The 72,089-nt window shown below is 36.3% G+C and overlaps 4 protein-coding genes and 1 pseudogene across 4 annotated transcripts; 2 read left to right on the plus strand and 3 right to left on the minus strand.

The window, feature by feature from the left end:
• The first annotated feature begins 13,406 nt into the window (after window positions 1-13,406).
• On the plus strand, window positions 13,407-18,025 carry LOC141597359 (3-ketoacyl-CoA synthase 11). Its single transcript, XM_074417789.1, has 2 exons — window positions 13,407-13,676; window positions 15,954-18,025. Exon 2 carries the CDS (start codon window positions 15,974-15,976, stop codon window positions 17,519-17,521), a length of 1,548 nt encoding a protein of 515 aa, XP_074273890.1. The 5' UTR covers window positions 13,407-13,676; window positions 15,954-15,973; the 3' UTR covers window positions 17,522-18,025.
• A 632-nt stretch (window positions 18,026-18,657) lies between these two features.
• LOC141597360 (uncharacterized) lies at window positions 18,658-26,045 on the minus strand. The gene is made up of 7 exons (XM_074417791.1): window positions 25,343-26,045; window positions 24,509-24,644; window positions 22,595-22,676; window positions 21,918-22,093; window positions 19,799-19,936; window positions 19,546-19,685; window positions 18,658-19,031 (listed from the first exon to the last, which is right to left on the minus strand). The coding sequence occupies exons 1-7, from the start codon at window positions 25,458-25,460 to the stop codon at window positions 18,766-18,768; spliced, it is 1,056 nt and encodes a 351-aa protein (XP_074273892.1). The 5' UTR covers window positions 25,461-26,045; the 3' UTR covers window positions 18,658-18,765.
• A 770-nt stretch (window positions 26,046-26,815) lies between these two features.
• LOC141595764 (zinc finger BED domain-containing protein RICESLEEPER 2-like) lies at window positions 26,816-27,754 on the minus strand. The gene has a single exon (XM_074415730.1). It carries the CDS (start codon window positions 27,752-27,754, stop codon window positions 26,816-26,818), a length of 939 nt encoding a protein of 312 aa, XP_074271831.1.
• Window positions 27,755-30,905: 3,151 nt separating this feature from the next.
• Window positions 30,906-35,767, plus strand: LOC141597362 (26S proteasome regulatory subunit 8 homolog A). Its single transcript, XM_074417793.1, has 9 exons — window positions 30,906-31,166; window positions 32,244-32,341; window positions 33,259-33,483; window positions 33,596-33,658; window positions 33,756-33,919; window positions 34,113-34,269; window positions 34,377-34,475; window positions 34,712-34,822; window positions 35,345-35,767. The coding sequence occupies exons 1-9, from the start codon at window positions 31,010-31,012 to the stop codon at window positions 35,483-35,485; spliced, it is 1,215 nt and encodes a 404-aa protein (XP_074273894.1). The 5' UTR covers window positions 30,906-31,009; the 3' UTR covers window positions 35,486-35,767.
• A 24,488-nt stretch (window positions 35,768-60,255) lies between these two features.
• LOC141595765 (leucine-rich repeat extensin-like protein 6) overlaps window positions 60,256-72,089 on the minus strand; it is a 24,426-nt pseudogene continuing 12,592 nt past the window's right edge.

Raw genomic sequence — 72,089 nt, forward strand, 5'->3', positions numbered from 1 at the left:
AAGTATATTCACTCATATTTATACTTCATTGAAGACTCCGGTAAGGATGGACGATGGTTCAATTATAGAGGTAAAAGGCAAAGGAACTATAGCCGTTCAAACAAAGAAAGGAACGCGTTACATTAGCAATGTCTTGTTAGTTCCTAATCTTGCCACAAATTTGCTAAGTGTCCCCCAGATGATGCAAAATGGTTACAATGTCAACTTTGAAGGAAATACATGTAACATTTATGATCATCATGGAAAGGAGATTGCTCGAATTGAAATGAAGAACAAAAGTTTCCCTCTTTCATGGACGTACCCAAAAGAAATTGTTGCCCGAGTAGAAGATAATGACTCTTGGCTATGGCATAAAAGACTTGGTCACTATAACTTTCATGCTTTACAAGCTCTCCATAAAAAGGATATGCTAAGAGATTTGCCTTTAGTGAATCTTGAAAAAGACGTTTGTGAAGGTTGTCAATTGGGGAAAATGCATAGAGATTCTTTTCCGCAAGATCAAGCATGGAGAGCTAAAGAGAAACTCGAGTTAGTGCATACTGATGTTTGTGGCCCCATGCGAACATTAACTGATGAGAGAAATAGGTATTTCATTCTTTTTATTGATGATCTTACAAGAATGACATGGGTCTACTTTCTTCGAGAACGCTCAGAAGTTCCCACCGTTTTCAAGAAATTCAAGGCTATGGCTGAAAACCAAAGTGGTTGTAGCATGAAAAGAATCAGATCTGACAGAGGCACGGAATATACATCAAACGAGTTTGATAAATTTTGTGAAGATGAAGGTATAACACATCAGCTTACCGTTGGTTATACACCACAACAAAATGGTGTGTCCGAAAGGAAGAATAGAACTGTTATGGAGATGGCGCGATGCATGCTGTTTGAGAAGAAAATGCCTAAAAGGTTTTGGGCTGAAGCTGTAAACACAGCTGTATATCTTCTTAACAGGTGTCCAACCAAGGCGGTGACAGATAAAACACCTTTTGAAGCATGGACAGATCACAAGCCTACTGTGAAACACCTTAGAGTATTCGGCTCTTTATGTTACATACATGTTCTTGCAGTAAATAGGCACAAGTTGCAAGAGAAGGCTGAACAAGGCATCTTTTTGGGTTATAGCTCCCAATCTAAAGGTTATCGACTTCTAAACTTGAAGACTCAAAAGTTGGTGATTAGTAGAGACATTGAAGTTGATGAAAGTTCCTACTGGAATTGGGAAGAAGAGAAGGTGGTGAAACAACCACCAACACCTTGGAATTTTATGGAGGAATATGGAAATTCACAAGGCCAAAATCAGAATGAGGATCTTTTTCAATATGTGTCCCCACCAAATTCTCCTAGAACACCACAAAATTCACCTTCAACTCCGAGAGAGGTATACAGAGATCAAGCAAGTTCTTCCAGGAATGATGTTGAATCTTCTCTAGATTCTCAAAATGCTACGGGGCTGAGAGGTAAAAGACATGTAGCTGATTTGTATGATAATAATGTCGCAATCCAAGAGAATCCATTTGAATCATGTTTTGTTGCGGTTTATGAACCTAACAACTATCATGAAGCTTCTAAATATCAAGAATGGAGAGATGCAATGGAGGAGGAGCTTAAGATGATTGAAAAAAATCATACTTGGGATCTAACAGGAAGACCAAAACATAAGGATGTTGTTGGAGTCAAGTGGGTCTTTAGAACAAAATTCAATCCAGATGGTTCAGTTCAAAAGTACAAAGCAAGGCTCGTCGTGAAAGGTTATTCTCAACAGTACGGTACTGATTACACGGAGACGTTTGCTTCTGTTGCAAGACATGATACAATACGAACCTTAATTGCTCTGGCTGCTCAACATAAGTGGAACATCTATCAAATGGATGTAAAGTCAGCATTCTTGAATGGTTATCTCCAGGAAGAGATATATGTTGATCAACCAGAAGGATATGTCATAAAAGGGAAGGAAAATCAAGTTTTCAAGCTCAAGAAAGCCCTTTATGGGTTGAAGCAAGCTCCACGAGCCTGGTATAGTCGAATTGATGAGTATTTACTAAAGTTTGGTTTTGAAAGAAGTCCAAGTGAGCCAACGTTATATGTGAAGAAAACAAAATCAGATTTGATGATCCTTTCTCTATATGTTGATGATTTGATTATAACCGGAAACAATCAAGCTATGATTAGTGAATTCAAGAAGAATATGAAAAAGGAATTTGAGATAACTGATCTAGGCTTGATGAGTTTTTTCCTCGGTTTAGAAGTTAAGCAAGCATCGGAAGGCATCTTTATTTCACAAAAGAAATATGCAGAAGCTATTCTTAAGAGATTCAAGATGGATAATTGCAAGGCTATGTCAACACCACTTGGAGTAAACGAGAAGCTTTCTAAAGATGATGGGGCTGAAAAGGCAGACCCTACCACTTATAGAGGTATAGTTGGATGTTTGCTTTATCTAACAGCTTCAAGACCTGATCTAATGTTCTCGGCAAGTCTTTTATCAAGGTTTATGCAAAATCCGAGTCAACTTCACTACACCGCAGCGAAGAGAGTTTTAAGGTACATTCGAGGTAGTACACATTTGGGTCTTTGGTACAAACCAACTCAAAACTCTGAACTTGTCGGGTACATTGATAGTGATTGGGGTGGTTCCGTTGATGACATGAGAAGTACATCCGGATATGCATATACTCTAGGAAGTGGAATATTTTCATGGCAATCACAAAAGCAAGATAATGTTGCTCAGTCTACAAACGGAAAGCGAAATACATAGCAAAGATGTGCAAACAATTGTAAATCAAGCGATCCGTTGCGGAAAGTTCTCAAAGATATGGGAAAGGAGCAATTTACTCCAACCAAGTTATTTTGTGATAACCAATCAGCTATTGCCATTGCAAAGAATCCAGTGTGCCACAAGAGGACCAAGCACTTCAAGATTAAGTACCATTTTGTGAGAGACACACAAAGAGAAGGTGAAATCAACCTCGAGTATTGTCCTACACAAGATCAACTTGCTGATATTTTCACTAAGGCATTACCTAAGCAAAAGTTCGAAGAACTAAGGAATCGGCTAGGAATGTCAGAATTAATTGTCAAGGAGGAGTGTTGAAATATGACAATTAATCTAATAAGGTTACAAAGTAACTCATTACACATTACTACTACTTGGATGTTTTGTGTCATACTCAATGTGATTAGAGTTACTACTCCTATAAGTTTAATGTAGAGGGAGTTTAAGCTTGTTCCTTAAATGTTTAAGGGAAGTTGCAAGTCCTTCTTCCACTATAAATTGTTCATGTGTTAGCTTGATTTAATACACAACAATAAAATACAAATTATCTTATATATCTTTTCTCTCCTTGTTTGATTAAATCTGCCCCTAAAAACCATCATATACTATCAAAGGCCACTGTAAAACCAAACTTATAACTGTTCTTTAGGTACATTTCTGAAATATTGTGTTTTGGCTACATTCGTTTATATTATTTCATTCTATCCTTGTGAAGATGTAAAGTATGAATGGTGCAATTGCTTCAAATTTTCATTATGGGTCATTTGTCTCTGTTTTTATTTGGGGTATCTCTGTCTTACAAGAGTTAAGGTCTTATACACCCCTCAACCTCGCTGCAGGCAGGGGTGTAGTCAGAAACGAAAATTTCTTCTTGTAGTTTAGTATCTTTACTAAAATCGCATTTTTAGAGATTTTTGATTAGTAGAAATTAATCATTTTAACTATTTTGTTGGGATTCTGGGTAGCGAGTGCTGCCCCAAGGCCCAAGCTACCAGTTCTCTGACCCTGGGTTAAGCGGTCCTGTCGCGTTTAATCATGTCACAAGTGTACTTGACACATTGAAGAAGCTTGTTGAGCTCTATTGCAAACAGTTGGAAGACTCCCATTTGAGTGAGACTCCCCTGCCTACTTGTTTACTTAATAGAGTAAGTAAATATTGATTCTACGTCCCCATTCATTATACGTGAAAAGATGTTACATTGTTATTGCATTCACAAAAAGGGTAGTGAAGAGATTAAGCGGTTTTCGTCTAGTGATTAAGAATGAGATATTATAGACCTTTTCATACGTTGAAGTTCCCTTGTTTCCATTTAGTGGTCAATTTGTCATTTTACCCACTCTTACCAATTTAATTTACACAGTATGTAGGTCATTTTAACTTGTAAAAAAAATTCAATTCCCATTTCCTTGAACAATTGTTAATTAGTCGCTCTTTTATGAAAATCGCCGTGTACAACAATTTGTGCTACTTGAAATGTCGACAGTCGACACCTTTCACTAATACATTCTAATAGCAGGCATAATTAAATTAGAGATTAAATCATTTCATTAAAACTCATTCTAATTCCTACCTAAGCAAAACTAATTAAGCCGCTGGGGCGTAATCATAGGTTCCATCATCATCGTCATCACTATCTCCCTCGAACCCTCTTGTTGAACCAGTCTCAAATCTTTGATCATTCCAAATACAGCCAAAATCGTCTTCAATACTAGTTACTACGACAAATTCCCTTGAATGAGTCCTCGAATCCATGACCAATGAAGTAGTGAACGACATTTGCCAAAAACAATAATTAAGTAGTTTTAATTAGAATTTAGATGGGTTTATTACAAGAAAGAGATGTGTATATATTTTGGAAATTGATGGAGATGTTATAATGCATTTATAGGTAGCAAAATCATAGAGATATTTACATGCATGCATGAAAAAATGTCACACACATGCAAAAACATGAGAATGCTTACGTGAAGTGTGCTTGGCCAAAGGCTTAAAGCGTATAGTCTATTGCTTGTTGCATTCTCCGTGGCCAATGATCGAATGCCACATCAGAAGTTGATGCCAGCGTGGCGACACATCGGTCTAGTAAGTGAGTAATTGAGTTGTTGTTCTAAAGGTATTAAAGGGGTGCAAGTGCAACAGAAAGTATATCGTCTTTAGTGGACAATATTGTTGATTCTCAATGTGGACATTGGAATATTGTAACTTGTAAGATTTGCAATCGATTTTTGGGGCTGTTGACCTATAACTCAGCATCGATTAAGAGGAATAGGAACATAGAATAATCACGTGTCTTAAAGTAAATGAAGGTTCGGTGTACCATTAAAAAATGAGGTCTCAAATATGAATGTATAAGTGTAGTACCCGTCGAGGTTTGTGTTGTGCGGAAGCGTGAATATCACGTGTTGGGCCTCTACTGCACCGGTATCCACTGTCCATAATAGTATTATATTGTACGCTTTGGGCCAAGCCCTCACGGATTTACTCTTGGGGTCCTTCCCAAAAGGATCTCGTACTATTATAGTACGCTCTAGACACTTATAAAGATGATCTTCCATCTTTATTCTTCCGATGTGGGATATGGGTTTGCACCCTAACAGTTTGTACTAAATTTTATTTGTAAAGCTTATAAATTCGGTGGCCAAAACTGAAGGCCCGGTTCCGCTGCCCATGGTCGCCCGGAGTATAGTTTGATTATTCATTCTTTTTTGGTATATGTAAAAGAAATCACAAGGTGATGACTCATAAGTATTATCTCTCCCAACTTTATCGGCTAAGCAATGTTGTAAAATATTTTGTACCAAAAAATTGTATTGTTGGCTCAGCATGCTTATTAACACAAATATATACTATTTCGGCATTGTAAATATTATTGCCATTGTAATAATACAATCATATTTTTTATAATACAAGATTACTCTTTGTATTCTGAAACCCAACCTTCTTCTGATCAGGCTGTCTGAAACTGGCATAAGCATTGGCGGTTTCAGTCAATAAACTCAGAGCATCAGTAATTTGTTTTTGTCGCTCAATGGTACCATGCATGCATGAAACCATTCTTATTCTTAGCAGCCAATGCCATAAGAACCTCCCTCTTCGAACCTATAAAATCATGACCATCAAAAGGGAACGTAGACAATGAAGAAATTGGTTGGTAGAGGTCAACAAAATAAGGATCATTATAGTAATCATAGTTTGATGAAGAAGTGATGTCGATTTTTCAGGCATGTTGATGAATGTATTAAGAATCAAGAAACAGAAACAGAGTTTGAATGCAGAAGCAAAGAAATTATACCTCTATTTATTGGAATATATTTCAGCAAGAAACAGAATTAGAAAAATACTCCCTCTGTTCCGATCATTTGTTATCCTTTTCCATATTGGAGTGTCTCAGTCAATTGTTGTCCTTTCTATTTTAAGAATGAACTTGATGAGCATTCACACTCAATTTGTTACACTTGTCATTTAGTAATTGGCACATTCATATTTCCTTGGTCTTTGTGCCAAAACCAAAGGATAACAATTCACCGGGACACGGAGTTAGTATATGATTGTATCATTAATGAGAAGGATCTTGTGTATATATAGAGCGTAATTCTTAATATTTAGTCTAGTTCCTAATTCTAGTTCAATACACGACTTATGCTTAATATAACAAAGTTTAACTAACTTAACAGAATTAGTTAGTAGCCTTGCATGTAATCCAAGATATACCTTGGTTCGCACGAGTGGTAAATGTATTTTTTAGATGGTGTTTTACTAATTAGGCTCTGTTTGGTAAGACAATTTAAGTAGTTTATTTGATCAATATTTTCAGCTACCTTATTTGTTGCAAGTGTTTGGCAAGTACTCCGTAATTTATTTGGTTAAATAAGCTACCTGAAATGAAATGTTAGCTGGAGTAACATTTGAGATTTCAGGTGCCTCAAATAAGTTATTTTCCAGTTTTTGCCTCTTTAATCTATAAAAATAAATAATTATCATATCATTTTACGTCATTTTATCAAAAATCAGCTACATTTTCAGCTAGTTTGACAAACACTTTTTATGTAATTAGTTAGCTTATCAGCTCCTAATTTCAAGTTACCTTATCAGTTAACTTTTCGATTTCCAACTACCTTTTTAGGTTTCTGACTTTTAGCTATCTTTTTGAGATAGTTTTACCAAACAGATCCTAGATGTACTAGCGTTTCAATAAATTGATTCAAACGCGATTAAAACAACCAACATTGATCTATATATAGTGTAATTAAACGATAATTAATTAAATCATGCTCGTTTAACTCGTACCAAAACTCGAGTTTTACTTCACTGGCTAATTGTTATGGGTTGATCTCACTAACAAAATCGCTCTACAAAACAACTTGTTCAACCTTCTCACTAATACAATCTAATGGCAAAATTAATTAACTAAGAGATTACATCCTCTCATGAAACTCATCATAGGTAAACAAAATTAAGCCGCGGGTGCATAATCATACGTTCCATCATCATCGTCGTCACTATCTCCTTCGAAACCCCTTGTCGAATAAGACTCGAAACAACTTCCATCATTACAAAAACAACCGAAATCATCTTTATTATTATTAGCCACTAGGACAAACTCCTTGGAATGAATTCTTAAACCCATGATCAATGAAGTGATCGACATTTCTCCCAAACAATTAACAAATTTAAAATTTTTAGTTAGATGGTTTGCAAGAAATTAAAGAGATGTATATTTTTAAGAATTAATGAAGTCGATTCGATGCTTTTATAGATTGCAAATTCACAGAGATTTACACACGGAAAAAATGTAACACATGCCAAAGTACAACAATGCTAAGGTGAAGTGTGCTAAGCCAAAGACCTAAAGCGTAGGTCTATTGCTTATTGCATGCACCGTGGCCAACGGCGGACGCCACGTAGGATGTTGACGCTAGCGTGGCGACATATCGGTCCAGTACTCTTGTTATTGTTGTTGGAAAGGTATTAAAAGGTGCAACATAAAGCATCGTCGACTTCTAGTTGACAAGATTACGATATGCTCGTATCTTTCACTAGGAATCAATTAAGACTTATTGAATGCCCTTCATTCTCGATGTGGAAATTGAAATACCCCAAGAGTTGCAATTGATTTGTTGCCCTTCCATTTTGACTAGAACGGAGGGAGTATGATAATTCAAGTCAAATATCAAAACCATTAAGAATATGAGTATAAAGTCATATATTTCGCTTATTAGAATGTGATTTACATTTTTGTTTTTATCGTCTCTCACCGAAACATCAAGTGAGAAATATTTTACATATAATCTAAATTTTATATCCCAGTGAATAATTTATATTCCCTCTTAGGCCCTGTTTCGCAAACAGGAGAAGTAGATTCATAATAGCGGATAACGTTAGTATAATACGGTTAACAGATTTTAGTAGCAGATTTGACTATCAAATTAAATTAGCGGATTAAAAAAGGGTGTTTGGTAATTAGCAGATGAATTAGAATGATTTCATGAATAAACTAAATATGTTAATACAATATGCTGCTATAATAGTAGGATATTCAAAAATACTAATAGTAGATTCCGACCAATATGCTATTATAATATGTCTTTTACTAAACACATCATGAAAATAGTAGATTATACTCAAACACATCATAATTAGGCCGGAATCTACTAATTATACTCAATATGTTGTTTACCAAACAGGGCTTTATTCCCCATTTGAGGAGTATTATAATGAAAGGGGAATATTAGGCTGAATAGGTGGGAGTATTTTTTTTTTTTTGTGAGGGGAAAAATAAAGCAAATGTAAACTAGTAATTTCAACTCATTTGGGATTAATTAGAATTATCCGAATTTCTAAATAATTATCTCATTAGACCTTTAGTTATCAATTTATCATATTGTGTCTTTGTGAGTAATACAAAGTAGGAGTGATAACGAGATGAAACAGTTGGCGAACAACATGGACTCGTCTCGGAAGATAACGCGGTCAAAGTTGAGCTCATTTGAGTTCAGCTCGAGTTCAGACTCGATTCAAGAGCTTAACGAGTCGAGTTGAGTTAATGTTGGCTCAACTCAAAAAGCTAGCAAAAGTGGGTCAAAATTGTGGTGCTTAGATAATATCTTACTTTTGTTTTGTAAAATATTTATCATAATTCACCTTATCAAATGTTCTTATTAGGGGTCGTTTGGTTACCCACTAAAAAACACAGGAAGTACAATTCATGTGAATTGCAAAATGGGTAACTTGTTTGGTTACCCCAATTCACATGAATTGGAACTTCCCATGAATTCAAATTCCTCCATAACGGAGGAAGTTGCTTACCTAGGTCCCCCTAGGTAAGTGGAAATGCCTACATGAATTGCAATTCCTATATGCAACCAAACAACATTTTCTATTTCACATGAATTCTAACTTCATGTGATCTTTCACTTCCTAGGCAATGGAAATTCCTGCATGCAACCAAACGACTCCTTAGTTTTACCCTACTTTTACCAATATTTTTATACATAACCCTCGAATTTCAAGAAGTTGAAAAATATCGAAGGTAAAAACACGAAAATTTTGTTATGTAGGCTTTGAATTTAACCTCATAAGCTTGATAATAAGCTCATTGTAATTTATAGGGATAATTCACGTGGTGCCCCCGAGGTTTGGCTTAATTCACGTGGTACCCCTGCCTTTAGGAATGTGCACATGGTACCCCTGAACTTTCACTTTAGTGCACCATCTACCCTTATTTATTTTTCTGTTATAACACCGTTAACCCCATCTTTTCTTTTCCCCCTATCCTTACTTTATTGTCCCCCCCATTTCACACTCTTAAAGAAATTCCAATCCAATCAATCCACCCAAATTGCAGACTCCCTAACTCCTTGCTTCCTTCGTTTTTTCTGCAATCTCCGCAATTACTTCCACCAAACTTCCCCAAATTTAACCATCCACCACCATCTTCGCACAACATTTATTTGATTATTTGAGGAACTAGGTAATTATTGAAATCCCAAAATTTGGATTTGAAGAATTAATTAAGTTGTTGGTTTCTGAAATTGTGGGATATTTTGTTTGATTTTTGGAAGAAAACTACTTTAATGTTGTTTCAAGAGTTTAGTGGCTCTTTATATGCGACTTTTGGAGGAAATTAAGTGATATTGAAGGTAAAACAAGTTGGAAATTGATGAAAACCGTCAGCAGCTGAATTGATAATTTACGCTTATAATGGATTTCAGCATCCTGTAATACTTCGTGACATCTAAGATTTGTCTGTTTGTACTTCCGGTTTTCTGTTTTGAAAGGTATTTGTGAACTGTTGTTTCCAAACTTTGCAATTTCTTGGATATTTTGCATGCATATGGGTCAATGACAAATTTGCTAACTTATTTAGAGCCTTTTCCATGTGTTCTTATCTTGATCTGACTATTTTGAAATAATAAGCTGTTGCACCGCGTACAAGAATTGATATAGGGAAAAACTCAAGGGGAGAACATTCAACAAATGGAAGTCATAGGATTTAGCATGTATATGAAGTCAATATTTGTGTTGACCAGATTTCTAATATTAAAAGAAAGAAGTTGAACTAGGTAGGATTTAGCATGTATATGAAGTCAATATTTTTGTTGACCACATTTCACCAGATTTATAGCCATAGTCCTTTTGTCAACAAATGTGATGTTGATGAGCCTGGCTATGCCTTTGGAAGCTCTAGCGAAACATGTGAGACCGATAATTCCATCTTCAACATGCCCTCACTACTACTTGTAGCTCTTGTAGGAGCTACTGTCGGGGGTGAGATATCTTTTCTTCTCTTGATTATATGTCGTTTGCAAACTAAATATTCCTTTAATTTAATTGATGTATCCTGGCACAATGATTTAGCCGTCCCAAATAGGCAAATAGTAGCAGAGGTTGAAATGCTTTGGTGAATTGGTTTTTCAAGGTCAAGGTTGAAATGGTGGTGAATTTGGTGGTTATTAATGGAGTTTATGAAATTATGGATGAATTTGTGAATGGTGGGGTTAGGATGAGAGAGAAAGGGAAAAGGTGTTAGGATGAGGGGGGAAGAGGTGTGGTTAACGGTGTTATAACAGAAAAACAAATAAGGGTAGATGGTGCACTAAAGTGAAAGTTCAGGGGTACCATGTGCACATTCCTAAAGGCAGGGGTACCACGTGAATTAAGCCAAACCTCGGGGGCACCACGTGAATTATCCCTAATTTATATCACACTCGGGTGAGCTTGATATTGGCTCAAGTTTGAATTTTGCTCAATAGCAAAAGTCGAGCTAGATCCAAACTCGTGTTTAGCTCTGACTCAATCTCAAATGGTTGATTACCACCATAAAACCGAAGAGAAATATTTATGTCATTCGAGAGGCACAATTTCTCATTACAGACGGTCACTATCTATTTATAACTATAGATGGATATTTGACCCTTTTACAAAATGAAAGTGGAAGGGAAAGTGGGTGGGAAATGATTGCCCCACTTACCTTTCACTTTCATTTTTGTGAGAGAGCAACTATTCGTTTATAGTTATAGACGGGATAATGACCGTCTATAATGAGACAGACTAACTACGGCCCTGTTCTTTTGGACTTAAAGTCACTTAATTTCAGTTCACTTTAGATCCTATAAGTTCGATTCGATTCGATCCTATAAGTTCGATTCGAGATCCTATAAGTTCGATTCGATTCGATCCTATAAGTTCGATTCGATTCGAGATCCTATAAATTCGATTCGATCCTATAAGTTCGATTCGAAAAATTCGGATCTTATAAATTTAGTTCAGAAAAGCTATATACAGAGTATTATTTTTAAAGACCGATACAAAAACATTTGACATTAATTATTCGATACATACATTATTATTTAAAAAAAAATCACTCCTCTCATTAATAATTTCAGCGTCACAATATATTTGGGCATGTTTGATAAAAAGCGGAATAAGGCCCTGTTCTTTTGGACCGAAACGGATCTGATATGAACTGAACTGAATTTATAGGATCTCGAACCGAATCGAACTTATAGGATCTCGAATCAACTTAACTTATTAGATCTAAACTTAATCGAACTTATAGGATCTCGAATCGAATCGAACTTATAGGATCTCGAATCGAATCGAACTTAAAGGATCCGAATCGAATCGAACTTATAGGATCTCGAATCGAACTTATAGGATCGAATCGAATCAATTTATAGGATCCGAATTTAAATTAACTTAATTTAATTTAACTTAATTTAATTTAACTTAATTATTATTATTATTATTATTATTATTGTTGTTGTAAAAACGCAAATTTTTATTGAAATTAAATAAAAAATTTCCAAGAAATTAGTCCGCAGCCAAGAGAGAACGTTGATAAGAAAATATAGTTTAAAGCACAAGGTAAGATAATAACATTTTTCCGCTTTATATATATTGGTTTGTTCATATATTCTACTACGATTCATTACGATAAAAAATAATGAGATGAGTGATAATTTTGTTTAAAAACAATAATGTATATATGTATCGAATAATTAATGTCAAATATTTTTTGCATCGGTTTTTTAAAATAATACTTCGTATATTACTTTTATGAACTAAATTTATAAGATCTGAACTTACAACTTATATGATCTGAACTGAACTTATAGAATCTGAACTGAACTGAACTTATTGGATCTGAACTGAACTTATAGCATCTGAACTGAACTTATAGGATCTGAACTGAAATGAATTTATAGGATCTGAACTGAACTGAACTTATTGAATCTGAACTGAACTTATAGGATCTGAACTGAACTGAACTGAACTTATAGGATCTGAAATGAACTTAAATTAAGTGACTCTAAGTCCAAAAGAACAGGGCATAAGGCCATGTATTAGGTACGAAACAACATAGTAAAAAACATTTGGCGAGGCAATGGATCCGTTGTTGAGAGTGATAGTGAAGATGAAAGTGATGAGGATTATGATAATATGGAAATAAATGGTTAGAAAAAAAGATATAGTATGTGATTTATTTGTTATCGTAATGTAATCGTAGTATAATTTATGAACAAACCAATGCATATAAAGCGGAAAAATGTTACTCCCTCCTATTCCGAATAACTGTCCCATTTGGACAATGCCACAAAAATTAAGGAATGAAATTAAAATAATGAAAATATTGTATAGGGGTAAGAATATAGGTGTTAAATAATGAAAAGTATTGAATATGATGATTTAGGGGTGGTTGAGGTGGTAAATAAATAAAAGAGTCAAGAGTAGGAGAGTAAAAAACATGTCCAAATATGACAAATGGGACAGTTATGTGAATAGACGAAAATGACAAATGTTCTCTCTTGGCAAATAATAATAATAATAATAATAATAGTTAAGTTAAATAAAATAAAGTTAAGTTCGGCTCCTTTAAGTTTAGTTTAGTTCAGTTCAGATCCTATAAGTTCAGTTCAGTTCAATTCAAATCCTATAAGTTCGATTCGATTCGATCCTATAAGTTCGATTCGATTCGATCCTATAAGTTCGATCGATTCGATCCTATAAGTTCGATTCGATTTAGATCCTATAAGTTGATTCGATTCGATTCAAATCGATTCGTTTAACTTCAAAAGAAGAAGAGCGCAAATAAGAAGAACCATCCTCCATATTTCCATTTTGGTCCCCTCCTTTAAACATAAGAGGGGTCCTCTCGAAAAATAAAAGTATTTTCCAAAATCGAATTATATTCCTCACCATTTCTTTTCAATCATTATTACTTTTTCAAATTATTTCTCCTCTTCCACCTCATTAACCACTAGAGAGGGTCTAAAATTCAAAGCACTCATATTTTGACCACCTGAATCATCGCATATTGATCAAATCAATACCTTTTCAATCTCTCTACATCTTCTAAAGTTCTGGGCACGTCTGATATCCCTCCATTGTTGTATTTTAAAGGTACCCTCTTAAGAAATTTGCAATCTGTTCTCCATTTAATTTAATCTTTGAGGTTATCTTCCTTATATATTGTTGTCTCTATGTTTTTTACCATTTAATTCATTGCAAGTTCTAAACTTTTTGCTGTTTTTGTTTTTTTATTAGATGTAATTTTTGCAATTGTAAATCAACTACACTTCCATGATTATGTTTTTTATTTCATAATACTTTAATGTCTTGCAAATTTTTGATTTTTGTGCTGTTAGTGTTCGATTGATTGCAATTTGCTGTACATTTAATCATATAAAATTATAAATCATTATCAATTCCTGTATTATTTGGTTATTTCTGCTTGTTTTATGTCTGATTTCAGAAAAGTTTTGAACTTTTTGCTGTTTGTGTTTGATTAAATTCGGTTTATGATGCTATGTTGCTGTAATTATTGCATTTTCTGCTGTTATTGAAATTATGATACATTTTGGTGATGATTGGGTTAGGGTTTTAATTAAATAATCTATTTGGATCCGTATTACCATTAAAACGGATATTACAAAAAATTGTGTTAATTGATATAATCAGATTCTGTTATATTTTGAACTATTTTGGTGATTATCTTTGATTATATGGATTTTGATGAAATTAATCATTCTTACCCTTCTTTTGTTTGGGTGGAAAGGAGCCTTGTAATAATAGTTTCAATATGATTTTAAGAGTCATGATTGCTGTTTGTATCTTTATGATCATATATTCATATATGCAGCATACAAAGCTAAGCAATTTCGATATAAAGGGAATAATTTCATATATTTAATCGCTGTTGCGATAAATCTAGGAGTTTGATGTCACTATGTTATTACTAATTATACAGATGTGAGGTTCGGAATTCAGGAAGTGAAAGTTAATGAGGGAGTGGTAACCTTACTTTGGTTGTTATCGACTTATCCTAGCACGAAAAAAGAGAAAACTTTTGTAGAATTTATAGTATTTTTATAGTAGATCTGTCAAAGTCAAATAAGAATTTTAGCAAGCAACTGGATTGACAATTTAAGCTTTTGGTGGTGTCGCTCTCATTCTCGGATGCCTTTTACTGGCATCCAAATGCGATGGTTGAGGGTATGAACAATGTAGCAACTACTCATATGTAACAATTTCTCATGTTGTTACTTCTATATTAGCCTATAGTCCTATACTAACTGAACCTGGGAAGAAAGGAGTGTGGCAAATGCTTGTTCGTAAATGGTTTCATCAAGTGTTTTGTATCTACGATTCAAAGATATGTTTTGGCTTTGATTTCTTCGGTATTTTTGATTTCTCCGGTGTAATTTTAATGGTGACATCAAATTTATATTGGGAATGTAATTTTGGTTTGAGCCTATTAGGTGATCTTCCATGTTAATGATGAGAAGGTGAATAAATTTTCTTTTTCTTTTCTGGTAACATTCAAAGTGGTAAAGTCATCCTGAATCTGAATTTATGGTGTTGAGGGTTTATGACTGGTTTATCTCGTGTCACAAATTTCGTGATTAGATTGAACAACTTAAGGTGCAAAAAAAAAATTAGCATTTTGAGCCTTCACTGGTACTGCTGAAGGGAAAGTTGTTTTCTTTTTGGTATACAACTATACATTCATGTGAGACAAACCCATAACTCTACAAGTGAGGGATAAAAGAGGATCTGGGTTGGTCTTACATGTGAGACCGTCTTGTATAAAACTCGCTGTTGTTGGAATGACGAAGCTATAATTAGCTTTATTGCATTTTTGCACTTGAGTCTAGTAAGATGCACTTTGTGCCATGCATTCATGCCGGTGGCCTGGTGGAGATTGTAGTTACCAATTTGATACATGAAGAATGTGTGTCATGTATCGTAGATCGACTAGGATTAATATTAGTTAATAACTTAATACTATTAACTATATTTATTATTAAGAAGTATAATACTAAGGCATTTTAAAGTGTCATTAGGAGTCAAGACAATCTCAATTGTCTATAGGAATTAGGAGTCTCGACGTAAGGAAACTCGTTTCCTGATTTCGATTAGGAATGTCATTATCTTTATTATAAATAGGGACCATTTTATTGCTTACTGAAGTTCAGAAAAATCAATCAGTGTGGTCACCAAGTCACCATCTCAAGTTGAATAGGTCTTTAACTTAGGAAATCATTGGATCAAGATCTCCGCGGATTTCAAAGCAAATATCCCTATTTCTGTTGTTTTATTATAATCGCTAACGCAAATTCGTATCACAAGTCCTACATTTATGCACCTGATTCTAACACAATGATTAATATATTTCAGAGGATAAAAGAGAGAACCAAATGGCCGATGAGAAACCCACTACACCCTTGATGGCACATACATCGTCGTCTTCATCAAGAACTAAGCTGCCTGATTTCAAGCAATCTGTGAGGCTAAAGTATGTTAAGCTTGGTTACCATTACCTTATAAAACATGGGATGTACCTTTTCCTCTCTCCTGTTGTTGCTATATTAGCTGCTCAACTCTCCACATTTTCGTTTGAAGACATTTCTTTACTGTGGGAGCATCTCCAGTATAACCTCATTTCTGTTATTATATGCTCAACTCTAATCGTGTTCTTGTCCACTCTATACTTTATGACCCGTCCTCACCATGTTTACCTCGTCGACTTTGCATGCTACAAACCAAATGAGTCGCTGAAGTTCTCTAGACCTTACTTCATGGAGAAATCTGAGAAGTGGGGTGAGTTTTCTGACCAAATCCTCGCATTTCAGAGGAAAATCCTGGAGAGGTCTGGCCTTGGGGAGGATACTTATCTTCCCGAGGCTTTACATAATTCACCTCCAAATCCGACAATGGCTTCTGCTAGGAAAGAAGCAGAAGACGTAATGTTTGGTGCCATTGATGAGCTCTTGGCCAAGACTAATGTGAAACCCAAGGACATTGGCATTTTGGTTGTCAACTGTAGCTTGTTTAACCCTACCCCTTCTCTCTCTGCCATGATTGTGAACCATTACAAGCTCCGAGGGAACATTGTGAGTTACAATTTGGGAGGCATGGGATGTAGTGCTGGTGTTCTTTCCATTGATCTTGCTAAGCAACTCCTCCAAGTCCATCCGAATTCCTACGCTTTGGTTTTAAGTACCGAAAACATTACTTTGAATTGGTATCTTGGTAACGAACGTTCAATGCTTCTACCAAATTGCTTGTTTAGAATGGGTGGCGCTGCCATCCTCTTATCTAACAAACAATCTGACAGAAGTCGGTCCAAGTACAAGTTGGTCCACACCGTTCGGACCCACAAGGGATCGGATGACAAGTGCTTCTCTTGTGTTTACCAGCAGGAGGACCCCACTGGGACAATTGGTGTCTCTCTCTCTAAAGAATTGATGGCGGTTGCTGGTGATGCCTTAAAGACCAACATCACTACATTAGGGCCTCTCGTTCTTCCAATGTCTGAGCAATTGCTCTTCTTAGGTACACTTGTAGGTAAGAAGCTCTTCAAGATGAAAATCAAGCCATATATTCCGGACTTCAAGTTGGCTTTCGAACATTTTTGCATCCATGCTGGCGGAAGAGCTGTACTTGATGAGCTGGAAAAGAACTTACAGCTCAGCGAATGGCACATGGAGCCATCGAGGATGACCCTCTACCGATTTGGAAACACTTCAAGTAGCTCGCTTTGGTATGAACTGGCGTACTCAGAAGCCAAAGGAAGGATGAAGAAGGGAGATCGGGTGTGGCAGATTGCATTTGGGTCCGGGTTTAAGTGCAATAGCGCGGTTTGGCAGGCTTTAAGAACTGTAAACCCTGCTAATGAGAAGAATCCATGGATGGACGAGATCCAAAACTTTCCTGTTAATGTTCCGTTAACCTCTCCATTTTGAGACCCGCTTGGTGCAAGATCTGATTTTAGCCGTCTGACACGCTTGGTACAAGATCTGATTCTAGCCGTCTTTCAAATTGGTTTTGGTTTGTGTATCATAATGGGGTAAGATGTTTGCTAACCCGAAGTTAGTTTTGGATTAAGGCTCTATTGCTGTTGTTACCAGTGTCAGCAATCGGTTAAGTAGTTGTTTGGTAGACTGGTGGTTATGCTGGCGTAGACAACCATTTCCGGTTTTTGTTACGAACATGTTAACCTGTGCTTGGAATTCATCAGTCGATGAGCCAGACTCGAAGATGGTTCTTTTGGGCGGGAGTGTAGGTTACTCTGCTACTCGGTAGTCAAGAGATGATTTATTTTGTCTAATTGATTATGATTTACGTTTGTGTTTTGTTGATGTTCCCCTCTGGGCTCTGTAGTAAAAACTAATGCGTATTCGCGCAAGTGTAATTAAATTCATTTGAGAAACTTTATTTAGTGAATTTCATTGAGAATTTCAGTGAAACTTTGTGTAATGTATAAGTGAAAATAGAGCAGACCCGAGCAATTTCCATGGGTTTAACAGTAGCGAGTTTGAGGAATGTAAAACGGAGAAGTACAAACGTCCTTCAGGCTTCAGTAAATAAGCTCGTTTATTAATCCAAGCAAAGAAGCAATGTAAGGCATCAACCATAGTTATTTTAATTGCGCGCTTACTAATATTACTCTGCATATCGTATGGCTCTGGTACAATTGCCTTTCAAATGCAAGCGGAACGAATCTCAACGTTTCACCCGGTCATTAGCGGTTAATGATGTATCATGTACCTACCCTGTTTATACTACTATCAAAATGGAAAATTATTAGAACCAAATTATGAGACAGTTCAAACCATACACAAATCTGAACCAAATAAGGGCCCACATCAAAGATGGATTTTGCGGTCAGAGGCAAGCGGGCTGACAAATTATGGACGGATTAGGGCAATAGGGGGCTAGATCTCAGTGAAGTTCTGAATATGCATATATTGCACCCGCTTCTTTTGTGTGTCTGACAAGCCAGCTCTAACAGGCGTCCCACACGCTAACATTTGCAATCTAAGTGAACATGAGACGGCCAGCCATCCAAACAACAAAATGAAATGAAATATAGTCGAAATTGTACAAAACAAAGATGTATCATGTATATAAGGTGTTTCGTCGAGGTTTACAATTAAGGGAAGAGAACAGACAGTCCGCAAAGGGTTAAAAGCAAAAGTTACCAACATTATTTTTCTTTACCATTTGGTTTTTCTTCCTTGACCTTCCCCTCATCGGCAATTTGGCAGTTTTCCATCTTCGGCAAAACTTGTTCTACCTGAGCTTTAACCATGCCACTAGGTGGAGTAGTTATGGCGACTTCATTATCTTCGATTGTTGAGAGACCCGCTTGCCAAATTCTGATGGTGCCATCCTCGGATCCTGAGGCATATGACTCGCCCCCGGGAGAGAAACGTACACAGTGTACTGGACCATGATGACCCTTGTTGCACGCTGCATTAAACAACATCAATTATTTGTCTTTTCGGATTTATTACACCCTTTTACCAACAACTTTCTTAATCCATATTAATACTTGTTCACTTTTACGGTATTCCTGACTCTTAAGTTTTACTTCGGTTTTCAAAATCGTTTTAATCTTTATTCTCGATTTATAAATTCTAAGTTTTTATAAAAGAAATCCGGACTTTGATTTTAAAACCTACAAGTTTACTAGGCTTTTGTATTATGTCTCACTCCCCTTTTGTTTTTCACTTTTTCTTTTCTATTTTTTCGCATTGAGGTGTGCGTTCATCCATGGACGGTTCCAAAGAATGATTCATGTCAGTCGACCCCAAATCATTTTGGGATTAAGGCTCTGATGTTGTTGTTGTAAGGTAGCCACAGCCCACAGAAAACTAATTACTCAGAAGTCAGAACCCATGGATGTATTACACTATCAACATTACCAAAATGAGAGATAAAAATGGGGAAAAAAAAAGTTTCGGAAATTAATCGGAAAACATACCTATCTCATCACCGGTATTGAAATCAAAGACTCGGACCCACATGTCTTCTCCTCCAGCAACAAATTTGTTACCGTATTTTGGCTCTAGTGATGCTGATACCACAGTGTAGTCCATTTCATAACTCTTAATCAATCCAAAACTGCAGATAGAGAAAGAGAGAGTCTTCAGCAGCATATATATGAAGCCCAGACTGAAAAATATACATATGAATAAAGGAAACTCGAAATAATATGCATATAATAGAACGCTTACTTATTGGCATCCCAAAACTTGACACTAGTTCCATCACAGGTTGTGATATAGCGGCCATCTTGGCTAACTTCAGCATTAGTGACAGAGTCCTTGGTCTCAAGAGTTCGGGTTATCTGGCCACTTCTCACATCCCATAACCTGCAAGTTACCAAGGATTTTCAACAAGTGAATGTTATTCACAGTTGTCAGTAAATTAATACTCTAAATGTCGGCTATTTTAGCTAGCAAAGTCATTGAGAGGTAGACAGGTAGTGCTTATGATACGATTCAAAACGTGTAAGCATCAACAATACCTTAACGACACCCTTGACATCCAGAAAAAACATAGTATCAGTACAACATGCACTCTAGTAAATAGAAATAAATAAAGTTCACTACTCACATATTGCGCCTACCAAATAAGGCAACATATCTAAGGGGGTGGCGATTCCAACTCAATATCTAGTGATTCAAGCCCTTCAGAAGCCCAAACGTTAACCAGCCAATCTATTGGGTCAACCTAGAAAGTGGAACTTAACCTCCTCAATCTCAGTACATCCAGTGTCAAGAATCAAATCAATACGACAATGACTAATGTCCTTCATCGCCACATATATGAATAATTGAATGGTCAGAAAATTATTGTCGGGCTATCACAAAGGCAACACAAACGATAAATCGAGACCTCAACATACAGCGGTATAGGGCGAGTGGGGAACTCAAGAGACAAACTTTTTTGTGGCATCTATTCTCCCAACCATGTGTTCTTCCGGATAATTTTCAGTCAACTCTGAAACCCTTGTATATGACGCCAATCCAAGAGCATAGTATATTAGCATAACCTACATATCCGCCTTTTAAGGTTCACCCTGACCGACCATATCAAAATAAATTGAGATACAAGTATATAACACTATAAGACAACTTTGAACTATGTACCACATGGGTAACCCTTCAGCTAGGTAGGCAACCAAGCCCTTACCATGTGGGATATTCAATATGGCGTGATGAATCGCTTTACTTTTTGAGATTGCATAAATTGTTATCAGTACAATCAATGTAGACTCGTAGGTTGCTTGGAGACAATTTTCAATTGTTTCCAACATCGTAATCCATGAAGCCATCCTAAACATACATACTCTATCATTCAAATCCGGTCTCAGAAGTTCAAAACAACCATGGGCGAATGAGTCATAACTAAATGAGATCATCAACAACTCATAGACACCCTAGTATATGCTACCTTCATCCTGTGCAAGACTGCTTTTTGTCAACAAGATCGCAACTAATCCAAAACTTCTATTCCTTGGAAGTCTTAACAGTTGCACGGTTTGCCAATTTTTGATGTTAAGTTGGGAAAAGGGTTACTTGTATGCACAACATGGCAACACGCTATCTTAGGATGAAACGGTAAAGATTGAAATGGTCTAAACAATTCGCCCTAAAGCTGTCTCGAAATAAAATTATACAATTCCAATTAGTCATCTCCAGCCATGTTGGGTGACGATAACATTTCCATCGAACATCCTTTAATTCTGATTTTGTTTTACCCTTGCTGGCAATGGTTTTGTCCAGTCCCATGCCAATGACTTGCTGCTAATGTATTGGGTGGTAACCAAACAAGATGACCAATTGTATGCATCCACAGTTCCCCCCATATGAATCTGTCTCATGACTATTTCACTTCGTGTTCTCTAATGGTGGCCTGGTGGGTGAATAATAGGACATTGCTTAGTGAATTCTAGTTATTCTACATAACACGTAGCTATATGGATGCTGGCATGACTTGAGTACTGCCTATCGGTGGGTGAACTAGAAAACATTATTCCCTTCATGTCCCAGAATGGGCTAATGCCGCCTTGTTACAATCTAAGCTCTTAAGCAGAAAAAGGATACACCGTTTTACATTATGATAACAAACTTAAACCTTTTGATGCCCCATGCCGAGGATGTGAAGGATATATTATTAAATACCACATGGCTTCCATGATTTCTAACTTTAAAGAGAGACATTAGAGGCTTTAGCATAGCCAACAGCGATCATAGCCATGTTGCAGAATCAAACAATTTTAGCCAATCTACAGGGATAAGCACCGCTTAATTCAAACAGAACAGCTAACATAGATGTCAAAAAGCATACCTAACTCCACCCATGTCAGAGCAAGAACTCAATATAGTCTGGTCACTATGAAGCCATGCCACTGTTCTCACTGAACCAGGAGACTTATCAAGTTCTCTGGGAAGGGCATCTGGACGATTCATATCATAGATGCGCAGTATTTTCTCCATCCCACCAGTTAAAAGAAGGTTGGTGTCCTGCACCCATATTCATGAGGAATTACACAAATGTAAGCTCCACAAAACATAAATAGAAAACTATAGTACTAGACAGCTGCATGGTTACTTCACGATTTAAGTTAACATCAAGCAGCAGTAATCGTATATGGAGGAGGAAGACACTCACATGAAGACACGCATATTTGTGCATGGAGGATTTATAATAAAAGCTAGAGATGAAGAATTCGAAAAGTCATGGCTAAAAAACAATCATCTACTTCTAAATCTACTATGTACATGGGCAAGCAAGTCCCCCACAGGCAGCAACAATAACCGAGCGTTGCATCTAAGAACAGCATATTGATGTTGCCATTACGACCCTTTAATAAAATAAAAATGAAATGAAATGACTAAGACACAGATTCAATGCAAGTATGTGACTATGAGAGATTGTGAAAGTCTGCGTACAAAAATTATGTTTGCTGTTTACAATTATCAAGGGTTTAACTTCAACATAGAATGTTTGCTTGGTGTATTTACCTCTGAGAAAGCACACGACCGAACAATGTGTTTGTGGTCAAATGAATGCTTCACATCTCCAGTTATGGCATCCCATACTTTCCTGTAAATGGATCAAACATAGTAAAGTAAGCAATTGCATCTCTCATGTACAAATATTTGGAGAAATGTAAAGTGGGGAAGATATATATACAATTGAAACTTATTCGTGCAGATGAACTGAAGAACAAGCATCACTGACAATTTCCCCAATAATTTCAACTAGACCGTCAAAACTTTACAGCTACTCAAGTAACTTTTTACAGAATTAGCTTAAAGAGTATCAATGGCTGGCCACTGACAACGAAGAGCGACTTTCTAATTTTCAAATGTCTGAAGTCCACCCATAGTATTATGTAGGCTACTATCTAAAGACAGGATACTATTTGGTAGATGAATAAGCAAGAACACAAATTCTTGTTTGTGACCAAACATATCCGTCACTCTTGAGTGACGGATACCATTTTACCTCACAAAATACCCACTTTTTCTCTCTCTGCAACACTATTCATGTCGTCCCCTTTCTCCACTAACCCATTTTGTTACCATTTTAACTCACAAAATATCCGCCACAAATGGTAACCCGTCACAAGGGAGACAATTGAAGCAAGAAATGTAAAACAAATCAATACCTAAAAACTACCATATCACAAAAAGGCAATGGCAGTTGACTAGACGCATGCCACAAAAAATCTAGAGAGGGTAAAAATGTACTTGATTTCTCGCATACAAGACAAGACGGGTCTTCAATACTATATATTAATTCCAGAAACCAAGGGACTTCGATGTAATTAAAGAAATTTATACAAATTAATTATACTATATAGTTTTAAATCGATAGCACCGTGTGATGGACCTGATAAAGGGATCTCAATGTAAATATTATATAGTTTTTGTTAAAAGTATAATATAAAGATGCGTTGATGAAGAATATTTATGGAAATTACATTAAATTAAAGTAATTAAATTTAGAAAACACAAGAATATAGTGATTTTCCTTAAAATTAACATGCCCCACTTATGGAATTAATTAGTATCAATAATCATCATAGAATTATACATTACATTAAATGTAGTAAAAGTAATAGTAGTAGCAACGAGATTAATAAAATTAACGGTATTAATGAACGGTATTAATGTAGGAGCAATGACAGTTATAATAATGATAGTGGGAGTAGTAAAAGTGACTACAAATGTAGTGAAAGTAACAGTGGTAACAATGAGAAAAGTATGAACAATTAAATAACCATAACCAAACGACTTAAGGAAATATTTTATTTATTTAAATATAGCCCGGATAAAATTAACGGGAATAATGAATTCAACAAAAAAAAAAAAAAAAAGAGGAATTAGTAAAAGAAACAATAGTAACCACGGGAGTAGTGAACGTAATGATATCAAGAAAGAATGTCGTGAAAGTAATAATATTAATAGCGGGGTAGTGAACGTGTCTCATAATTTGAAAATAAATTTTACATTTCATCATAATTACAAGATATGTCGTAGAAAAATATATTACAAATAGTAAACGTGTCAGTTAGACAACTCCAACATAGTTTATTTCATTGAAAATAAAATTTAACGGTAAATAGAGGTAGCCCGGGCGAAGCCGGGCACCAAACCTAGTATAATATAAAAGGACAACCCAAAGGCGTAAACTCATACATAAGCACACAATCAAGACAATCTCCACCAAGAACCATTCAACTTGGAAAATTAAATGCAGTTTTGCTTAAACTTAAGTACATACTATACATGAGAATCATGATATATTGGTACAAAAGTTGTATAGTACACCTGATATTCATAATTCACCATAACCAAATTACAGACTTCATTCAGATAAGAGGCAAAGAACCCAAAGCAATTAGTATAAAACAATTACAGAAAACGTACGCAGAGAAATCTGCAGATGCTGTTGCTGCAATCAAAGCATTTCTGTCTAAGCAACAACTCCATACTGCACCTTTATGGCCCTGGAAAGTTCCAACCCAATCTCCAGTTTCCCCATTTCTAAGCATCGGACTAGAATCTACATGAATATCAATAACAAAGTGTCACAAACAAAATTCGCAAAAAAAAAAAAAAAATCAAAGGAGCTGAATGCCTGAATCACAAAAGACAGCAACATTTAAGTACAAACCACTTCCTAGATCATGATTATCAAATGCTAACTGAACCAAACTTATATTCCGTATATATCTACAAAGATCAGTGCAACAAGTGCCTTAATCCAAAAATACAAATGCATAGTTCCTCAGCTTTAGAAATAAATTTGAAGGCTACTCAATCGAAGTTGCCTCCCCCCTTTTTCTTTTATACACCATTCAACATCTCACTCCACAAATGAAAGAGAGGGAGGGCATAATTCCACTGGTAAAACTGGCTACGCCACGGAAAACTCCAAAGACAGACCTTAATCCGTAAAATAGTCAACCCAGACATATCCAAGGACTTTCAATCTCTCATAAAAATAAGAAAATTCAATCTCAAACTGTAATTACTTCACATGGGCATGATCACAAGCATCACTTCTAAATTGCCAAACAACTACTAACACACAGAAAAGAAAAGAAAACCATGAATAAATGTACATCATCACTACAACAACAAGAACATCAGAGCCTTTACCAATACGATTTTCAGTCAATTGAGAAATAATCAATTGCATACATAAAAACATCAATTATCACGAAACAAATGAAATTAACCAAAGTAAATAAATTTTACCCTTGCTAGCACTAATGAGGAAGAACCCATCAGGTGTAATTGGACTGTAAAAAAGATCAACTACTGGACGAGAATGCCCATGACATACTAATGGCACTGTAACTCTTTTCTTCTCCATTTAATTTTTCACTTCAATATAGAAAAAACTAAATTTTACCCAGAAAACTACTTGTAATTTCAACAAAACCCAGATGAAAAAATCAATCAAAAACAATCAAAGTTCCAATCTTTTTCAGTAATTTGTATTTTAGGGTTATTAAATCATCAAACCCTAGAAAAATCTACAACAATTTAAAACAATAAACTATTTTCTGTATGATTGTTATCAGATCACAAACAGTAATCCTACAAATTGATCAAAAATCTAATTTTTTTTAGGGATTATCACCCTAATGTATTAAAACAAATCAAGGAAGTTAATGTTTTTTTGGGTTTTTTTAAAGGAGAAAGAAAAGGGTAAAAGAGATAGTGGATTTGATGAAGGGTTGAAGATCAAAGTGAGCAATTTTGTTGCTCTATGAACAACCTAAGAAAAAGGAAGGAAGAACTATGATGACAAGTTCAATCTTAGTTTTATTATTATGGTTCCTTTTTAATGCAATGCATTTATTGGTAAGCCAATTGCAAAATTGTGTTGATTTGATCAAATGTTTACATTCTGCATTCTACAATAGTCGCACGCTCGTTTTCTTTGGATTTGGCTCTAGTGAGCACTAGGCAACGGGGACGGCCCGGGTCCCGGACCGTCGTGCCTATTCACAATTTTGGCCTGGCCCAGACACGGTCAATCGTCCTTCGCCGTGCCCGTGCGAGTAGAGATAGCGATGGCCGTCTCTTGGCGGCCGCGCGTCTTGGCCCATCGTGCCACCTCCAAATTTTGGCCGCCAGCACGCGGTTAATGGGCCCATCGTGTCGTGTCGTGCGTGCTTGGCCCATCTTCTCCATCCCTAGCCGCGGCCCGTCGTGCACGCCCATTTTCGTCTTTGGTAGTCACCCATGGGCTTTGATCGTCCTTGTTCATGGGCCAGCCCATCGTCGTTTATTTTCCTTTTTTTTTTTTTTTTTTTTTTTTAAAAAAACAAAGAACTTTTTATAATAATTGTATGATTTTAGTACTTTTTGTTGATTAATATAATAATTTAACTAAAATATATATTTTATTAAATATTAATGTAATTGATTAATTGTATTTTTAATATATTCGATTTAATCAAATAATTAAGAAACGATGAAAAAAAAAGAGTTCTTTATTAAACGATTAAGAAACAATGTTAAAAAAAATACCTCAATCTTTTATTAAAAAAGCATGAAACGATATAACTACACGTCTACAAGTTTATTCAATTAAAAAAAAACGATGAAACGATTAAGAAACGATATTAATCTAATATAATAATAAGAAAAAAATACAAAATACAAGTTTATTTAATATGATATGCAACTATGAATCGACGAGGTGCTTGTTTCGTCATTTTAATCAAGCTCGTGCTCATGATCGACAAAGTCTTGTTGTCGATTTTCGGCATCCATCCAATCCTTATAGCACACTAACATTTTAAGTGTATCGGATCTTAGACGAGATCGTTTTTCATCCAATACCCTTTTTGCTCCACTAAAGCAACTTTCGGATGCAACGGAAGACACTTGAATGCTTAAGAAGTCCCTTGCTATTGCCGACATCACCGGAAGCGACCTCCTTTGATTTCGCCACCATTGCAAAAGGTCAAGGTTGTTGGACTCTTCTTCGGTCATACCTCGCATATAATCGTAGGTAGTGTACATTTGATACTCGGCCAAGTTGGATGTTGGAGTAGATTGTTGTCGACTCGGCCTTACTCGACTCATCAAACCTTTAAGAGCGGTCAAGCTCGCTACTTGAATAGCACCACCACTAGTACCTGCACTAGAAGTAGTATGAGAAGAAACACGAGTGAAGTTGTTAATAACAGACTCGTAATGGTTATATACAGTAAAAAATTGCGAACTAATTCTTTCTCTATATTGAGCTTCGTCAAAAGGTAAACATAATAGACACCTATAAACACCAACTAATTGTATAGTTTCCTCTAATTTCCACCTAGGATCTAAAATCATACAAAAAACGTAAACAATGGGAATATATGACCAATACTTGAGCCACTTTTGCTCCATTTTTGGAAGAAACCCGCTAAACATAGCATTTTGACGATAATTGTTAAAAAGTTGCGCAATAGGAATAACATTACCAACGAAATTAGGAGCGGTAGGTTTATAAACATGTGAAAAAGAGAGAGTTGCAAAGTTAAAAGCACCTAATAAATCAATATACAATGAAATTTTCGTCCAATCCTCCTCTAATAACAAGTTATCGGGAAAGGATCGGTTCCAAAAAGTAGTAAGAGGTTCTTTATAGGGAATCATAGCACTCAACATAATGTACATAGAATTCCACCTAGTGTTATTTTCGTCGGGAAATTTAATGCATTTATATCCTTCGGCCTCGCAAAAATCTTTCCATTGTTTAAATCTCCACTTTGCCGAGTTAAAATGCATAACAATATTTTTAAATTTCGCATGATAAGTTTTAATGCCTTCAAGACCATCTTTAACACATAAGTTTAAAACATGACATGCACATCTAACATGCAACAAATCACCATCTAAAATAACATCATTTAAACTAGCTTTTAACTTGTTAGCAACAGAATTCATGGTAGATGCATTATCAAAAGTACAAGTTAAAATTTTAGATGCAAGTCCGTAATCATTAATACCGTTCATGATAATTGCATGTGTATTTTCGGCATTATGAGGGTATTCTAATTTAGCAAAGTCAATGATTCGTTTTTGCATAGTCCAAGTGTCATCCAACCAATGAGCGGTAATTCATATATACGAATACTCGACGCCCGAATACCACCCATCGGCAGTTATACTAAATTTACATTTAGTCTTTTCAAACTCATAAATAAGGTTTTGTCGTGCCGTCAAAAATAATACCATGCCTTTATTTCTAACGGCCCGTCTACTTGTTTCTTTGTGTATGGGGTTGATTTGTTTTAACATATTCGTTAAAAGCACGATGTTCAACTAGTGTAAACGGTTTTTCCGTTTGAATAATCATTCTAGCCAATTGGGTGGAACATTCATCATAATTATAATTGGACGATTGGTTATCGGGGTGAGTCACGAATTGGTCCATTGTAGGTTGGTCACTTTGGATTCGTTTAGTACAACTTTTTCAATGTCGATTTAGATGACCGGTACCACCCGTAGTAGCACAACTAAATATGCGATCACAATATCTACATTTGCAAACCGGTCTAGTTTTACACTTAAAAAAATGACTCCATGCTTCACTAGAATGACCCTTTTTATGCATTTCGTCCATTTCTTGTTCGGTACACCATACATCTACTACGGGTTGTTTGGGTTGTGTTTGGGGTAGTGATGTCTCGGTAGATGACCCATGTTCGGACGGTGGTCTTATCCCCCCGTCACAAAAGGTGGTAAAATAGGCATTGTACTAGGTCCTTCAAAAGCTTGATTTTCGAAAATAGTATTTTCAAAATGCATGTTTTCAAGTAGTGACGGATTAAAATTCATATATTGGTTCATGTTTAATGGTGGTTCGGGGTTTGGTGAATCCGACTCACTAATATGACGTGACCTCTTAGACGAGTTTTGTGAGTCCATAATTATAATTAAATTTTTAAAAGACAAACTAATATTTAAATAGAATTAATTAACTAAATTTAACTCAACAAACAAAAATTAAAACAATATAATAAAAAGTAGAGTTAGAAAATGCAAACAAAGCTATCGGAATTCGGAATATCGAAATGAAGAATTGAACCCTTGTTTGAACCGAATACTCGATTCAACAAACCCGATGTTATAAAACCCAATTGAACCCTTGCTTGAACTTCCGATTCAATAAACCCGATTAACTAATTACTTTATATAACTAATTATTTTATACTACTAATTGTTTTATATAAGATTTTTATATATTTATAAGTTATATTGTAAAATTATAAGAAGTATATAAGAATAAAGATAAGTAGAAGAGAATATGAGATGGATTGAATTGTGAAGAAATGAATTGAATTAAGGTTGTATTTATAGAGTTTGTAATTATAAAAAAAAAAAAAAAAAAAAAAAAAGAAAGAAGAAATTTAGCAGTGGCATACTAGCAGAGCAACGGTACAAAAGTACCAAAACAGAAAACAGAGCAAGTGAGCAGCAAGCAACGACAATATTTCCAACGACTCTATTTACAACTGCCACCGTGCCACTCCGTGCCGCCCATCGTGCCTGGTGCGTGCCGTGCCTGGCCGTGCCTGGGCCGTGCCGTGCCTGGGCACGATGAGTTCGAAAATCTGGCGTCGGAGCCCGGTTCAAGCACGAACGTGCTGGGCTCGTGCCGCCTCGATTCTGCCGCCGTGCTCGTGCCGACTACCGTGCCTGGCCGTGCCGCCCACCGTGCCGAGCCCGAACTGCCATCTCTACGTGCCGGTCCGCTTTTTCCACCCGGCAAAGTCGGGCCAGGTTCGTGTCAGACTCGTGCCGCCCGTCGTGCTTCAGGTGTTTTTAATGATTTTTTAATTATTTACCTCTAAAATCGTTGTGTCTGGCCCATCGTGCCTAGGCACGGGGTTTTTGGAATATTGGTGTCGCGGCCCGCCTCTTACCTGGTCGTGCCGGGCTCGGGCTACCTCGTTTTCTTCACCGTGCTAACCGCCTTGGCCCGGTCCGAAATGCCTACTCTACTAGCATGCAATAGATAATTCGACCTGTAAAACACGACATAAACCTCGTACAAAATTAATATTGTTAAAATGAAATTCTTATAAGTAGCTGGATTGAAGTATGCACAAGTCCACAATACGAAATTTGACTGGGTCGGATTTGGATTAAAACCTTCAATATGAATAAGCTATTTTCTTTAGCTAGTTAATACTTGGACTAGGCTGGGTCGGTAATCTACCTAGCATATATATTTGAACACAAAACATACTGCGTATCCTTCATCGTTTTTGGATTATTAGGTTATACTTCGTATAAGTTAGTTAGTTTAATGACTTTAATAGGTTAAAACGCGTTGAGAGTGATTTGCTTACACAGGTTTATTTGTTAAACTAGTCGGTGGATTATGTTACAGGAGAATTAAATGGATGCATGAAGTTAGGAATTTAGGATTGACACAATTGACGACATGTTTATTGATTTGAATAGGGTTGGGGGTTAGGCCCAAGGCACACATACATGGATTATTCACAATTTTGGAATATAATACATAATATATAAATATTAATATTTTAATAATTTTTTGGATTTACTAGTTGAATCGGATTTCGACCCAAAATAACAAGTTATTTCGAATTTGGGTCGAACAAATCGCCTTTTCAAAATTTTGTTGGTCTTGAACCAGGGAAAACGGTGAGATCGGGTCAAAATTTAACAGGTCTAAAACATACCCATACAATACCGGACCAACACAAAACTAAGCCCAAAATCACACAACTCACTAACCAGTAACCATATAAGGACTCGTATTGAGCCAGTCTCTATATAACCCACACCCCCAACACTTCCTTCACAAATCACAACACCTTTAACTCCAAATCGAAAATCCCCAAATTAAGTTACCCTCTCACGCAAGAAAAAGATCGAAACTTGGAAGCTATGGCGATGGCGGAAGTAGAGAAGAAGGTTGTGAAGCAAGGCGAAGGTTTAAGACAGTATTACGTTCAACGTATCCATGAACGTCAGCTTGAGGCTCGTACTAAAACTTTCAATCTTCAGCGTCTTGAAGCTCAGCGTAACGAACTTAATTCCAGAGGTTGATTTCTCTTCTAACCCTAATTCTCTGATTTTTTATTGATTTGTGTTAATTTTGTTGATTAATTAGGTTATTGTTGTTGTTGATGATGAAAGATTAGGATTTTATTTAGGTTTTAGGTTTACCGATTTATTGTGATCGCATCTTGGGGATTTAATTTGATTTTGAAATTGAATTTGTTGGTCTATGAATTTCTGGTACTTTTGTTGTTGATTTAGGTTATTGATGTTCTTTATTAAAGATAGAGTTCAAATTTTTGATTTTTTGCTTCTGTTAGTTCGAATTGAGCATCAGTAGTGCGTACTACTCGTATGTCGATTAGGGTTTTAGATTGATTGGGTTTGATAATTTAATATCTTGTGCTAAATTGTTTAATTGATCACAGGTTTTGATTTTATGAGATGTTTAGTGATTCTAGACCTCACCAGATTGGTAATAACACCGATTCAAACGATCATCCAGTTCGCTCAACATAAAGCATAGATCATAATTATGCATGATGAAAATGATTTATACCTAAAAACCATACTCCTGATATAATCCAAATACGTAGCTCGTTCGAATTGATTCAAGATTTAGCTCGTTCGAATTGATTCAAGATTCGGTAGGTGACTCAGCGAATATTGGTATGAGTATGCATGATGAGAACATTGAATTGTTGGTAGGTGATTGAGCGAATCTGGTAGCCGAGTATAACTATGATGATAAAAATTGATCATTTAAATTGATGGAGATGTAAAATTTGTTACTTGTGAGCTTTAGTTGAAGAAGGAAAATGAGCTTTTCATTTGTGTTCCTTTTGTCTTCCGATGGGTTTGTTGCACGCATAATTCTTGACTGTTTAAGTTTTAGATGGTAGACTATTTATTTATTGTGCACAAATGCTGTCATCCAAGCCAAATATTAGATTTTTTGAAATAATTGAGATAGTAATTGTATTAGACTATGGATTGTTTCAAGTACTCGACTGTTGGTGTCAACTGTCAAGTACTCGACTGTTGGGGATTTTCTCTTGTAGAATGTTTCATTATCAACTGATTTTACCCGAGTTTCTTATAAGCGTTTAAATTGGAACAGTGAGAGCACTCAAGGAGGAGTTACAACTGCTACAAGAACCTGGTTCATATGTTGGTGAAGTCGTTAAAGTAATGGGAAAATCGAAGGTTCTTGTCAAAGTAAGTACAGTTCATTGCTTTGTCATCTCTCCCCTTTCAAAGCTTGGTCAATTTCTAGCATCTAAGTCCTCTGTTTGCACTTGTAGTCTTATGTCCAATGTGCTGCTCAGTACTTGGGATCAGTTGGCTCTGTTGTTTGTTAGGTGATTTAAGTTGTTTTTTTTGTACTTATGAAATGATTTCTTCACAATTGTTTGCTGACAGAACTCGGAAGAAGATTATTTGGATCTGTTTTATTAGGCTAGTGGGTGATGAATTCAGTTTGCATACAGCCTAAAGGTTTCTCGTTTTGACTTAGCGTTAAGGACATGAATGGACAGAAATCTGCATTTATTTGCACATTATCATACTCTTTTATGTACTGGCGGATAAAGCTACTGTGGTGCAAGCTGTAGTTCTGGCCCTTGCTGGCTAGTTGGAATACAGTATAGTTGCTATATGTCTTTGTAAAAAGTGTTCAGAATAACGACTTCCTGGAACTTAAGTGCTACCTATGTTAACTGGCCTTTTCAAAAATTGCTTCTGGCCTTCTGTCTAGACTATAATGTCTATCAGTGATTCTAATCCACAATAAATTCTTTGGTCTATGTGTGAAAGTCTCAGGGAAACTGTGATTCGTAGGCTGTGTGGTCGCTAACTCATGATAAATAAAATTGTCAACTGTTTCACTTTCTCCATGGATGTGGTGGAATAGGAGGAAATAATAAAAGCTTCAGACACTTAAAAACAGTTCAAGCGTAATCGGTTGATTTAATTCTGTTGTTCAATTTGGATGTTAATGTAGTCTATACCCTCTCCATTTTTTATTAGTAGTCTATCTTCTCAAGTATGGGCATTGAGGACTAATTTCTCCGCTTATTGTTGTTAACTAATTTATTTTGTTTTTCTGCTTGTTCACATTTAATGATTTATTATAGGTTCATCCAGAGGGCAAATATGTCGTTGATATTGATAAGAATATTGACATCACTAAACTCACACCATCCACAAGAGTTGCATTACGAAATGACAGCTACGTCCTCCATCTAATTTTGCCGAGTAAAGTAGACCCCTTGGTCAACCTTATGAAAGTCGAGAAAGTTCCCGATTCTACATATGATATGATCGGTGGTCTTGACCAGCAAATCAAAGAGATAAAGGAGGTTTGTCCTATATGTTATTTTCATTCTACAATCGTATATTGTGTTATCTTTGTTGAATTAAGTTAGTAGTTCACTACTCTCATCACCTGTGCTTTTGTTGTGACTTGAGTAGGTCATCGAGCTGCCGATAAAACACCCTGAGTTGTTTGAGAGTCTTGGGATTGCTCAACCTAAGGTATGAATGAGTGCTGTGCTCTCCTGTTGTTCTGTATGATCTAATCTAGTGGAGGAATGGACACACTGAATCGTCATTTTTGTTTATGTTTTTTCAGGGTGTTCTCCTTTATGGTCCTCCAGGAACAGGAAAGACCCTGCTGGCGAGGGCTGTTGCTCACCATACTGATTGTACCTTTATTAGGGTATCTGGTTCTGAACTTGTTCAGAAATACATTGGGGAAGGTTCTCGGATGGTCAGGGAACTTTTTGTTATGGCCAGGTTTGTTTTATCTAATTTGGTTATTAAAACATACCTTTGGGAAGGTCTCTGTAAATTTCGTGAAGCATGTATAGATGCTTAATGTTATTACTCTCACAGAGTCACAGGAATCAAAACTAACTAGATAGATATCAACAATTTTATTGTGTTTGCTTTTCTCTGATGTCAGATTTTCTGTATTCTTTCTGTGCAGGGAACATGCTCCATCAATTATTTTTATGGATGAGATTGACAGCATAGGGTCCGCTAGAATGGAGTCCGGTTCTGGCAATGGTGACAGTGAAGTTCAGCGAACAATGCTTGAACTTCTTAACCAACTTGATGGATTCGAAGCTTCAAATAAGATCAAGGTACAGCTAATTTGTGCAACTTATAAGTGGATTATGGTGGTGTTGAAGACCGCAATACTCTCTGTGCTGTGGTGTTCATAATGAAATTTCTGGGTTATAACTGACAGGTCTTGATGGCCACAAATCGAATTGACATTCTGGATCCAGCTCTTCTTAGGCCCGGAAGAATTGATAGGAAGATCGAATTCCCAAATCCCAACGAAGATGTAAGTTGATTCCCCCTGTGGATAATTTCAAACTTTGAATATTGTCGGATTCCCTTTTATTGATTCTTGAAGGCCTTGCATCAACCTTACTCTTGTGTTAATAGCATACTAAACACCCTTTGCACTCTTCTTTTTGAGGAGAGGTAGGGGGTGAGAGGACCGCAGGAGTTTGTTAGGTGTTTAAACATTTTATGGTACTTGTTACTGAATTAGTTAAATTATTCTGGAAATTGCAGTCGCGTGCTGACATTTTGAAAATCCATTCAAGAAAAATGAACCTAATGCGTGGAATTGATCTTAAAAAGATTGCCGAGAAAATGAATGGTGCCTCTGGTGCAGAGCTGAAGGTATATTTTTTCTTTCTTGTTGCAAGAAGTTGTTGTTTACGAACTCTTAGTTGGCTGCCTCCTTCAAGTTACGTCCTCAGTGGTTTGACGTATCTCCTAATCTAGAGAAGGGATCTTCCGTGATTAAAATTTGATGTGGTTCTGTTACGTGGTAACGAGCAAGGCTGCTAATCTGCTATACGAGCCATGTGGCATTTTTTTTTTCTATTACAGTACTATAGGAGTATTATTTTTTGGTGGCTCCCTCACAAGGGTATAACACAAATGAATGGTTTCATGCAATGATTTGCATCCTCCTTTTCAACTCTCTGTATAGTAAGGCTGCTAATCTGCTATACGAGCCATGTGGCTTCTCGCAGTACTATTTTTATCACCAAGTGCTACAGTTTACTTGGACGGAGTGATCTGAGCAGAGGGAGAATGTAATCTCCCTTATTCCGATAGTATGTTAGGACAAAGGGTTAGTTTCTGAAGTGGTCTACTTGCGGCTTTCTAATTTGTTGTCATGCTGATGTCTGACAGGCGGTGTGCACAGAAGCGGGTATGTTTGCTCTAAGAGAAAGGAGAATCCATGTGACCCAAGAGGACTTTGAGATGGCAGTGGCTAAGGTCATGAAGAAGGATACCGACAAAAACATGTCCCTGCGCAAGCTGTGGAAGTAGGCGCTTGCTGATGGTGTCTAGTGTCGAGAGGGAGACACCCTTATCGTGCTTTCTTGTAATCAACCAAGTGTTTTTCGCATGTTTTCTCACTTGTTCTGAACATAACTTTATCCATCCATGTGAGTCTGGATAGTTGTTGGTACTGTACTAGGCCGGGATGTGTTTTATTCATCCAGATCATTTCTTCGTTGGAAGTTCAACTTGATAGTTTTCAGTGCAGTATTATGTATCGAATGCCTTGCATTTTTTTTTTGGAGCGAGTACCAAATGCCTTGGTTATTCTTTCCTACTATTATCTCGTAATGTTGCAAAATTTGTTCCGAGAGCCCTTCATTTTATTAAGACGTCTGAATTTTAAATCTTTCTTAGCCTACATTTATCTGAACGCTACACTTTTTCATTAAAACAGGTACAACTTAAAATCCAAGAATGTTAATGGTGTGGTCAAAATTCAAAACTCCATCCTGGTCTGGTAAAAAACCCGATACCAATAGGCATTTGATTTTGAGGATGGTAGATGACAGTATGCTGTATGTCTATCTCATGGCCCCTTAGAAACTGCAATATATAGAATTGATGCCCCTTAGAAAACAGCTGACTTTTGAAACCGCCGCTTTCCCCTTCCTGCCTTCCCTATTCTCCCTCCACCTGCTCCGTCGCCGGAAATGGGTCTTTTTAAGGCCTATCTCCGGCGAACTCTCAATCTTTTTCTGAATGCTCTTTCCCAAATTCTTAACCCATTTAATCTGAAAGTTCTTAAAAAAATGACAAATCAGGAGCATTTTGTAACACTACGGATTTTCTTTGGTGACTACTCGACCGAGTAGAGCCTACTCGGCCGAGTAGTGCCGTTGTTATGAGTTGTTTTGGTTCTGCCGATGAATACTCGGCCGAGTATAGTGAATACTCGACCGAGTAGAGGATACTCGGCCGAGTATAACTTTACTCGACCGAGTATTCGGTCTGGCGAGTGTTATTTTGACGGTTTGATTAGGGAGTGTTTAAGGTTATTTTTATATCCTGCGTCAGTTTCTAAACATCATTCCAACCCTAATCATTCTACGATCTCTCCCTAATCACTCCCTAATCATCCTCATATCTCGTTGTGTGTGCAAATCGTCGTGATCCTTGCGTGTAGTCTCTTATTCTACTGTTGGTAAGTTTCATTCCCTTGTCATTTGTATTCTTTTGGGGTTACTGTATATATGAATTGGGGAAAATGGGATTGTGCAATGTGTAATTGTATTATGTGATTATTGTTGTAGGTGACGATGTGATATTTGTTGTGCATTTGTATGATTGATTGCAGCGTAGCGGATTGCGAAAAGGTAGGGTTTCTCCTACTCAGTACTGTTAATTGATTGAGATTGCGTATGTTTTATAATTGTTGTTATGTGCTGATCATCGGAGGTTGGGTGTTGTGATGACGGTATTGGGTGGTTGTGCGGTGACGATTGTGGTGTGTGACAGCTGTGATGCTACGTGTGTGATTGTGGTGGAGTCACTTGCGGGAGTGGCTTCACACCCTAGTTCGCCCTCCGTGGAACCCGTCACGGGAGGGGATGTGCACATTAAGGGACAGGGATTGTTAGTCGCTCGTTGATGAGCTGGACTAGGTGGGGATGGGCTGCGGTCACCCACTGGCGGCGAGGATTACCTGTTGCGATGGGTAATCTGCGGGGCTACACACTTCGGTGTGTAGTCGATTCTTGTGTGAGATCGATGATCAGCCGGTTGTATTGTTGTTGTCTTATATTGATTGAGTAGTATCGACCCCGTGTTGTTGTTTTTTGTAAAACTGCGGTGATCCATTCGGGGATGGTGAGCAGATTGTGACAGGTAATACATTTATTGAGCTTGGGGCAGTCATGAGAGAGTCACCACGCTGGATTAGATGACACCATCACGAGCCTTAGTCATTGTTTTGGTAGTTGTTGCCATTTGGATAATTCGTTTATTAGATTTTGGAGACTATGTAACTTTTATAATTTCCGTACATTAATAAATGTGTTTGGACTGTTGCTTTTGATATATACTAACCTCGGGCAACCGAGATGTTAACAACCTTTCATGCTGGGGTAGTCCTGGTAAGGTACCTTGGTATGAGGGGGTGTTACAAAGTGGTATCAGAGCCGACGATTCCGGCACCTAAAACTAATGAACTCAATGAACTTAGGGAGTCTAAATAAAATGAACCCGGGGAGAGTTGTTTGGAGCTACCGCAAAGACTTGGGAGACGTCCCGGAGTCGCACTAAGGCCCTTACGATCTCAAGCCGGTCACATGGGGGGAAACTGTTGTATGTTTGAGTTATGTGTGTTTGATATCTATAGTTTGAATCTTGTGCATGGTTGGATTAAATGAGGAAAGAAGTGGAATATGGTAGTAGTTGAAAGATGTATCGACGATTTGTTGATGTTGAAACTTTGAGCATGGAATATGTTGGCATGTTAAGTGTTGGAACATGGTAAAAGATGAAAAGTGAATTGTGAAATTGTATCTGGTTGATATTGAGCATGAAGAATGTGATCATGTTACCTGTTTAATACAATGTTGAGCATGAAGTATGGTAGTGGTACATGTGCATATGAATATGATGATTTTAATGCTTGATTGTTGGTAGAAGCATGTGATTAAGGTCATGCGTCTGTATATGTGAATGTCGTGTTTGATTTTCATGTGAGTATGATAAGAGTTCACTTGTGTACTGGTTTCTTGGAGTTTTGAGTTGTTGTTGTTGCTTTAGGCATGTTCAAATTGTTTTGGTTTAGGAAATTTGATTGGTATGAAGATCGATTACGGAAGGGTTGTCTTAAAACTGTCATAAGTTGAGTTCTATAAATGATATTGCTGTAATTCTAATTGGAGGTGATAGCTTGTCTTCTTACGGTTCTAACGATAGGTCGCACGCCCTGATTGACCAAGTAACGAGTGAGATATGACTGTTTTACGAAAACTGGACGGTGCTGAGAACTGCGCCGATACTCGACCGAGTAGTGCCTACTCGGCCGAGTATCTTTTATACTCGACCGAGTATTCCATATTCGGCCGAGTAATCTCTCTGTGATAATACTTTTTAGCGTCTGAGTCGTGAACTCGGCCGAGTAGTCGCATACTCGACCGAGTAAGGTCTACTCGGCCGAGTATTCCCAATACTTGACCGAGTAATTCTTCTGCGACAATTGGGTTTGCTTCTGAGTCGAAAACTCGACCGAGTAATATAGTTACTCGACCGAGTACCTTGTACTCGACCTAGTAAGTTATTTACTCGACTGAGTACCTCATTGGGCGGCCACTCTGAGTCGGTGACTATGTTCTTACTTTTGTTTTGAGTCGGCGGCTATATTCTGACTTTTGTTTTGAGCCGGTGGCTATGTTTTTACATTGTTTTGAGTCGTAGGGTATATACACATGTATGTCTTGAGTCTTAACGCATTCTTTTATATGTGAGACGGTCTTGATACGTAAGTTACCGGAAGTTATGACATGGAGAATGATAGCTTATGAGGGACATGTGTTGGGTATGGAAGACATTTGTTAATGTGGTTGTGAAGGATAGTGGAAAAAGAAAAGGGAAGAATGATGAGCTAATCGAGGTAAAGAGCATGTTTTGTGAGATATGATGAGTGATATAGTAGTGTGTTGAGTAGTATAAAAGCAAGTGTATATGGGCAAGGGTGATGTAAGTGTAAAGAAGCATGAGAATGAAAGATTGAGATAAGGGATACGAATAGTGGCATATTTGGATGTGTAAGAATTTATGGAGGAAAACAGCTAGGATAGAGTTGCTTAAGGATATATGTAATGGAAGGTTGTTGTAAGAAGATAGGGAAGAGAGGTATATAGTGAACTTAGAGGAAGTTATGTTGTGATGTGGATTTGTAAATAGTGGCTAAGTTTGGGAAGTTGGAATATCAAGGGGTGAGCCTAATATGTAATTCTTTGGACAGTTAACGGTATGAAGTGAATTTTGGTTTCTAGAGATGCGAAAGGGAGATACGACTAATGGAAGAGTAACCATTAGTGTGTAGACTTGATGTGACAAGGGTGAGTGAGAAGCAAGATGCATGAGAGAGGATAAATGATAAGAAGAATGTTAAGATATTGATGTGAATTAATGGAATTAGAGTTATGGAGCTATGGAAAATAAACAAGTGACTAAAGAGTTAGGTAGACAGAGAAAGGAGATGACTTATTAATTGGCATTATTGAGTAAAAGGAGGGAAAGAGGGATGGAAGTAAGTTGAGAGAACGTTGACCGGAGTTAAGGAGCATGAAGGTAGGAAATTATGGAAATGTACGATAGCCTCACTAGAGGGTGTGAGTTAATGGTTATATAGGAGAACAGGACGACATGTTAGCCGTGAGCTTTGAGGTATTAAGGGAATAAGAAGCTTGTAAAGTGTTTGCACGATCTGAGAATTTGGTGGAGAGTTAGGTAACGATATGATTAAAAATAGAATTTGGAATAATGTTGAGGTAGATTTTGTTGATGGATTGGATGTTCGTTATTTGGGATGATAACCAAAGAGAGGAAGCGGATTGTCATATTAAGAAGTGATAGTAAGAGAGTAATTGCATGGGAGATGGTGGTGTCATAATGTTGTCAAGTGGTAACTTACGTAATCAGGATTGACTATTTGGACGTGATTATGGGTCTTAGATGTATGTAAATGTTTGTGTGAGGTTGTGACCTCACGAGAAGCGGTATGGTGTGATAGTCATAGAGTTGTTATATGAATGTTTGTAATATATGTTGGATACGGTAACTTAATGGAATGATGATCAAAAGTGATAGTTTGGGTGGTCTGACAAGACTGGTTATACTTGCATGTGTATTCATGATATATGTTTATTCCATGAAAAGTATGGATGGTATGCATGAGATTCTTGTCTAGTTATTCTGTATGATGTATGGTGTTGTGATCTGGTAAAGCAGTTTTGAGTAAGTTTCTTGTCCAAGATGTTATATTGAGTCAGTGTTTATGGGATTGTGTATGTTGTGATGTCTATCGGTGTGGTTGTGGTGCCTCAGGTGGTGATCCGGGCACGGTACTTACTGTTGTGATGCGGGTATTTTCGCACTTTGTGGTGCGGTTGTTGTGGCGGTGTTGCGATCTTGTCACGGTTGTGGTGGAGTAGGTGAGATGACTATAATACGAGTTTTCGAAAGTGCATACCATTAAACATAGATTGTTGTTTTGTTTGTCTTTGTTCCTTGTGAGTTTTGGTTGAACATAAAGACTGTTGTTTTGTTTTGTTGATGTTTCTTACCAGTTTCAGTTTGGGAATGAGGGTAGAGTATGATGTGAAAGAGAGTTGTATATGTTTTCGTTGTTGTCATGGTATAGTGATATTCTGTTGATGGGACACAGTTGTGAGAAGTTGTTACAGTAATTTTGATCTTGTTTTAAGATGAGGCATCGGTAGTCATAGTCATGGCAAGTGATTCGTGGAATATGTGTTGTAATGATCTGAAAGCGACAAGCGGTTCATAATCTTTTGTTGAGATAGTGAGTGCAGGATATTGGGAATGGGTGTCATGTTAAGTTATGTATGAGTTTTGCGGTAATGAAAGAAAAGAACTTGAGGATCTAGTGTGAGTGTACGTAACAAGTGTGGAGTGTGAATTAAGCTTTTGGTGATATGGGTTTTATATAGTTTATATAAAGATATATGTCATGTTGCGGTAATGTGGAAGAGTTGAAGTTTTGGGTTAGGTTAAAGATTTTGAGGTATAGGTTAGGGGGTGTGACGAGTGAATTGAAGGATGAGCGTTGTTTAAGTAAGAGAGCCTAAGATATATGCATGGCGACTGTTCAGATTATAAGTGGTTATCTTTGACATGCGGTGGTGATGGGGATAAGGAGAATATATATATAGCTAGGATTTAGTTTTAGCGAGTTACGAGGACGTAACATTTATCTTAAGAGGAGTAGGATGCGATAAAAGAGATTTTGATGGTTGTGCATATGGTAATATTATTGGACGTAGAGTGTTGGTGTAGCATAAGGTGTGGATGGGTACATATAGTGTTTGATAGTGATGATAAAAGTGGATAATGATATTTGTGAGTTCGAGAGTTTTCGCAGCTGGATGATGATGTTGAAATGAGTGTGAGTAAACTTCGAGGACGAAGTTCCTTTTTAAGGGTGGTGGAATGTAACATTCCGTTTTGATGGTTGATCTTCTTTTGTGGATTGTCGTGGTATTGAGTTGCTAGTGAGGGTTATAGACAGAGTTGGCAACATTATATTGTGGTTGCTAGTGAGGGTTATAGACAGAGTTGGCAACATTATATTGTGGCTATTCGGTAATGTTATGGAGTCAGTATTGGGAGCCTATGTTATAGTGGAGACGATATCGTGAGCCATGTTGTGGAAGGAAGAGTGATCTGTGGAGTTAGTGTTAGATGTTCCATGTTTTATAGGTTGGGTTGGAACTTCGCGGTCGTGTTTTGTTTTGTTTGTTGTTTTGCTTTGAGTCGGGGTAATGATTTTTGTGGTGACTTGTATAGTTCCTTGGTGTTGTTATATGTGGTTGGTATAGTCTTGTGTCGTAGTGTTGTGCTTTGTTTTATAGTAGAGTGTGAACTTCGGGACGAAGTTCTTTTTAAGGGGGGAAGATTGTAACACTACGGATTTTCTTTGGTGACTACTCGACCGAGTAGAGCCTACTCGGCCGAGTAGTGCTGTTGTTATGAGTTGTTTTGGTTCTGCCGATGAATACTCGGCCGAGTATAGTGAATACTCGACCGAGTAGAGGATACTCGGCCGAGTATAACTTTACTCGACCGAGTATTCGGTCTGGCGAGTGTTATTTTGACGGTTTGATTAGGGAGTGTTTAAGGTTATTTTTATATCCTGCGTCAGTTTCTAAACATCATTCCAACCCTAATCATTCTACGATCTCTCCCTAATCACTCCCTAATCATCCTCATATCTCGTTGTGTGTGAAAATCGTCGTGATCCTTGCGTGTAGTCTCTTATTCTACTGTTGGTAAGTTTCATTCCCTTGTCATTTGTATTCTTTTGGGGTTACTGTATATATGAATTGGGGAAAATGGGATTGTGCAATGTGTAATTGTATTATGTGATTATTGTTGTAGGTGACGATGTGATATTTGTTGTGCATTTGTATGATTGATTGCAGCGTAGCGGATTGCGAAAAGGTAGGGTTTCTCCTACTCAGTACTGTTAATTGATTGAGATTGCGTATGTTTTATAATTGTTGTTATGTGCTGATCATCGGAGGTTGGATGTTGTGATGACAGTATTGGGTGGTTGTGCGGTGACGATTGTGGTGTGTGACAGCTGTGATGCTGTGTGTGTGATTGTGGTGGAGTCACTTGCGGGAGTGGCTTCACACCCTAGTTCGCCCTCCGTGGAACCCGTCACGGGAGGGGATGTGCACATTAAGGGACAGGGATTGTTAGTCGCTCGTTGGTGAGCTGGACTAGGTGGGGATGGGCTGCGGTCACCCACTGGCGGCGAGGATTACCTGTTGCGATGGGTAATCTGACAGGGCTACACACTTCGGTGTGTAGTCGGTTACTGTGTGAGATCGATGATCAGCTGGTTGTATTGTTGTTGTCTTATATTGATTGAGTAGTACTGACCCCGTGTTGTTGTTTTGTAAAACTGCGGTGATCCATTCGGGATGGTGAGCGATTGTGACGAGTAATACATTTATTGAGCTTGGGGCAGTCATGGGAGAGTCACCACGCTGGATTAGATGACACCATCACGAGCCTTAGTCATTGTTTTGGTAGTTGTTGCCATTTGGATAATTCGTTTATTAGATTTTGGAGACTATGTAACTTTTATAATTTCCGTACATTAATAAATGTGTTTGGACTGTTGCTTTTGATATATACTAACCTCGGGCAACCGAGATGTTAACAACCTTTCATGCTGGGGTAGTCCTGGTAAGGTACCTTGGTATGAGGGGGTGTTACACATTTCCTCTGAGTTGATTGCTTCTGTGATCTTGTTTTTGTGATTTGACAAGCCCTTCTCTTGATTTTGTGTTGTAATTCCTCTTACTATTGTCTGATTTAAAGGGCTATTCAGTTTATGTTCATTTGGGGATATCGAGTTTTGCATGTGGATGTTTCTATGTTGCTTTCTTGCATGCAACATTAATTTCAGTAATGGCAGTGATTTCCTTTCATTTGTTGTGTTGGATCGTCGTCGGCGTCATATTTGTACCGTTGTCCGTCTGTTCCGGTCTAAGACAGCCTTGCATGTGTCCGATGAGGTGTTTTCCCCTCCCCTCCCCTCGCCCATTCCCCCACCTATCCGGAGCTGACCTTTTCTCTTTTGGTTTGAGGCGGGTTGGTTATTGATGTTGATGATCAGTCTTGCTCATATCTAAGTATGCGGGTGTTTGAGATGATACGGTGTTCCCCCTCCCCTCCTCCCCACCGATCGGTTTATGGCCGGTGTACTTTGGTTTTTTCTTTCGGTTCTCATCATCCTCGTCTGTTCTATGTCTGGCTGTTTTTGATCGGTTTGGTCTTGGGTTTGGTCTAGTGTTCGTGGTTGGGGCATCTTTTGTACCTCGTTGTTGGATCCTTGATGTTTGGCTTGTTAGTCCTTTGGTCTGGTTGGAAGCAATTCTCTTTTTGGGCTTGTTGTAGTCATGCATGTCAATTTAAAGTGGGTTAGTTTGTTTTCTTTCATGGTTGAGTGTACCGAGCAGGTTTGAATTGGGTTCGAAGGTGGTGATGGTTGGATTGGATTCGGTGGTTCTCCCTTTAAATTAATGTCACTCGGTTTTCATTTACTGTTTTTACTGTATTTCCTAATAATCTCCTCTTATGGGAGTATTTCTATTAGTTTGTTTGCTAATAAGTCGGAAAAGATTAACTATATTCTATCGAATTATGGCCTCTCAGAGACGTCTTTGGATGTGTCCTTGAGCCTAGTCTACAGTGGCGGTGGGTTCACCTTTAATTCCTGGCTGGAAGATTGGTTGGGGGGAGCTCTCAAGTCCTTCTTATCAGATTACCCGGTCCCTTGGGTTGTTGGTCTTTGGACTGTTGGGTTCGATCACCACGGTGTAGGAGAATCTTCTCCACTGATGAAGATAAGCTTGTTCGGCTAGTTCTTCCTCTTTTTATTATACGTTCTTGTGGCGTAAGTGCACCTGGTCCGTCTCGTTGGCCTATGGGAATTGGTGGTATTGCTGATGATGTGGACGAGGTTGCTCGTGGTCAATCTATTCTTCATCGCCATGTCCTCATTACTCCAGTTTGTTTAGTTGTAATTTTAATTTCAATAAATCATCATATAATATATTAATCATCTAAGTCACTGTTGACATGCCATCATACAATTCCACATAATATGACATGGCATTTCATGAGAGCATCTTAAGATACTCTCTTTTCTAATTTAATACATTAATCCTCTAAGAGCATCTTAAAAGCCGGAAAAAAAAAGATACACTATTAAAATTCTTTCCTAATTTAATGATATTGATTTTGTATATTATCAGTCCGACTCACCCCAGACTGTACTTTTTTATTTCACTTATTTTTTTACAAACTAATAAAAAAAAATGACACATGAGATCCACTCATTGGATAATTTCCTTTGAAAGTTGAGTCAAGACTCACCCAAAGTTCTAAGTTGAGTCTTGGATTTCCAAGACTCAACTTAAGACTTTGGTAAATTATTGGTAGTTTTGAGTGAGTCTTGTCTTAAGTCTTACCAAAATCTTGTCTCAAAACTACCAATAATCTTATCCCAAGTCTTAACCTCACTTTCTAGAAACTAAAACTAACTAATACTCCAAGTTTGTAAAAAAAAATTTAAAAAAAGAAGTAAAATAGATAAGTAGAGTTTGAGGTGGGTCTGACGGATAATGTATAAAGTTTGATGTAAATCTAAGGTGGGTTTGAACAATAAATAAATAATAAAAATTAGTGAAAAACTCATTTGGCAGAGTTTTAAGACTTACTTTAGTAGGTATATGCATCTCAAGTATCCGTTTGGTCAACTAATCGTTCATAGTTTCGGTAATAACAATCCTCCCTTTGTTTAACTGTTGATAGTTATTTATGTGAAGGTTAGGGTAAAATTATTGATAGTCTTGAGATAAGATTTTGGTAAGTCTTAAGACAAGACTCACTCAACACTACCAATAATCTACCCAAGTCTTGACAAAGTCTTAAGTTGAGTCTTGGAAATCCAAGACTCAACTTAAGACTTTGGGTGAGTCTTGACCCACCTTAAAGGGAAATTATCCAATGAGTGAATCTCATGTGTCTTTTTTTTTGTAAAAAAAAAGGAGTGAAGTAAAAAAGTAGAGTTTGAGGTGAGTTTGACGGATAATGTATAAAGTCTGAGGGAATCCACCAACTTAAGGTTGATGTGTACTTAATTAACTTAACCATTCTATTAAGCATTTCAGTTTACAAGCTTAATCAAGCCCCACTTGCATCTCCTTCAATACTTTTTCATTCTTTAATCAACTTCCTTAAAACTTGTGCAAAATGAAATGGGGTGAAAATAGAAAAATGGAGGGAGAAAAAGTTAATGGAAAGCTGATATGGCAGAGTCTTAAGACTTGGGAGATTCTGACTGATAATCTCACCCTTAAGTTGGTGGATCCCCTTTTTCAAAGAAAGTGGTCACTTTCAAGGGATAGGTATTTGGGCGAGAAGTGTATAAATTTAGTGAAGGAATGAATTTATCACTTGGAATTATCATCCTCTTCTTTTTAGGCATTAGGCCTGGACTGATTATATTTATGGAAATTTCTCATGTTATCCTTTAATTTGATCAGATTTTCCATAATACCCCTATTTTTAAGAATATGCCCTTGGTACCCTTGAGGTTTCATTTATGTGCCTATGGTACCCCTTAATGTAACGAGCGTTAACAAAAAGTTATATTTTGATGACGTGACAATAGTTAATAAATTAAAAACTAATTATAAATATGAAATAAAAATAAAAGTTTGAACATTTCTTATTATAGTAATCCTATGTTTTATACATTCTTCCCCAAATACCCCTAAGATGTAAATATTTTTCCACGGTACCTTTAAATCATTAATATAAACGTTTGAGTATTTTGAATATTCAATACAACATGCCTGATTTTCAAGCTTCATATTTCAAGTTATACTAACTAATTTTACATGATATTTACGTGGCTAGAAAGCTTGATATGTTAGCGAAAATTAGCTTTCATTTGGTGCATGTTGGGAAAAATTGGTTCACCCGAGCAAAGAGATATGCAGCCTCAAAATTGTTGCTGGAACATGGATGGATACTGAACGTTTCACACATAACCCGCTACTACTCAAACTTGAAATGATATTTAATTCCAAGGGTTCAGCGAGTTATGCTAGTGTCAAGAAAAGACTAGTGCACAAATGCTACTATGAATACTTGATTAAGGTGTTTGCTCATCAGGTTTATTATGGCTGTTTCTCCTGGCCTTCACTCCCTCTTGAATAAAGTCATGAGATACTAGAATGATTCCATAGGGTCTATATGTGTGAAGAGGAAAGTAAATCAAAATTGTTCCTAGGAAAGACACAAGCATTAAAACCATATATTAATGACTTAAGTGTATCATATGGAAAAATTGTTACATCTTAGAGATATCTGGGGAATAATGTATAAAACACAAGGGTAGCATGGGAAATGTTCAAAATTTTATTTTTAGTTCATATTTATTATTAGTTTTTAATTTACTAATTATTGCCATGTCATCAAAATTTAGCATTCCGATAACGGCCGTTATATTAAGGGGTACCATGAGCACAAAAATGAAACCTCAAGAATATCATGAGCATATTCTTAAAAGCAGGAGTACCATGAGAAATATGACACAGTTAAGGGGTACTATGGGAAATTTCCGTTATATTTATGTCCTGACATATTCCGTAGTTTCTTTAGTTGCCCTTGTTTTGCCGTGATTGGAGTAGTTTGGTTGCCTTTGACAGCTAAGTCGTGTGCTAATAGGCCTATACTGTTTTTCGCAATCAATTGATATAGCGGACCCCTTCGACTCCCTCGACTCTGAGGTGAAGATTATGAGCCTTGCAATAAATTTTCCAGGTAGAGAAGATAGTGTTCTTCGGGTTCCAGAAAACGGAAAGTTGAATGGTACTTGGTTTACTTTGAAAGAAGGAAGTCTTTACAATCCGCAGTTAACAATTCTGGTGCTCACCATGTTAGGTCAGTGAAATTTCCATTAGGTCTAACAAGTTGTGATTATTGATGATCATTGTTAAATATAGCTTTTTGTCATGAATATTTTTTCTTAATTTGAAATACTCCATATTTGATGGAGTATAGGATTCATCAGGTTGAGAATTATGGTTAGCTGACATTTTTAAAATATTCAATCATTTGACATTTTAAGACTCAGGATTATAAGAGCCTAAGCTCCAATAATGCTTTGTGATAGTGAATTACTCCACGTTTCTACTTTATATTAATAAGACCGTTCTCTCGATTTGAGTACGCTTAAATAGTATTTCAGACCACGTACTCCACTCCAAGTCAGGATGGGTGCCCGAGCTGGATTCAAACCAGCACCACCGAAAACCGGCAAATTTTGATGCCTAAACTGTAGTTAGAAATGTTGCCGCTGGATGAAGAACATGGCTTCCAAGTTGGATACTTTTAGAATATCATGAGTACGAGTATGCATGAAGCAATTGGAGACTGCACGAAGATGAAAGATATATGACTTGATGATTCGAATGCAAAGACAAAGAAATGTTATCATTAGTTCAATACAATATCACTACACTCGTAGTTTTAGGCAATTTGTATCACGCATGAAAGTTTTCAAGCATAAACGCAAATTTTGTAATAAAAATTATGCTCGTTCAACCATATATACATATATAGAACCACGCCTCTTTCTATTGATAAACTATTACCTTACTTGCTCTTAGAATTCTACCAAATTGGGACTAGTTTTATAAAATAGCAGTACGCATGATACTAGAAAGACATATAAAAAGACTTGATACTAGAAAGACATATAAAAAAGAATAAAGGCATGAAAAATATTCGAACTTTGGGCTTGTCACAACCAAAGTAGCTTTAAAATACAACAGCTACCAATGCGCCAAACTTAGATTTATCGTAAATCATGCACAAATAATTATATTATATTATATCCTAGTTAGGCTTATATATACTTTGGACAACTTTTTGTTGGAGCTTGTGTCCTCCAGTGAGTGCGGATAACGTCATTGCACGTACACTTGTACGGACAAGTGGGAGCTTGTTGGGGCTGGTGTCCTCACAGTTAGTGCAATGACATATAAATCTCTAAAAGGATCAAAGGGTATACTTTTGTATTATTATCAGTTGGTCCACGTTTATCAATAACGGTTGGCTTGCTAGATAAGTTTGACGTTATTGTCATACAGATGGCGGTGATCAACTGGTCCCTAAAGTCACACCTATAGGATACGTTTGAGAGATGTGACGGTATGAAAATACAGTCATGTTGATGCCTAATTTGACTAACCAGTTAGTCGGAGTTATTGACTAGTAATTAGTCAAACGCGATGTTGAGATAAATATTTAATACGGATTGAATAATAATGGCTAAGACGAATTAAGCAGTTAATTCGTAAATTGAATATAAACGATTTATATTTAATTAATGTATATTGAGTTAATTATACAATATTGTCTTTGTCGGACAAGTATTAATATGTCGACTAATGTTACTGATCGATGTTTTAATAACCGATGACGATTTATAATAAAACCCGTCATATGCATTTTAGCGAAATGAGTCGGACCACGAGTTTAATAAGGAGGAAGTGGAAAACCCACTCCCTCCCCAAGCAAACCCACGGTTTGGCCGAGCTCAACAAAAGGAGAGCAACTCTCTCCTTTTAACCTAACTGATTCATTTGAAACAAAACTAGGGTTTTGGAAAAATTTCCTCTGAAACCTAGATCTCACATCTAGCAAAACTCACAAAAACTCTCTCAATATTGCAAGGCAATTAGAGAGTACTTTCTAGCACAAGGGGCATAGTCTCAGACGGTCTTGGGTGCAACAATTAGGAGGAAATCTACGTTGATTTCTGTTCATTTTGCCGAATTGCACTAGGACCCGAGGGCCGAGGTTGATTCTTTACCTTTATCGTTTCTCTTGTATTTATGTTTTATGACTATAATCACATGCTAAATCTACGTTATAGTCCTAAAATTTATGGGAATTTTACGGATATTATGTAGAAAAACCCAATAATTTATGATTAGATTCCTTATCTATGTCGATATAGCATCAACTTTTGTATCTACGGCTTACATATGAAGTACTGTTAGTAGTATTGTAATTAATCTGGTAATTTTGTTTAATTTTAAGTAATTTTCCGATATAGATTTTTTAATACATGTTTATAACTGACCAGGTTCCTATGATCATGCTGCGAGAGCATATAATCTTTGTAAAAATGCAAATATGCCGAAGCAAAGAAATGTGCGTCTTCCGTCCACTTTATTTATTCTTGGAGAGAGATTTTTTACTTTCTGAAGCAGAACAAGCTTTGAAGAAGTTTGATCTCGGTCTTAAATTCTTGCCTACAAGCGTTCTACTATTGGAGTAAGAAGCTGAAGTTAAATTGAGTATGGAAATGCAATCTCAAATGAGTTTCGATGAGTATTGCATGCACTGAGCTTATGACTAAATTTTGTGAGAGTAGTCCCGATCGTAAACGCTCTAGTTGGTGGCCATTTGTTGAAGATGTGTTCTTTTTAATATTTAGGGAAGTTATTGAAGCCCTCTTGTTCTTGTACGTGAAAAAATTTCGGTCATGCGGTAAATTAAATGGCCATCTGTATCTTACCCAGGATAGCCATGCAAAAATTTTGCCTTGCATGGGGAAATCGGGTGGATTTGAAAACAATAAGAAGAACACTGATTTAACTGCCATGATGAATTACATGAAAAGATTTCTCTTATTTCCTTTTCATAACAACGAAATCGGTCTATTGGATGTGGCTAATCCGAGTTTCTGTTTTCCAAAAAATCTCAAGCTTTTTCAACTTTGCTTCTAAACCAACAAGCCTTGTAAAAATTAGTATTTCTACTAAAACTAGTTTTATTATCCGTGAAATTCACGGGCTAGCTATGTTGTCACGGTGGTGGTGTTATACAAGGCCGTATTTGCGATAACACCGGGCCCTACGGACAAAACGTACTCGTAAGAAAAAAAATTATTAACCAATATGTATATTGTCATTATATATCATCAAAATATATTTATTGTTATGCATATGGTCACAATTGACTAAAATTTTGCCACAGTTTATTATTATTTTGTCACGAATACTGCTACGTTTGTTAGTGTTTTGTAGCGATTATTGTTATTATTTTTTTCTATTTTTTATTATTATTATGCTTCTTCCGTCTCGATCATTTTTCTACCTTTTATTGTTATTTCATTAAAAACAATCGATCTATGTAATTAATTCAACCTAAAAGAAATTTTTCAAAATAGAAATTTCTATATTTTTGATTGCGAACTATAATTCAAGGTAGATTGAATTGTTAACATTATTTTGAAATAATATCGTGAGAACTATAAACGCTGAAAAAATAAATGATGATTTTGTTCGTAAAATTTATTATAACAAAAAAATTCCAAAATTTAATTAATATTCGTTTTTATGTTAGAGCAACGATGCCAACAAGCATAAGGTTAGGTAATCTCAAATCTTTCTGTTTCAACATGAGAAACTATCAGAGTGTAGATTTAGTGAATGCCGTTGTGAATGCGTGTCCGATATTAGAAGCTGTGTAAAAATCAATTGAGGTGGCTGCTTTGGTAAAGGCTGCCATCCCATTCCACCTTAAGCTTGAAAATTCAAGCTTAAGGCGTATTCAGATTATGAGTTCTTGCACCATAGGGAATGAGGTTGTAGTTGGTTGTGAAGCTCAGTGCTTAAGGTTTTTATCGCTAGTGGCCTGGAACATACTAATTCTACCAAACAAGAACTTTAAAGAGCTGAGGGTCTTGATTTTCCTGGTCACCGACTTTCAACACTTCCAGGAGTTCATCTCAATTCTCCATTCATGTGAACTGCTTGAGGAACTGACCTTAATGTTTATGGTCTTCGATCCAAGGATAAATTGGCATTTGGATATAGGTAACAAAAAGCTGAAGAAGGTGAGAATGGAAGGTGGCCTTTATATAAGCAAAGAGAAGCACTTGCGTATTAATTTCCAAACCCCAGAATTGAATATTCTGCATATAGACTTTAGTACTATAGAGTTAGATCTCGTTATAAATGGGGATTGACGCTTGCAAATTGGCATCGATGCAGATAAGACCTACTCCGTCCACTACTCCGTCCAGTGAAGTAGAGGGTACGTACAAATTCGTTCAGCATTTTGTTTATAGTCAAATTCCATTTATGCTACTTGAAGCTTCCAGTCCTATTGAATGTTATTTGTTTTTTTTTTTTATTAAAGCGTGCTCCTGAAATGATTTCAGATGACTGAAACATGATGTGTTTAATTTACTTTTAGAATGAAAAGTCAAATTTTGATGATTGTGTTTAATGCTATAAAATAGTTTAATATCCCGTAAAAATCACTAGAACTCTCTAACTCTTCACTAGTAAATGTTTGCTCACATAATTTTTTTTTCTATTTTTTTTGTAATAGCTTGAAATTCACATCGTTCTTTTGTATTTTTTTTTTGTTATTTTAACATGTTACTATATTATTTTGATTCTCATTTTTGTTTGTTGGCGAATGATATCATTTTTTATCGACGTCAAAACGATATTTTTGTTAGTCCAACATTATTAAAATGATGATATTAGTTATAAGAATAATAAATTGTATTAACCATAGTTATATACGTCTATATTTTTTAGTTTGGAAATAATGGTGATATTACAGACTTAAAATTTTTCTCTCATTTTCTCTTAACTGTTGTAACGTTTAATCAAATGAAAACAATTTAAATTATGTGGGTATATAATAGATAAAACAATAATCATTCTCACATTAGAGATTCAAAGTTAAAAGATATGATACTCATTAGTAGATAGAGTGAAAGAAAAATATAAATTTACCCTTTTAATTAAATTCACTAGTTTTTTTTCCCGTGAAAATTACGAGTGTGTTTGAGTTAAATTGTGTAAGTTAATACTCAGAATAAAATTATTTAATTTGGTGAAAAATATTGACACGTTACTTAACTGTAAAATTGATGTATATATAAAGTATAATAATCTATGTATCTTGGTGAGAATCATCAAATATCTTCAATATATTATTTCAAATGAGCTACGTTATTGTACATATATATTTCCTCCGCCTCAATCAATTGTTTACATTTGCTTTATATTTCCCCCCTCACAAAATAAATAAAATATAAACTACTTACTGGGACAAAGGGTTTATACTATTGTAAATATTGATGTATAAAGGTAAATTGTACTATTTAATTAAACATTATGAATTATGATACAAATTTAATTGTGTCAATTGTAAAATCAAAAACTATATACCTCTTTTTCATCATTGTCGGTTATTAGTGAGATGCAGGGATATTGGCACTTGGCAGGTTATTGCTTGGCTGAAAATGGGTGGCGGGGTTGGTGGTAGAGATGTGAGGAGATGATAGTGTTAATGATAGGGCGGTGCTTCTGTTTTTTTTTGTTTGTTGTTGGTGCGTAGTAGGGTCTTATGTTATTTTTTCCTTTAATTTTTTATATTTTACTTTGTTATTCTATTTTTTTTGGCACGTGATGTGTTTTTTCTTTAATTTTTTACATTTTACATTGTTTTTCTATTTTTCTTTTTATGGGTCACATGATTTGAATTTGGTCTTTTATTTTCTTTGCTTTTTATTTTTTCTTCTTGCACTAAAGTGCATTTTTTTTTGATATTTTTTTCAGTTTTTTTTTTCTTTTTTCGCTTTTATTTGTCTTTATCTTATTCCAACAATAAACGTGGAACTATAAAATTTAGTATGTATTTTAATTTTTGATTATTGTTTAATTTATTATAAAATTAAATAGGCTAAAGTTTAATGTTTATTATGTTATTTATTTGCATTTAATGTTTACAAATTCATTTTTGTTTTCTTTTTTCTTTTCAAAATAAGAAATGATGTGGCTTGATAAATTGTTTTTAAATAGTTGAATGGTGAAATGTTATGCTTTTGATTGTCTTTTTATTATATTTATAGAGAAGAGTTCGTAATTGCTACATCACGCAAAAACTTAACAATTGTATTTAAAAACTTGCACTTAGTAAAATACTAATCTTCAAAAGATAAGTCTACATGATGTTCTCATACAAACATCAAAAATTCATCCTCATCGTCTCCAACCAAGACTCCAGCAGCCATATAGCTAAATCGAAGTAGGTATGTTCCAATTAATTAAAAAAAAAGTTGCGAGATTCAAATTAGCCAAATAAATATATAAATAAAAAGCTACTTGATTATGTGATTAAGGATGATTTCATCACTACTTTAGCATTACTTATATTGAAACTAATTTATGAGTAATGTTAGATTTTTTATATGTGAATTGATTATGTATTTGTTGAAATGTTGTTGTGTTTTACGTGTATATTGGTAAGAGGAAGATGCAAGTGGATGCTTATGTTTAATATAATGCTTATTATTGGATTTCTTGAAGTGTATGTTTACAAAGCAACTAGCATGCCTATTTATAGGCCATCAATGTCGGTTTACAAACATTCCCACCGACTTACAAAGACAATTCTAGACTAAACTACATTATGTTTGGTTAATAAACAATATTTAGATTTTACAAGTTGGCTTCTCCACTAATCTTGATTATTCTAAGCCTAGATTTTTCTGATTAATATTATTAACACTCCCCCTTAATCTGAAAAATCTTGAACCCTGAGTTGTAATCTGAATTCCTAGAATTTTTCACTTGGGAGTGGTTTTGTAAATATGTCGGCTAACTGTTCACCTGTCTTGCAAAATTGTACTTCGATTTCTTGTTTTTCCACAAGCTCTCTGATAAAGTGATGTCGTATCTCAATGTGCTTCGAACGACTATGGAAAACTGGATTCTTTGTCATCGCTACGGCAGACATGTTGTCACAATAAATAGTTGTCGGAGTGATTAAATTTTGTTGTAGGTCGCCTAAAACTCTTCTTAGCCATATCGCTTCGCACGTTGCACTTGTTGCTGCTACGTACTCTGCTTCAGCTGATGACAGAGCAACTGTAGCTTGCTTCTTCGACGACCATAAGATAGCCTTTGATCCAAGTTGGAACACATAACCGCTTGTGCTCTTTCTGTCATCGACACTTCCGGCCTAATCACTGTCTGTATACCCTTTGAGGTTACAACCTTCTTCGGTCTTGTACATGATCCCATAGCTTTTTGTCCCATTGCCGTATCTGAGAATCCTTTTTACAGCAGCAATATGTGCTTTGGTAGGCTGACTCATGAATCTCGAGACGATGCTGACTGCATTGACTATGTCAGGCCTTGTATTCGTGAGGTAGATTAGTGAACCAACTAGGCTTCGATATATTGATTCATCCACCTTTTCTTGACCGTCATTCTTAGATAATTTTTCACTTGTAGTCATTGGTGTTGTAACTGGCTTGCAGTCGCTCATGTTGAACTTCTTCAACAAATCTTCTGCATATTTTTCTTGTGTGAGGAAAATCTCACCTGGATTTTGTTTCACTTGCATTCCAAGGAAGTACTTTATTAGGCCAAGGTCGGTCATCTCGAACTCAGACATCATGGCATTCTTGAATTCTTCAATCAGCCTTGGATTAGTGCTTGTATATATTAGGTCATCCACATAAAGACATAGGATGAGAAAGTCATGTGGACTTTGCGACTTGATATAGAGTGATGGTTCACTTGGACTTTTGATGAATCCATTTTGTAACAAATATCCATCAATCTTACTATTCCAAGCTCGGGGGGCTTGTTTTAACCCATATAGAGCTTTTTTGAGACGGTATTTTCATCACCCTCAATTGTGTACCCTTGTGGTTGTTCCACATAAACTTCTTCTTCTAGCTCTCCGTTAAGGAATGCAGATTTGACATCGAGTTGAAATACTTGTAATTGAAGTTGAGCAGTGAGAGCTAAAACTAACCTTATTGTCTCCATGCGAACAACAGGTGCAAATGTCTCATTGAAGTCGATGCCTGGTTGTTGTGAATAGCCTTTAGCAACGAGACGTGCTTTGTATTTTTGGATAGAACCATCTTCTTTGTACTTTATTTTATAGACCCATTTAAGCCCAATAACTTCTTTGTCATTTGGTTTGTCCACGAGCTCCCATGTTTCATTCTTCTCGATCATCTTAATCTCCTCATTCATTGCTTCAACCCATTTTTCACTTCTTGCTGCTTCTTGGAAACTTGATAGCTCGCTTGCCATGAGCGCCATGATAGCTTGACCACATTGATAGTCTTTTTGCCAGGACGGAGGTCGTCTTTCTCGGTTAGATGTACGAAGTGGTGGTACTGGAGTAGGACTTGGTTATCTTTGATGAGTTGATTGTTGGGCTAAATTTTGTGGAGTTGAGTTGTTTTGAGTATGTGGAGTTCTTGGTGAGGATGGAGGTGTAATATTTTCTATAGTTGGTTTATTTGTGATTTGGGGGATTAGTGGTAGGTTGTTTGAATTTTGTGATATTGTTGGTTGAGTGTCTTCTTGCCACTTCCATTCGGCTGCCTCATCGAATATTACATCTCTTGAGATAATAAGTTTCTTTGATTCGGGCTCGTGTAGGCGATATCCTTTGGATTCATCACTGTATCCTATGAAGATACATTTTTCACATTTTTCATCCAATTTTTCCCGATTTTCTTTCGGGATGTGGGCATAGGCAATGCTCCCAAATATTTTGAGATGCTCTATAATTGGCTTTCTTTGATGCCAGAGTTCATAGGGCGTCTTACCAAATATGGCTGATGTGGGAGATCTGTTGAGTAGATAAATTGCTGTGTGAACAGCTTCCACCCAGAAAGTTTTAGGCAGATTTTTAGCTTGCATCATGCTCCGGGCCATTTCTGCAATTGTTCTATTTTTTCGTTCGGCTATACCGTTTTGTTGTGGGGTGCGCCTAACTGTTAATTCTCTTTTTATTCCGTGGTTTTTGCAGAATTGGTGAAATTCTCTACTTGTAAACTCTCCCCCACGATCAGTTCTTAAAATTTTTATATTATGATCACTTTGATTTTCAGTGAGGGCTTTAAATTGTTTAAAATAGGAGAACACTTCTGATTTGCGTCCCACATCATGCGAGTATAATCATCAACAAATAGGAGAAAATACCTTTTACCGCCAAGAGATCGGTTTCTTGTCGGCCCCCAGATGTCAGCATGAATTATCTTCAAAGGGGCTTTGGCTCTCCAAGTTGATTTTTTGAATGGAAATCTATGCATTTTTTCATATATACAACCCTCACAAATTTTCTTTACAATGTTGATTTTAGGGAGACCAATCACCATTTCTTTTTGTTTTAATAGTTTAAGACTGTAAAAGTTTAAATGCCCGAATCTCATATGCCACAAGGCCGACTCATCAATCACTGAACTAAGAGCCATTTTTCGTTGTAATGTCATTTTTAGAGGAAATATTTTATTTTGGGCCATTTGAATAGATGCAATTAGTTGGCCATTTTTATTTTCATAGATGTGACATTTGTTATTTTCAAATTTCAATGTATAACCTCTTTGAATTAATTGACCAACACTTAATAAATTTTGAGTAAGACCATGGACGTATAGGACATCATGTATAAATTTAGAAGAGCCGTCTTTTGTTTTAACGGCTATCGTCCCTTTGCCTGCGACCTCTTGGCTTCTCCCGTCACCAAGAGTTATTTGGGATTTCACATCCTCGTTAAGACTGACAAAAGATTTTTTATCGCCAGTCATGTGATTAGAACATCCACTGTCTAAATACCAAGTATCAGTTGAATCTTGTTGGGCGTTTAAACAAGAATAAAATAATTGACCAGTGGAGTCAGTGGAGTCATTGTTTACGATGAAATTAGCCTCATCCCTTTTTTTGTGCCAACAATCCTTTTCAAAATGAGTGTGTCTCGTGCACCTTTTACATTTATAGTGACAGTCGTTAGTATAATGACCATTTTTTTACACAAGTTACAATATGGCCCTGCTTAATTATTTATATGGTTACCCTGATTATTGTAAAAACCTCTCCCTCTACCACGGTTACTCTAATTGTTTTTCCTTTGTTGAAATTTTTTATCATGATTGTTATTGTTATTGTTATTATTGTTGCCGTTAAATTTTAATTTAGCCTTGAAAGCTTGTTCTAGTGGTTCATCGGAGAATCTTTTCATTCTTTCCTCATGAGCTTGGAGAGAGCTCATTAACTCGGATATTGTTAACTGAGTTAAATATTTTGATTATTCGATTGCGGCCACTATATGTTCAAACTTTCGCGGAAGACTTCTTAATATTTTGGGGATAATTTTTGCTTCTTCAATCGTATCTCCATATGAACGAATTTGATTAATTATATTGGAGGCACGATTAAAGAATACTTCAATTGTTTCATCTTCCGTCATTTGTAAATTTTCAAAATCTTTCCAAAGAGTTTGAAGTTTTATAGTTATTACCTTTTCAGTGCCCTTGTATGAGTTTTGCAGGATCGTCCAAGCCTCCATTGACGATGTCGCGGATATTACACGCGGTAGTACAGCTTCGTCGAGTGCTCGATAAATCAAAGAAAGGGCATAGTGATCCCTCTTTTGATTTTCGATATATAAATTTTTCTTGGTGGCGTCCCACGGTGCTTCCTCGACTGTATTTTTGGGTTTTTCATACCCACTTTGGACTAAGTAACATAGTCCTTGTGAGATGAATATTGATTTTATTTGGGTACACCAAAGGTCATATTTCTCACCTTTAAATGCAGGTACCCAATTTACTTGTATTGTGTTGGCCATGTTTTAAATGTGTAAATTTATTTGGGACTAATTTTAATTTGCGAGTGTTTGTTGTTTTCAGAGTACTTGGTTAGAATGGCTCTGATGCCACTGTTAGATTTTTTATATGTGAATTGATTATATATTTGTTGAAATGTTGTTGTGTTTTACGTGTATTGGTAAGAGGAAGATGCAAGTGGATGCTTGTGTTTAATATAATGCTTATTATTGGATTTCTTGAAGTGTATGTTTACAAAGCAACTAGCATATGCCTATTTATAGGCCTTCAATGTCGGTTTACAAACATTCCCACCGACTTACAAAGAAAATTCTAGACTAAACTACATTATGTTTGGTTAATCAACAATATCTAGATTTTACAAGTTGGCTTCTCCACTAATCTAGATTATTCTAAGCCTAGATTTTTCTGATTAATATTAACAAGTAACTACTACAATTCAAGTGAAATACTGTTATTCGTTTTCTATCGAAGCATTGTTTGGAACATTAGTACTTCGAACAACACTATCAGGTCCGTTATTCTGTTCCGTCATATGGATCCATTGAAGGTATAATTAAATAAGATGAACATAATGCCTAAGGGTTTGAGGACTTTGTGATGTTTCTTTTCTTGATATTATGAAACCAACATATTCTGCAACTGTGATAAAATCACTAATCATCGAGTTTTCTTGTAAAACATTTGTGTTGGTAATATGAGAGCTAATAAGTCTTGGAAAGACCAATTGCCCATCAAATTTTTTATACTTTATCAGTTACCAACTTTGCCATCTAAGTCATTTTCTAAAAGTCTCTCAAACATATATAGGTAAATAAATCAAGCTAGATTTCCAAAAAAATATAATATTCCATAATTATTTTGTATTTGATTTAATGCATATATGTAATATATTTATATAAATATATAAACCTCTTAAGATTACATGCATAAATAATAAAAATAATTCTGTTATTAGTTCTTAGAACACACTTAGTTGATGATGTCAAGTTTAATTGTCATTTAATTGTTTGCCTCTTAGTTAAATTGTTTAACAAATTGAAGCATCCAATGATTGTTAAAAAAAGCCCAAAGATGATCAAGATGAAAGAAAAGTCAAGAAATCTCATTGTCTAGAATGAATGTTGTAAACGAGGTAGTTAAACACATCCTCTTTTAAGCATAAGTGATTGCAAAACCATACAACAGTTCTTGTGACTGTTGCACCACGGTTTCTGGTACTACCATATGGATAATTTTCGGAAAATTCATAAGTGTTCAAATCCTTTCAAAAGCAATATTCTAAAAGGTTTGAAATTTGAAAAATAACGTTTTGAAACAATTTCAGAAATGAAAGAGCTCAAATTGAACAATTAAACTCCTCTTTAATTTTGCATCTTACTTTTACATAAATTGAAATTTGAAGTAGTCAAGTACAAGTGCTTTTTACCATTTGTGGTAAGTTGTCACTTGTTGAGTGTATTGGGGTTTTAAACCTGAAAAGAGCTAAATCATTCTGATTTTTGTGTGCTTAAGCAACACTTAATACTTACAATCAATTTAGGCTACTTAATTTATTAATGAATCAAATTATCTAAGGTACCCACCTTAGGTCAATTCCTTCACTATAAATAAGGAGTCTTAGACATAATTTATTCCCAAGACTTTTAAAAGCATTCATTGTAAAACACTTTGCAAATCTTTTCAGCATTTAAAGCTTTGTTTTTCAATCATTTGCAAAACCCTTTTCTGTTTTCAAAAGTCTTCATTTGTTTTTTAAAGCTATAATATCTCCAAGTAACAGTCTGGGAAGACGGGTTCCCTACGACTCGATATTCACCTACATCCTCGTCTTCCGACCGTTCTTCTGACGGATCCTTCTCCTCTCAACATGCCGTAAACTACCGGTTAACTCCCGTGACCTCGCCTCCTCCGAATCACCACTAGCGACGTGACCGGGATTAGGCATCATAACCATGTCAGGCGATTCTCTAAGTGGCGGTGGCCGCGACTGCAAACAACGCAAACGACGCTGGGAAGACGTGAGGATCCGGCCAAAGGTATGGTCGGGGCCAGACCGTTTAGGTAACGGCGTTGGGGGTAACAAAATGTTCTTTCCTCTATCATTTCAATCTCCCATATGCATTAAACAAATAAAAAATGTTACAAAATACCCGTCAATCCGTCATCGATTAAAAAAATAAAAAACCCCCAAATAAAAGCAATAAACACAGTTAAAAAAAAATTGAACGGACCATGAACGAAAAGTTGATGCTCAACAATCAACCATCGCACAAAATTTGAATATCAACGTTTGACCGTGGCCAAAAGTTGAAGATAAACGTTTGACCATGACCTTGATATTCAACTTTGCACTGTGGTCCAAACGTTGAACATCAACATTTAGGTGAAACGTTGAATATTAACGTTTGTTCCATGGTTAAACGTTGATGTTCAACGTTTGGCCATGGCTTCTTTCCCTTCCTTAAATTCGACAACCACACGCAACAACCAACCAAATCGACACAAAAACCACCCTATTTCGCCAACAACACCACCCCAATTCTAAACAACAATGAAATCGACAACATACAAACTAATTAAAAGAAATTTAACAAGAAAAGACACAACCTAATTAAAACTAATTCGATTAAAATTATACAACCTAAAACATAACTAATTACAACTATAATTCAATTAAATAATGAAATTGGTATAATCGATTAATAACAACAATAAGATAAACAAACAATTATAAACAGCTTAATTTCAATGTTTAACCTTTGATTACTAACCTAATTTAAAAAAAAAAACAAATTGTGACTAACCTCCTTATGGTCGATGGCGGCTGGTGGTGTTGTGGGTTGTGTTATTTTTTGGGTTTTTTTTTAAATTAGAGAGGAATATGGTTAGTTAGTGATAAAGTGAGGGTAAAGTCGTCTTTTAGAATGAAAAAATCGTCGATAGTTACTAAAAAGATTGTCGATGTTCGGTAAAAAACAGCCTGGAGTAAGCCTGACCGTTGGGTCGGGCTATTTGATCACGTCTAGATTTTGATCATATTTGTACCAATGCTGACTTAAAAGCCCAGAGAAACATATACAAGTAACTACATGAGAGATCCCCAACTCTACATCTGTAACCCTAAATTATAAATTAAGTCCCGCCGGCTGGTGTAGATATCAAAAAGAGACACAAAGATGTTTCAGAGGTTCGTGGTGCGGTCAGATTCAAAAGAGGGACGACCATGGAAGAAGATGGATTTTCACCTGGTAGATCTCAAGGAAGAGACAATGGGTGTGTTTGGATATGGAAAGGGAGGGGAGGGGGAAGGAGGGAAGAGACAGGAAGGTAAGGGAAGAGGAGGGCAAATGGGTTGTGGTTGTTTGTGTTAGAATACATTAATCTCATTAATTTACATATTCATATATGTTCAAATTTATTTAGTCATAAAATAAATGGAAGATCTTATGCATGCAAACTAAAGCAAGATAAAAGAAGAAATCATCAATCTTATATTGAGGTTTCGGAAATTAGGGCACCAACAAGATCTCCCTCTTGTTAGTTCTTGAGCTTTCCTAATAATGGATGAACAAAAGGTCCAAAATAGAACCTCTCCCAAAAGTAAATACCCAAGGAAAAACCCCTAATAACTAATATTATTTTGTACTAGAAATAATACAAGTCTTACTTAAAATTTGACACAAAATAAATTTTGTTCTCTCTTGTGATTTTCGGCCAAGAGAGGAAAGATTTATGAGGATTTTTTTTTCTCTAAGTTTTCACAAGGTTAGAGAGAATTAATATTCCTTACACTAGAAATATATTGTGAAGTAGTGAATGAAAAATTAGAGGAAAAACCCTTTATATTTCCCTTTTGAAAACCGGTGGGGAGGGTGAGGTGAGCCAATGCATGGTGCTCATTTTCTTCCTAAGAAAATAGACTTGCATGGCTACAAATAGGTATGTCATCATTTTGTTTTCCACTTAGAAAATAATTAACACAATTTGAACCTTATACTCCCTCCATTTTCGGCACATATGACATAAAATGGAAGGTCCATTTTATTTTGTCATTTGTCAATTGTAACATATGTGACATGTTACTTGACTTATGAAATTGTAATGTATTTTTAACATATTAAAAATCAACATACTCATAAAATATGTCATTTACAAAAATCGACTAGTAATTCGTAATTACTTGTACCAAAACGGTTTATCAAATTTATCAATTACAACGTCTTGTATTTATAATAAATTATTCATTCAATTTCAATTTCAATTTGTTTCATAAACAAAATTTTTATCTAAGTAATAAAATAATTCGATTACTTAGACCGTATCTAATTTAATCGAATTATAATAAGACACGTTAATCTCACTCACAAATCATCCGTCAATTTTAAGCAATTTAATTAACTCGTATCGGCATACGATTAATTAAGTAATCAATTAAGGGTATTTCCCTATAGGTATGACCTAAGGGGATCAACTGATCACCACCGTCGCACGACAGTAATGTCAAACTCTAGTCAGCCAATCATTACCGATATGTGTGGACCATTGATCAAAATATTACATCCCACATGTATTCTTAAAATGAGATTTAAACATGTGATCATCATGATCGACAGTTGTGATCGCATTATTGTCGGAGGACACATATTCCAACAATCTCCCACTTGTCCTCGACAAGTGTGCGTCACCAATTCTCTTGTCCTATTACTATCTCCCACTCAATGCAAGGTGTCTTTCAGGTCGTACTTGCAAGTGATCACATCGAGAGTGGTTTCCTCGATCTGGAGAATAACTGATTGACCGGAATTATCTACCATAGATACCTTCCGAGCGTGGCCACGCATTTCCAGTTCATTACTCCTCGAGTGGCCCTGAGATATTATTATAACCCTGACAAGGGGTGGACAATTCCTATCGCACTTATTCCCTTCGACTAGCCACGGTCATCATAACCCAAAATATGCCCATTTGACCCCATTTACGAAGGTCGTAGTAACATAAATCAAAGTTAATCTGAAACTGTGCCACCTTAGGCGAACAGTCTTTAGTCAAAAGAATCGACTCATTAGAATACTAAAGTAGCTCTCGTCACGACCAGGCTATATAAATTTGCCAGAACTCTATAAGCGGTCATTAGCCCGACAAAGTGTTCCTAACAGTCTGCCTATGTGATCGACTAGTCATCTCACATGACTCCATGACACTTGAACTTTCCATCAATCGTATCATACTCTAGTCACTTCGAGACGTCACCTCATGTAAGTGACTATGGGAGAATACAATGCTAATCCGTGTTCACTTTAACGGGGTTCAAGTGTCTCTACAACCCATTTGGATGTAACAAAGTACAAGGTGAGTTAATAATAACTCAAACGACAAATGTCGACATCACATTCGGGTAGTCAATACCATATTACAGCCTTATGATGTATATTGTAAGTGTGTAAACACCAGTTACTCGAAACATGTGTTTAACATACCATGTGTCCATGTGTTCAAACTCTTGAATTGCATTTTCCTTTATTTTCATGTTTGTCTCACATAGCATGAATCTTACCAAGTACATATCTAGTTTCCCAAACTAGGTACAGGTTCTTTACTTTGAGAGAACTTTCTTGTTGTTTATCACATAACAAACGAATTATGGTGGACGATATAACTTGCACTGGTCAAGTGTTCTTTCAACTCATAATGTACTAGGTATATGTTTTGTAGGATCTTGCAACAATTGTCAAGATGATTAGCCTAGCACTTCTCATAAGTCCTAGCAAATTTTTGAAAATACTAGTTTTGAGTAACTTCTTACTATAACCAAGTATCTTTTCAAACTTCTTATTTCTCTTTTTAGCTTAAATAGCTTAGGATTTTCATAAATCCTTACGCGTTTTCGAACTTCAATATGTGCAACTTCTTGTCACATAATAGAGTGTTCTGTCAAACACAAGAATAGCTCATTAGTTCTTCTCGAGAATTCATGACGATTCTTCTATGGCTTACCAATGACTCATCATGCTCTTAAGCATATGATTCATTATTGGACATGTCCATGATTATTCTAATGGCGGAAACATTAGTAATCTTTTAATCATGTGATCAACCATTCTTAGGTTCAATGAATGACCATGACTACTTATGGTAATTCCATTTTCATCGATATGAATAACCTACGTTTCTCGTTGATCTGATGTGCATATCTCAATGCCTATACAATCATCCCATGATGTGATTGGATTCATCGTAGTCCATTTTCATCCAGAATTGAAAAAACTCAAATACTTATGTAACACCCCCATACTCCAAGTGCCTTACCAGGACCACTTAAGGCATGGAAGTGCTACCATCTCGGTTACCCGAGGCAATGATAATCAAATGACAATAACGAAACATAATTTCAATAACAATATAGTTTAAAGTGATTACATGATCAAAACCAAAACTGTTAAACTGAAATACAAGATTCTCAGACGGTCTACTGCTAAAACTATCAAAGCTATAAAACACCGTCGACACAAATGAAGACTTCTAACGCCACGTGATGACTCATCCCAGCTATCCCATACGCGTCATATCATACCTGCTCAATAACTGCTCACCACCCCCGAATGGATCACCACAGTTTTTAAAACATTTAAACTGGGTCAGTACTAATCACACCATTTACATAACTCAACAAACAACACACAACACAGCTCAATCGTCACAGATACACTCCGAACTCCATCACCAACTCCACAATACTGACTACACACTAAAGTGTGTAGCCTTGCCAGAGTACCCATCGCAAAAGGTTACTCCTCGCCGCCAGTGGGGGACCGCAGCCGTTCCTACCTAAGCCCCGCTCATCTCCATCGAGCGATAAACCCAAATCCATTAATGTGCACATCCCTTCTGTGACGGGTTCCACAGAAGGCGAATAATGGGCGTGAAGCCACTCCCGCAAGTGACTCCACTCAGCCAGGGACGCACCCCAAAGAACACAGACAGATACAATCAACCACAACTACTATCAACAATCAAAATCAACAACCGTCACAATACTCGTATGATAATATTCAACAATCACCAAAACACAACCAACACATCATGTGACTAATACTGAGTACGGAAGCCCTACCTGGAATGCAATACAATTAGACGGCCTCAACAGCTATTATCAAAACTCCTCTTCTACGAATCCTCCTCCTAACATATGATCATACAATTACTAACAATCATAAAAGACAACAAAATCCCCAAACCCCCAAATTAGGGTTTAAACAAACTTAATAAAATACTATAAAATTGGTGTTGGAACTGGTGTCCTCCACAAATTAGTGTGATAACATTTGTAAATCTCTTACAGGTTCACAAGGGTATACTTTGTATATTTAATCAGTTGATTAACGTTTACCTAATAACGGTTGGCTTGCTAGAAAGTTTGACGTTATTATCATACAGATGGCGGTGATCAACTGGTCCCTAAAGGTCACACCTATAGGACGTATTTGAGAAATGTGGTTATAGAAATATAATTACATTGATGCCCAAAATGACTAAAAAGTTAGTCAATGTGTTGATGAGATAATTATTTAATGAAAATTAAATAATATTAAGATTAGACGAATTAACTGTCAATTCGTAAATTAAATATAAAAAGTTATATTTAATTAAATATATATAAGGTTAGTTTGAAAGAATTAATCTGTTAATTCATGGTTAAATATAATCAGTTGTATTTAATAATCAACAAGTTGAATGTGTCATAGTGGTAATAGTGAGGGTACACATACCAAGAGGTCACGGGTTCGATCCTCACTAGATGACAATTTAACACACTTTATATATTTTTGGAAAGACCAAAAATAAAGAAAATTCTATTCTTTATTTCGGTCTAAGTTGGCCGAAATTAGGAGATGTAAATCTTTCCTAATTGATTTCGGATTTCGGTCTATATAAGAGAAAATGGGAGAATTATTTCTAACCAAATTCTTTTTCTGACCTTGCCTCATCTTTCTCATCACAAGAACACAAAGACACTAAAATTTACATAAAAATTTTAGATTGATTTCTAGCATAATCAAAGGGTATATCTTAGATCGTCTTGGGTGCAACTAATAGGTGAATATCAATTTTGATATTGTTCTTAGGCCAATTTTGCAAGGACCCGAGGTTAATTCTAAATCCTTTTACTTATGCTTATGTATTTTATTTTATGACCATAGATCATCTTTATTATATCGTTATAATCCTTCATGTTAAAGGGAAGTATACAGATTATTTCCCACAAGTGGTATCAGAGCCTTTGGCTACGATTTTAATTTTGATGATTTTCATAAAATTTGTATGTAAACGATAAGATTTTCGAGAAGAAAAAAATTTAGGGTTTCGATTTTTGGATCAAAATTTTTTTATGCCGTTTGGTTGTGCCGTTTTTTTTCCCGTTTGATGATAGTTCTTCCATTCTATTTTTCATATTATAGTTTATAATCAGTTAAAATTATCATATGAAGAATTGGTAGTTTTTGATTTCATGCAGATTAAGTTAAAATCAAATGGAATCGTCATGTTTATGATTAAAAGATTGTTTTTGCTATATAAATTTTGGCATATAAATTAATCATGTTTATTATTTCATATGCTAATCATGTTCTAATTGCAAAGGTAAACAATTGATCATCAAATCTTGTTTTAGGGCAATTCTTGCCGCAAGTTTTAATTTTGACGGCTGTTTTATTTATTTTTGCCGTTGTTTTTTTTTTCGTTCGGTACTGTTCACGTGAACAGTGTTCTAAAAAAAAAAAAAAAATCTGTTTTTAGGTATTTTTGATTTACCGAATCAGAAAAAGATTAGGAAAGTTTTTCTTGTTTTTCCTATTTACCTAATTTGAATAGGAAAAAGTTTTTTTTAAAACTTTTCAGCCGTGCAGCTGAAACTTATAAAAAAAAAAAAAAAATTTCGTTTTTTTGCCGTGACCAATTTAAAAAAAAAAAATATATTGGATTTTGTTTTTTATTTTTTATTTTGGCCAATTAGTTATTGTGAATCGGTTCACAATTTAATGATACCGAGCTATTTTAAAGCAGTTTAAAATTTTTGACGGATAGAATTCATATTACAAGTTTAATATGGATTATGTTTGAAATTAATGTGATTAAATTGCGGAATTGTCACTTAATTCAATTTAAATAGGTGGTTTGGATAAATTAATCAACATAATTTATGTATTGTATTATGTATGTTTAATTTATTTTAGTTGATGCTTTTATTTTTGTTGAATGAATCGAATGAATGAATTTTATTTACGTATTTATTTTTGCAATCAGTTGTATAATGTAATACTTAGTGTGGCCTTAGTCAATTATGTTTTCGTAATGAAGGAAACATAATTTTTATGTAATTATGAGATCTCGAATCTCCTTTATTTAGTTTTGGGTTTTTGAAATTAGAATGTAATTAATAGGTCAATTATGTAATTTTATTTATTAGTTATTTATTGTAATTTCAAAGAAGACTAATGATGAAGATTCAAGCTCACTCCCGCTACATGGATCAAGATGGAACATCAAGACAAGCTTCTCGGGTCCAAGGATGGATTCCAAACTTGTATTTTTGTTCATTTTGATAGGATAGGCCACACTAGGACTTTTACTGTTTTATTTTACGTTTTTCATTTTATTGCTTTTCATTCACATGCTAGTAATTGCATCATATTCCGCCTAAAACCAAACCACCAACTACTAAAATGCATGAAAATTGACTCATATAGGTTGTATGTTAGTTTTCATGGACATGCAGATGTCACAGTCTTTAAGTCATCACCTTAGTTTAAATCATTCTCGCATGCTAGATATTAGTTCACTTAAAATGAATTAAAAAGTTGATGGGATCTTCCTCTAAAACGGAAATTGAGATTAGTCTTTATAAGGGCAAACATCTATGAATCCCTTCTTCGTCGGTAGGCCTAATATGACCCCTTCTACGTTGGGTAAGTAGTTGTGTTGACTTAGTTTATCTCAACATCATAGTCCGAAGAGTTTCTCGTGATTATGATGGACTATAGATAGAATTTACAGAAATTTATCGACCAAGAATTCTAACGGTAGAATTAGCTAAAAGGTTAGCTTATCAATTTACAGATACTTGAGTCTTGGAGTCATTTATATAATTCTTGAGGGAGGTCAATTGTATAAATGTTTTTGAGTCTTCGCGTTATGACATAAGTTCATTAGACTTAAAATTAAAACGATGCATGCTTATTATTTTATTCTTCTTTCGCAGTGTAGAACACGCTTATTATCAATAATACTGTTACAACAAATGGCTGGAAATAACGCAATCCCAATGCCTAGTGCCACACTAGATCGTTCGTCCTGGCTAAAAATGTTTATGGACCAAATGAATCAGTCCACTCGACTGAAGAATGATGGGTCAAATTTTGCGGACTGGGAGGCGGCACTACGGAATGCTGCCACTGCTGATGGTAAGCTCAAGTATTTAACTGAGCCAATACCGGTCAACCCAGGCCCAAATGCAGGAGCCGACGAGTCATTCGAGTATAGTGACTTCGTTATGGAAGCGGGTGCGATAAAGAACGTACTCATCTTTGCAATGGAAACCAATTTGCAGAGACGCTTCATTGCCCAAGGTGCAAACAAGATTTTCACCACGCTCACTAACGAGTTCTCAAAGGCACCGAGAATCGTTACATATGAGCATACCTGTCGCTTCTTTGATGCGAAACTCCAGAAGGGCCAACCGGTTAGCCCACACATTCTTCACATGATTGAGAATGTCGAGAAGTCGAGTCACCGAATTGTAAAATCGGTGAGAGCATTGTCATTGACCGAATGCTTCATTCTCTTCACGATGGTTTTGCCCTTTTCAGGGCGAACTACTACATGAATGACTTGAAAAAGAGTCCTCATGAGCTACACTCCCTTCTCGTACAGACCGATAAGGATATGAAATTGAGTGGGAGCATAAAGCAGGATGTTCTCACGATTCACAACAAGAGTAAAGGTAAGGGCAAGGCTCATGGCGACCTAGCTGTAGGTAAGCCAAAGTTTAAGAAGCCAGGAAACGGTAAGAGTGCGTCTGGTGAGACTAGTGGCTCACAGGGCAAGACAAAGAGCAAGGGCGGTGACATAGAATGCCACCATTGTCACAAGACTGGACATTGGAGGAGGAACTGTCCCGTCTACCTTGAGGACATCAAGGCAGGCCGCGTCGTTCCTGTTGGTATGTCATCTTATATTCATATGATTGAGATTAACCATGCAAGTTTCGGAACTTGGGTACTAGATACTGGTTGTGGTTCTCATCTGTGTAATAATTTGCAGGGCCTAAAGAACATCATACCTCTCGAAAAAGGTGATGTGGACCTGCGAGTCGGGAATGGAGCACGAGTTGCTGCTGCCTCGAAGGGAACATATGTAATCCAACTCCCTAGTGGTTTTGAGTTATCTTTAAATAACTGTTACTATGTACCCAGTTTATCTAAGAATATTTTTTCTGTTTCCGTACTTGCTAAAGACGGTTTTGCATTTTCAATAAAGGATAATAGTTGTATTTTCTCTTTTAATGAAATGATTTATGGCAAAGCAGTTTCCATGAATGGAATTTATATCTTAGATCAAACCACTGAAATATTACACATGAATAATAAGAAACAAAAGGTTGGTGACAAAGATCAAACCTATCTATGGCATTGTCGAATGGGACACATAAATGAGAAACGCGTAAAGAAACTCGTCGATAATGGGACTATTCCCTCATTCGGATTTTCTACATATGGTACGTGTGAATCATGTCTCATTGGCAAGATGACTCGAATTTCCTTCAAAGGTGTTGGAATGCGCGCTAGTGACCTATTAGGACTCATACATACGGACGTGTGTGGACCTATGTCAATTACCGCTAGAGATGGCTATAGATATTTTATCACTTTCACGGACGATTTGACTAGATACTGATATGTCTACTTAATGAAGCATAAAAGTGAGTTCTTTGAGAAAATCAAGGAATACCAGAACAGGGTGCAGAACCAACTGGGTAGAAAGATTAAAGCCCTTCGTTCAGATCGGGGTGGCGAGTATCTTTCAAATGAGTTTGATCAACACCTCAAAGACTGTGGAATTGCTCTACAGTTAACTCCACCTGGAACACCTCAATTGAATGGTGTGTCCGAACGGAGAAATCGAACCTTACTTGATATGGTTCGATCCATGATGAGTCACACTGTAGTGCCTGATTCATTATGGGGTTATGCTCTTTTGTCAGCTGCTCTTATACTTAACCGAAGTCCGTCTAAAGTCATCGACAAGACTCCATATGAAATGTGGAAGGGAACGGTACCTAACTTGTCCTTTATTCGGGTTTGGGGCTGCGAGGCTTATGTCAAGTGGAGACACGAGGATAAGCTCGGCCCGCGATCTGTCAAGACATACTTTATAGGTTATCCAAAAGGAACATTTGGTCATTACTTCTATTCGCCTACCGAACATCGAGTATTTGTTGCGGCTAGTGCGACGTTCTTAGAGAAAGAATTTCTCGAGAACAAGTCGAGTAATAGAACCTTCGAGCTGTCGGAGATTCCAGAACCAACAACCGAGGAACAGATGGAGGAAGCTGTACCTCCAACTGATGATACGGTAAATATTCCTGAGGAACCTAGGAGGTCGGGTAGAGACTCTCATCCTCCTGACAGATACATTGGTATGATCGAGGAGAATGACGTTTTACTTCTAGAAAGTAATGAACCCGCAGCCTATAAAGGTGCTATGGCCTGTTCCGACTCAAAGCTATGGCTTGAAGCCATGCAATCCGAGATGGACTCCATGTATGAGAATAACGTATGGGATCTAGTTGATTTACCTAATAAGGTAAAACCTCTACAAAGGCAAATGGCTTTACAAAATAAAGCATTCTCAGAGACGCGCAACCCAGATATCTATAAGGCACGACTTGTGGCAAAAGGTTTCACTCAAGTGCAAGGATTGCATTATGATGAGATTTTTGCACCTGTAGTCATGCTACGTTCCATTTGGATAATCTTAGCGATTGTCGCATTTCATGATTATGAGATTTGGCAAATGGATGTGAAAACCGCCTTCTTAAACGGTTATTTGGAGGAAGAGTTGTACATGGTGCAACCCGAAGGTTTCATAGATCCTAAACATCCTAAGAAAGTATGCAAGCTTAAGCGTTCCATTTATGGACTTAAGCAAGCTTCTCGGAGTTGGAATCATCGTTTCGACCAAGTGATAAAAGAGTATGGTTTCACTCGATCGGTCGAAGAACCATGCTTATATATCAAGTCGAGTGGGAGCAAGATTGTATTCTTGATATTGTATGTCGATGACATACTCTTGATTGGGAATGACATTCCTCTCCTATATTCGGTTAAAGGATGGTTGAAGAACCATTTCCAGATGAAAGATCTGGATGAGGCACAGCGCATTTTGGGAATCCGTATCTACCGAGATAAATCACGACGGACGTTATCACTTAGTCAGGAGTCTTATTTGGATAAGGTTCTTGAGAGGTTCAGCATGACCAACTCCAAGAAGGGGAACCTTCCAATGACGTGTGGGATGCAGTTGAGCAAGTCTCAGTCACCCACGACGCCTGAAGGGGTTGAACGCATGAATCGTGTTCCTTATGCATCAGCTATA

The sequence above is a fragment of the Silene latifolia genome, chromosome 8 (genome assembly GCF_048544455.1).
Source record: "Silene latifolia isolate original U9 population chromosome 8, ASM4854445v1, whole genome shotgun sequence".
Taxonomy (NCBI): Eukaryota; Viridiplantae; Streptophyta; class Magnoliopsida; order Caryophyllales; family Caryophyllaceae; genus Silene; species Silene latifolia.

Excerpts from the sequence above, each read along its gene's own strand:
- LOC141597359 (XM_074417789.1), top strand. The coding sequence starts at position 15,974 with ATGGCCGATGAGAAACCCACTACACCCTTGATGGCACATACATCGTCG.
- LOC141597360 (XM_074417791.1), bottom strand. The coding sequence starts at position 25,460 with ATGGAGAAGAAAAGAGTTACAGTGCCATTAGTATGTCATGGGCATTCT. Across the intron at positions 22,677-24,508 it reads GCATCTGCAGATTTCTCTGC|GAAAGTATGGGATGCCATAA; the intron begins GTACGTTTTCTG and ends ATCCATTTACAG. Across the intron at positions 19,032-19,545 it reads CAATACCGGTGATGAGATAG|CGTGCAACAAGGGTCATCAT; the intron begins GTATGTTTTCCG and ends TGTTTAATGCAG.
- LOC141595764 (XM_074415730.1), bottom strand. The coding sequence starts at position 27,754 with ATGTTGAGTGCTATGATTCCCTATAAAGAACCTCTTACTACTTTTTGG.
- LOC141597362 (XM_074417793.1), top strand. The coding sequence starts at position 31,010 with ATGGCGATGGCGGAAGTAGAGAAGAAGGTTGTGAAGCAAGGCGAAGGT. Across the intron at positions 32,342-33,258 it reads AATCGAAGGTTCTTGTCAAA|GTTCATCCAGAGGGCAAATA; the intron begins GTAAGTACAGTT and ends GATTTATTATAG. Across the intron at positions 33,659-33,755 it reads TTGGGATTGCTCAACCTAAG|GGTGTTCTCCTTTATGGTCC; the intron begins GTATGAATGAGT and ends ATGTTTTTTCAG.